This window comes from Rhineura floridana, chromosome 5 (assembly GCF_030035675.1).
Source record: "Rhineura floridana isolate rRhiFlo1 chromosome 5, rRhiFlo1.hap2, whole genome shotgun sequence".
Lineage (NCBI taxonomy): Eukaryota > Metazoa > Chordata > Lepidosauria > Squamata > Rhineuridae > Rhineura > Rhineura floridana.
This window is the reverse complement of record NC_084484.1, coordinates 41,972,381-42,044,469: the sequence shown is the minus strand read 5'-3', so window position 1 is coordinate 42,044,469 and position 72,089 is coordinate 41,972,381. Positions and strand designations below refer to the sequence as shown.

Sequence of the window (72,089 nt, the reverse complement as noted above, 5' to 3'; positions counted from 1 at the left end):
CCCTTAAGCTCAGTTTCTTAGCCACTCCACTGCACCAGATCTCTAGACTTGTGCCTTAAATCTCTAGTTTTATGCTGATTGTTTTTTAGGTAAATGGCTATACTGTTGTGTTTTTTGGTTTGCCTAGCAGCCCTGAACATGGGATAAGGAAGGTAATGCATTTTAAATAAATCAATAGGCGGGGGCGTCTCACATCACACATTACATTGTCCTTACAGTGTTTGTGTATATATGTGTGTACTGGGGGAAAGGGAAAAGGTGTTAGCCGAATGCTCCACTGCACGTACAGGATATCCAGCCTGCGTCTCTGTGAGCTGACTTTCTTGTTTGTTGCTCAGGAAAAGGGGATTTCAACCCCTGCGGTGGTGAGTGCTGCTTCCAAAGCTGCAAACTTTACAAGCAAACCTGCCACTTGTGTGAGAAAGAATCCAAAGGGAGGCAGATTTGGGATGCTCTGTGCTGCAAGTGGAGCCAATCAACTTGGTGAGATGTCGGATCCTTTAGATCACTTTCCTGCATGTGTGCTATAAACTTTAGAGCCGCTCTCTCCTCTAGCCCTAGCTGAAGAGTACCAAGCTCCATTGATGGCAGTCAATGCATCAAGCCCAGACAAAGCAGGATGGCCAAAGAACAACAGGGATGTGAATCTGATGCAATCGTTATTCAAATATCCACACTGGGCCAAACCCACAAAAGCCCATCTGCTCCATTGTTTAAGGGTCCCTGAAAATGATTCACACTGATTTACTCCTAAGGTTTTGGAACTGCCTTTCTGCTTGTATACATAAGGCAATTAGTCTTAAAAAATCAGCTACTAAAAACTGGGAAGTTAAAAAGAGACACCCCAAAACAATTCAAAACAACTCAGACAAACAGCAGCAGAAAAATAAAAACCAAGCTTAAAGATAGAAAATGTTTATAGCTTAGCTAAACAGAAAAGTTTTTCCTTGGCACTTGCAACTGGGCATGGCAGGCTGGGGGGGGGAGAGAAATTGTCAGGAACATAGGAAGCTGCCATCTGCCAAGTCAGACTATTGGTCTATCCAGATCAGTACTGTCTACACTGATTGGCAGCTTCTCCCCAGGATTTCACACAGGAGCCCTTCCCAGCCTTACCTGGATCCTACAAGGCCGATAAAGGTAAAGGTTTCCCCGCACTTATAGTGCGAGTTGTTTCCGACTCTTAGGGTGATGTCTTGCGACGTTTACTAGGCAGACCGTATATATGGGGTGGGATTGCCAGTTCCTTCCCCGGCCTTTCTTTACCCCCCAGCATATGCCGGGTACTCATTTTACTGACCATGGATGGATGGAAGGCTGAGTGGACCTCGACCCCTTTTACCGGAGATTCAACTTCCTCCTTCTGTTGGAATCGAACTCCGGCCGTGAGCAGAGCTTTTGGCTGTGTTACCACCGCTTACCATTCTGCGCCACGGAGGATAGTTCTTCAAAAAACAAGGTTTTCCTCAGCTGATCTTATGGGGGGCCATATGACAGAAGGTGTTCTTATACGTATGCTGGACCCAGGCTGTATAGAACCACAGACTCAGAGGCTGAATGGATCTCTCCAGGCCTCCCTATTTGCCTTCAGGCCACCCTCCAAGCCACACCTCTCTCTGGCCCTGGCCTCCACCTCCTTGAGTTCTTTTGTGTGGCTGGCATGCATCCGTGAACTGTGATGATGCCTTTTGTTTGCTTGTCTTCAGCACTGTTATTCAACCTTGGGTCCCCAGATGTTGGATACAACTCCCGTCATCCTTGGCCATTGGCTAAACTGGCTGGGATTGATGGGAGTTGTACACATTCACACCATACATTTATTCCACTATTATTCCACTTGAAACAGTCATGGCTTCCCCCAAAGAATCCTGGGAAAAGTAGTTTATGAAAGGTGCTGAGAGTTGTTAGGAGGCCTCTATTCACCTCAGAGAGCTACAATTCCTTGAGTGGTTTAACAATCGATCCCTTTTCCCAAGGAATTCTGGGAATTGCAGCTCTGTGAGGTAAACAGGGAGTCTCCTAACAACTCTCAGCCCCCTTTACAAACTACAGTTCCCAGGATTCTTTGGGGAAAGCCGTGACTGTTTAAAGTGGAATAATAGTGGAATAAATGTGCAGTGGGAATGCAGCTGTAGTCTGACAACATCTGGGGAACCAAGGTCAAAGAAGGACTGGAGGATGAAGAGAGATGTGTGGAGTATGTGTGTAGAAATGTCTGACTTTTGTATTGCAGAAATGTAGCCTGCTGTACAAAGGAAAGAATCACATCTGTTGCGCTGCCCACTTTGACCCTGCCCATTTCTCACATATGGCCCCTAGAAGGTTGCTCATGAGGAAATGTGGCCCTTGGGCCAAAAAGGTTCCCCACTGCTGCTGTGTAGGATCAAGAAAGCACAATGACCTTAGCAGCCTGTCAAAGGTGGAGGAGCACAATCAAGGCATATACACATATTTCAAATTGGCAATAGTTCCTGGCACAGGTTGTAATCTTTACAAATTGATCTTGGGACAAATATCTCGGGGATCCCTAGGGAGTATCAGCCATGTCTTGTTACTGTATATCTCAATTTATCCCAAGGTTTACTACAGCCTGTCCTCTAGCATCAACTTTTTTAGTCCTGGAACCTTATGGCAAATAACACGGAGAATGCTTTTGAACACATGCAGAGCCAATCTCAGCAGTGAGTCATCACTAGCAAACCTCTCACGTCTCAGATGTGGAGATAGGGATCTTGGAACAAACAGCAAGACCTTTTTACTGCAGATTGTCCCAGTGTTCATCAGCTTCCACAGGCATTTTGGTCTGGCTTGTGATTTCCAATAAACGATTAGGAAATGTCTTCACTATCTGCTGTGCTTGGGAATGAATGCTGTGGGTTTACATTTGATTTAAATAGATCACATTTCACGGGAACTGTAGTATGCTACTGTAGGAAATGTGAATCCTTAAAAACAGCCTGTGGGCAGCCCCATGTTGAAGCTACTTTTCAGTTGCACTGTATGTGACATATGACATTCTGTATTACTTGATTAAAACTGTGGCTATGACCACAACTTCAAGCCACCATTCCTGGATTAGCGCCACTGTAATCTTGGATGCTTAGGGTAGCCATGTGCCCTACGTCTCCAAGGACTTTTCTCTATCTGAAGGGCTGTCTGATCCAAGTCTGGTTTAAAGATAAAGAACCATAAGAAGGAAAAACAGGCCATAGGCCTTGAAGCTGCACATCAGCAGTCAGCACCATGTGGATAACAGGCAGAGGAGGCACGCAGCTCTCCTGCTCACAGTTTTCCCCATTAAAATATAGCAATCATTTCTAATTTTGCATCTATGCATATGAATTAGCCTATGGATATTTTATACTGTTGGTGCCTTTTTTTTTTTGGTGATGCATGTCTTCTTTTTTGGTAGTGTGTAACCTGCCAGCAAAGTAATGACTGCAAGAGTAAATGGGAGTCATGGTCATTTGGGCTATTTAGCAGAAATGGCCAAAACAAATTGAAACAATACTGTTCTTATACTGAATCCTTCAGTCTGTGTGGGATATAGTCCAACATTGCACACAGGATATAGTGCAAATTGTGGTGGTTGGTGCCCACTGGGACTCGTAGGGCGGAAAGCAAGGAGCCCATCAGGAGGTGGAGCAGAGCCAACTAATTCTAGTTTTGTTCTCATCCTCTTCCTTGCTGAATTCTTCAAGCACAGCACTGAGACTATACAGGATGATGCTGAACCAGAACTATCACTAGAAGCTAAAATGATGACATTGAGGTTATCATACTTTGGACACATAAGGAGAAGACATGATTCACTAGAAAAGCCAACAATGCTGGGGAAAACAGAAAGGAGTAGAAAAAGAGGAAGACCAAAGAAGAGATGGATTGATTCCATAAAAGAAGCTGCAGACCTGAACTTACAAGATCTGAACAGGGTGGTTTACAACACATGCTATTGGAGGTCATTGATTCATAGGGTCACCGTAAGTCATAGTCCCATTTGCCTTAATAGACCAGCGTCCGTTGAGTGCAAATCTATCTGCATTTGTGCCTACAGAGGCCTTTGGATTTGAACTGCTATTTTCTATAAGATAAGCAGAATTTTTTAAAAAGGTTTGTATTTTGCTGTACGATTTGCAGCCTTGCTATTTCATTGTATATGCCAGTGGTTTGCAGTCTTTCCACGTGCAATGAATCTGTTCCATATTAACTTTTCAATTGAGTAACCTTGCACATTGCAGAAGATTCTGGGATATATTCTAGGACACATACTCAGCCCTCATGAGTGCACTGCTGAGCAATCTTGGTAGGTTTCGCCATGGCCCTATGTGAACTGCAAACTGATACAACCTTCCATTGCTGCTATGTGCTGTAAGATAGCGTGGGCACAACCATTTTATGGGGAAAAAATGTCCACCATTATTGTTCAGAAAGTGTTGAATACAGTGTCAGACCATTGGTCCATCCTTGTCTATACCAGGGATGGGGAATCTTTTTCAGCCTGAGAACCATATTGCTTCATGGGCAACCTTCATGCATGCTAGTGGTGGCCAGAAGCAAAAGTGGGTGGATCAGTATCAGGCCTGGCACCAGTGGTAAGCCAGGTTGGGCACTGGCAGAGTTGGGCACTGGGGTCCCTGCAGCTGGGCAGGTGTAGCTCCTGTTTCGCGATCCACACTAGCACTGGGTGGTAGAGCATCCACCTGGTGACCTGATGCAGGCATGGATTGCAAAGCAGGAGCCACCTTACCCAGCAACACCCCTGCCACTGACATGGGCTGGCCACACCACTTCCCACATCGCCATGTCATTGAGTCAGTGCGCTATGCACACATGCTTGTCATCTTGGCCTATTTAAGCACTCGGTGGTGCTGCAGCAGCAGTATCTCTGCATTGCCACCACCTCCCACTGCTGCTGCTTTTGAGAGCCCGCTGCAGTCTAGTGCTGGCCCTGATCAACATACGCGACTCATACTTTGGAAAGCAGGCTATATTCCAGCTGTGCTAAAAACTTTTACACACACACACCCTCTTTGTCCAGGGAACTTGATGAAGACTTGAATGCTGGCACCTTTTTTTTAAGAATAAAATTTAAAATGCAGTAAATTCTAGAAATCTGGCAACCTGTGTTAGCATTAGACAGGGCAGCTGTTCCATTCCTACTAAGGGGGGGAAAGCCATTCCTATTGGTCTTAAGGGGAGGAAAGCATGCTCAGTCTGTTCTACCAGCTGTAGTAGGAGTGCAAATAACCGTGTTTTCCCTGGTAGGATACAGCTGAAATACAAATCAGTGTTTGAGCAGTGTTATGCTTTTGCATACAAGTTAGGGGGAAAAGAAAATAAAGGCACCATTTGCAACAACATAAAAAAGGCCAGCAGAATAGGGGAGAGCAACCAAAAGTTGCTTATCAGCCTACAGGAAATAAAATGGATGAAGGGAGGAAGAGGGAGTGGGTGTGGAGAGGGGAATTATTGACACAGCCACCCAAAAGCATCAGAGCAAAGCATCTGCAAGCACTAGAGACAGGAAGTGAAGACTTTTTTTCTTCCCTTTTAGTATTATCACTGGACTGGGTTCGTGTGGATTTACAGATGGAAAATTGTGTGATAGCTTCTGTTTGCTGGTAATGTCATGTGAACCAAACACACAGTAAGCCATTATGTAGATGAGCCCTTAAGTGCAGAGTATGAAGTATGTATGCCAGCTGTTTTTTTGTGTTTTTTTTTACATTTGCTTTTATATTTTTTCCTTGAAGATCTTTTTCTGCTGTTGGCAAAGAGCAGGGCCCTCTTTGGATGTGAGGGACAGAGAGGGAGTGAGTGGGCTGTCCCAGATGAAAGATGGAGGGTAAACTGTTGCTAAGACCATTCGGTTGTTTTAGCAGGTTGAATGTCCTGTTTTCTTGGCTCAGGCATTTGATTAAATTGGAAATACTAATTGTTGTCCTTGACTGCAATTTAGTTTTCTTTGTTTTATGATAGAACCATGGGAGTTGTTGATCTGTGTATGTTATTTATTGGACTTGTTTTTATGGATGCTGAAATGTATATGTATTGTTATATTCCCACCCCCATATATTTTTACTGTTGGTTTATATCATTATTGCCTACTCTGGGAATGAAATATTCAATGAAAACTGGGTTAAAAATACATCATCATCATCATGGACTATACAGCCCCAAATGTTTTGAGACTAACCCCCCCCCAACCACCTGTATACGCTTTCTTAAATGTGTTCTGTCTAACTGAGGTCACTCCCTCAAATTATGAGCTTTAAAAACTAGATTTTATCCTGCCCCCATTTTATTGGGCTAAAATTTAATGTTGGAGTGAAGGACTCCCACTTTTTAGTAAATATAGCTGCTTCTTAATTATCCCCTTTGTCATCTTTCTCTTGCTTCTAAAAAAAAAAAGCTGCCTGTTCTTTTAATTATGGCCTAAATTAGGACAGGGGTGGAACGCTCTAAATATGTAATGGTTTATTAGGTTAAAATTAGCTTTGTCTGCCTGTGGCTGTTATCCAATTATCAAGATGGTTTGAACAGTAGCTGCTGATTACTTTGCAAGGCAAGGCCAAAAAAAAGAAAGAAAGCCCCCCTGCCCCCCCTGACTTTGTGCTATAAGTACTAATGACTATGAGTAACTTTTCTTGGATGGTGCAGGCTGCCCTAAATAACACAGTGATTTGCTTGAGCAGTATAATGACATTAAGCCTCAAGCACCATGGACATTGCATGGTGAGTGGCTGGCTGTAGGCTCAGTTTGTCTCTGGCCAACAGTTATCTGTAAAATCTGTTCAAATATTTCCCCCCCCCATCATGTTTCCTGATTTTTTTATAGGAAGCTATCAGTATAGCCTAGGAGTTCAGAACCTGTGTCCCTCTGGATATTTTTGGGCCACAACTCCCATCATCCCTGACCATTGTTCATGTTAGCCAAGGGCTGATGGGAGTTGGAGTCCAACAAAAACAAACTTGATCAGACAGAGCAGAAGAGAGAATTAGACCTTCCATTGGGTCTTATGGGTGCATGCTTATTTGGGAGGGAGTCCTTATTTACCTCGGCCAAATATTGGGCTAAATCAGGGATGATTATTGGCATTACATTGATACTTTATTTTATATTGATACTTTAGCTCAGGGATGGGGGATCTGGCACCTTGGCTGTACAGTTTTCAGCAAATGCTAAAGAAGCACCTCTTTACCCTGAATATTTCTGTGACCTCTTTACCCTGATTGTTTCTGTTGATTGTAATTTTTTGAATTGTTTTTAATACTGACGTTTAAACTGCTGTGAACTGTCCTGGGACCTGCTGGTAATGTGTAGGAAAAATACAACAACCACCGCCACCGCCACCACCCACCACCCACCACCCACCACCCACCTCCTCCTCCTCCTCCTCCTCCTAATTGCATAAATGCCTCCTAATTGTGAGCCCTGCTGGTACTGGAAGGTACTGCTTTGCCTAAAGGGGCCCAGCCCTCTCCATTAGTGTCTTCCTATGACAGAACAGTAGCCCTTGCCACAAGAATTGGACATTACATTACAAGTATGTTCCTGTTTTCCTCTGTGAAATGTTTGTTTGTTTATATACTGCCCCATAGCCGAAGCTCTCTGGGTGGTTTACAGCAATTAAAACAATAAAAACAAATATACAAATTTTAAAACACAAAAAACAATTAAAAAAACAATTAAAACAATTAAAACAATTTAAAAACACATGCTAAAATGCCTGGGAGAAGAGGCCATGTCCAGTGTTGGAGGCCATGTCATTGGGTTATGTAGCCCAGTAACATCTATTATGGGTGACCACAGTTCTCAGTAAGGTAATGCTTGGTCTAGTAGCCCTTCAGTGCAGCAGCATCTGCCTTGTGGAACACACTGGCCAATGAAGTTAGACAGGCTCTGACATTGTACACATTTCATCAGATGCTAAAAACTTTAATTTTTTTTACAGACTTTCTCAGAAGAATGAGCTGGCACACAGGCAGTGTCTGATTTATTTTTTGAGAACTATTTTATCTGTTTTTACTTGTTTTATTTTTAGCTGGATTGAACCTCGGACTTTCTGTCTACAAAGCACAGACCATCTTCAACTGTAATAATGTGTGACTTCCGCTAAGAGTCCATCTTTTCTTCCTGCCCCTTTCAGACCAAATTACATTGTCATGATGCTTCTTGAAGAACAGCACCCATAAAATTACAATAGGACCAAAAATTAGACTGGATATGTTGGATCCTTAATATCCAGGAGCACATTAATGTGCCATGCTGTAGTTTATGAGATGTCAATATTCTTTCTCAGGTTTCTGCTCCCAATCAACCATTCTGTTACTAGTCCATATGACAGAGACGTGATAGAGATAGGGGTGTAGGGATGGCATATAGGAAAATGCCTATATAGGAAAAGTCTTCTCTCTTTTCCATTTAGCATGTTCTTTCCAAGAATTCAGGGAACTGGTTTGTTAAGGATGCTGAAAGTTTTTAGGAGATCCCCATTCCCCACACAGAGCTACAACTGCCAGAGTTCCCTGGGAATCTGGATTGACTGTTAAACCACTCTGGGAATTGTAGCTCTGTAAGGGGAATAGGGGTCTCCCAACAACTGTCAGCACTCTTAACAAACTACCATTCCCAAGATTCTTTGGGGGAAGCCATGGCTGTTTAAAGTGGTATGATGATGCTTTATATGTAGTGCAGATGGAGCCAAAGTTTGTTAGGATTGCTACTTGTTTCCTGCTGGGAGCCCTCTGCTTTCAACTGCCATTAGTTAAGGAGGAATTCAAAAGATGCCGCATTTCCCAGTATAAAGTCACAACAATGGGAAAAGCTTTACCTGCAGATATCAGAAGAACTGCACCAAAGTCACCAGAAAATAAATACATGAAAGCCTCTTTCAGCTCTGACTGGAAATGATTTTACAGTTATCCGTCATATGTCCACATGGAAAAAATGGAATGCCTTCAAGTCGATTCCGAATTATGGCGACCCTATGAATAGGGATTTCATGGTAAGCAGTATTCAGAGGGGGTTTACCATTGCCTCCCTCTGAGGCTAGTCCTCCCCAGCTGGCTAGGGCCTGCTCAGCTTGCCACTGCTGCATAGAAGCCAGACCCTTCTATGTCAGCAACTGCCAGCTGGGGGGCAACTGGGCTCCTTGGGACTAGGCAGCTTGCCCAGGGCTGCACAGGTGGCAGGGCACGTAACCCCTGAGCCACTCACTGTGGGGGTGATCTTTAGCTGGCCCTTTACACCCAGGAGACACTAGCGGAGATTTGAATTCACAGCCTCTGGACTCCCAGCCAGGCTCTCCTCCCCACTGTGCTATACATAGGAAACTATTTTAAACATAATCTCTGGGACCATGCCTGTGATTTATTTCACATTTATATAGTTGTCCACACTACTGCTGCTGTTGTGAAATTTTCTGCATCTCCAGGTTGTCATTCAGGATGGGATGTCCCAAAACTATTTCTCCTCATTGCGTACTGGAATTGACACACTTATCTCCACTGTTACTTAATATGGTTTGATTACAGTTCTCAGATGATGACTGATAGCAGGGAAGGAAATTATTTATTAACACAGATAAAAGTCAGAAATGGTGATTTTTAAAAACAGCTTTGCATAGCTCTATGAAATAGGCAAGGGAGCACATTGCTATATACGTCAAGGCAGAGAGCAGCATTTGATTGCTTATACCACATTTTCTTCAATTTGAGTGTGACATAGCTCCTCCTGCTGGTATGGAGCAGGGACTGCAGCCTGGGTGAAATCTTCAGGTTGTCTTGTCTGCAAGCCAAACATTTAAAGGACAGAGCCATGTGAATGCATCTCTCTTTTGTTAAGGTTTTTGCAAATAGCAGCTATTGGTAGGGGCCGATCCAGATCAGGACCATGTTGTGGAGAGAAGGGGTTAACTCTTTCCCCTCAGGAAAGAATTGTCATTTTCTGTTAAAAATTGCTTCAAACACACATCTTTAATGAAATACGCACTTCGGCACTGTGTATGTTTTAGAGGGCATAGTGATTGTTGTGGGAACCAAATGTGCCACATCAATGTTTTCCCATAGGAAACACATGACACATGGGTTGCCATGTGCAAATATAAACAAATTTTTAAACTTCCTTGTACACGCATGTGAGGAACGTGGCCAAACTGGCTACTGGCCACTATGCTGTGCCTCCATGGTTGGAGGCAGCGTGCTTCTGAATACCAGTTGCCGGAAACTGCAGGAGAGGAGAGTGCTCTGTGCTCAGGTCCTGGTTGTGGGTTCCCCACAGGCATGTGGTTGGCCACTGTGTGAACAGGATGCGGGACTAAATGGGCCTGATCCACCAGGCTCTTCTTATGTGAGTGCATTGGTGCCAAAAGATGCATATAACAACCAGTGTTTCAAGGTGCACGTAATACCAGCATTTCCTGCAGCAATCGCAATGTGTGAAGCAGCCCTTGCATCAGCACATTCCCTTCCCAACATTTGTGCTTGCGTCAGCCTTCCCCAGCCGGGTGCCCTCCAGATGTTTTGAACTACAATTCCTATTAGCCCCAGCCAGCACGGCCCCAGTCAGAAGAAGCTCCTCCATTAGGGCAAATGGGGCACTGCCCCACCAACCTCAGCCTGCCTTCAGTGCGCCCCCACCTGCCTGCTTTCGCACAGCCAGTCCAGAGAGTGGCACTCAGTGTTGCCCTTTTGGAACTCAGCAGGGAGGAGGATGGGACCAAAACTAAAACTAGTTGGCTCTGCCTGTCATTGGCTCTGGCTCCACCAACTGTTGGCCTCCCTGCCTTCTGCCCTACCAGTCTCCATGGGCACTAGTCACCACTATGTCTTGTGCATGTAGGTTCCTACCCGTTGCAATGCCTTCTGTTTCCTTCCTCGCTTGTACACCACAGGCGGGTCCTGTTCAGGCCAAACTGGGAGATGCTTTTTTTCTTTTCTTTTCGCGTGGTGTTTCATTTTGAAATACAGTTAAAAATATAAGCAACAAAAAGGAAGAACACACTTAACAATACAATAAAGTCTCTCATTGACGGGAAGGAAACTCACCAGAAGGGTGAGCAGAAAAGATTAGCTGCTCGCATCTAGGCTGCAATTAGAATTGCTGCCCCTTTAGTGCACCAAACCAGTTCCACTCCCAGAAAAAGAAAACATTATGTATGTGTGTCTGTGGCGGGATGGGGGTATGACAAAAATCCTTGATCACTGGGCCATGGGAAATTTCAGCTCAGGCTGCTCGCTTGGATCTTATCAGACTAGGCAGGGAAAGATGCGGGCGAGGGTAACTAACCTATCCTTCTGCAGTCCTTTCTTGTGTAAGGACATCTCTGGGGCAAGAATCACAGGAGTGTGGGATAAATTTTACTGCATTTTAAAGAAAGATGTTTAAATATATTTTAAAAGATGCTTTGTTTTATTATATTTTAAAAGATGTTTTATTTTAATATATTTTAAAATCTGTTTTTAAGATGTTTTACAGTGGTTTTAGTGTTTTGTTTGCCGCCCTGGGCTCCTTCTGGGAGGAAGGGTGGGATATAAATAAATAAATAAAATAAATAAAGAATTTCAGCCCCCCCCCCCGGTTAGCTTGAGGATAAAGAAGGAAATGGCAGAACCATAATTTGCTTTACATGCATGGCTATGCAAAGAGTACAGCAGTACTGTTTAGTACCAAAGTTAATGCAGGACAGCCTTCCCCAACCTGGTGCCCTCCAGATATTTGGGACCACAATTCCCATCAGCCTCAGTCAGCACAGTTGTGCTGGCTGGGGCTGACAATACATGGGAAAGGGCTGTAGTTCAGTGGCAGAGCATCTGCTTTGCATGCAGAAGGTCTCAGGTTCAATCCCTGGCATCTCCAGGTAGGGCTGGGAGATAACCCAGTTTAAAATCCTGGAGAGCTGCTGCCAGTTAGTGTAGACAATACTGAGCTAGATCGGCCAATGATCTGACTCAGTATAAGGCATAGAGTTGCCAGGTTCAGGGCCTGAGACTGATCCTGTATCTTTAGGAGAAGAGAAGGTCAGCCAAGTGCAGGTGTTCTTGCAACACTGTAATGGGAAAAACCACAAGGTGGAATTCTCCCTTCCCCCTGCACAGCTTTTAAAGATAGAGAAGACCTCTTGGTTGCCAGGCCCAGCCTCCAGTTTCCTGTGTTCCTATGTAGAGTCATTATGTAGATGAGGAATGAGCAGAGTTCAGGCTTGTTGTTACAAATACCCCACAATCAGAAATGGGGAACCAGGCTGTGGACTTCCAAGATGTTGCTGGACTACAGCTCCCCATCATCCCTGACTGTTGGCCATTCTGGCTGGGGCTGGTGGGGTTTGGTCCAGCATTGTCTGGAAGGCCACAGATCTCTCTGTCTCTGCCCAAGACCTACCAACCAGAGCCATCTGCAAAAGACATACAGGTATAATGAAAGAACTGGGTGTCTCTGAGATCATTCTAAGCTTAGGGATTTGTTTTCACTACCAGAATTGAGCTCCCACACCTTTCGCAGAGAAGTGTACTCCTGGTTACCCCAATCTTTCTTCATTTCAACAGCCTAATTTAGGTGGGAAAAGTCACTTTACTTTTGCTATTGTAAACAACTGGGAGCCAAAAATATTTTCTGATCTACTGCACATCACCCAGAGATCTGCCAGTAGATCTCAGTCTACCTTCTGCTTACCTGTGATGTGCATAATAAAGCAAGTACTGTTTTCTGGCAAAATGAAGGCCTTCTTGTATCTTCTGGTTGCATCTTCAATTTCTTTCTCTCTTTCTTCATTTAGCACACTTTCCTTATATAAAGGGGTAGATTCCTTCATTGTGCAAATACTGGTTCTGGCCCACATCAGCCCAGCTCCTATTTTTGTATTTTCCTGGTCAGTCTCCTATGGCAGACGCTTTATGTTTATGCATGCAAGTTTATGATAAGATGCTTGTTTAATGTTTCTGTTTTAGATTTAATGTATTTTGTAAGGATAGTTGCCTGGGGAAAACAAGGGATAAGTAAATGCAAGTAGTAGTGGGTGAGTCATTTCTAAGCAGTCTTGATAAATTGTGTCCAGGAAACTACAATATTGGGAGAGAGATAGTTGGGGACAGATAGGCCAGAGGAAAGGAAAGGCTAGTGAGGAGGAAGAAAGATTTATTGCAAATTTGTGAAAGGGGAGACTGTGATCAAGTGCTGGAAGGGATGGGGGGTAGAATGTCTGTAAGGTAGGGATGGGATCTGTTTAAGGTGCCAGTTTGGATTGCATTCTGCTGAACTAGCAGGCACTTACAGTCCGTTTTCATTATTTTTCCATTATCCTTTGCTTTTACCAATGCTGTATGGTTATCATTTCTTCCAATGTTTTCCTTTTAGAAAGGAAAGCAGCTTTCTCTCTGCTCTGTGCCCACCCACCCAATCCCCCCTTTGCCTAGTCTCCCTGCTGCCAAGTCCTATTGGATCCCCCCCCCCACAAGCTGTGGGAGACAGTGAGAGATCGTCTGGTCAGTTACCTTGAAAGAAACAGAGAGACTGTCTGGTCAGTTTCATATTAGTAAGCAAGAGGTATGCTGATCAGTTTAGGGTTAGCAAAGCAAACGCTCATGCTAGTCAGTTTCACCATAGCAAAACACAGACCCATGCTGGTCAGTTTCACCTTGGCACAGCATCACAGTGCAGGGAATACAACAATATTTTTTTAAAAAAATCTAGTGTCCGGAAAAGCTGCAGGAGTTTGCAGCATTCAGGATCAGTCTGCAAAGATAGTGAACATGCAAACTATGGGGAAATCCAGTGCCAGGTTTGATATTGGCAAGATTCCCACCCAACCCTGCTGTAAGGTACAAGGGGATCCAGCAGCTTATAGCACCAAGGAGGAGCATGAGAGTATCACCATGCAAGAACACTTCGGCAACAATGCAGCATCCTATGGGACTCAACTGGGGGAAAAGGACTGCAGTATTGGTTCAGTGTACAAGAAAAGAATATAGCCTTGTAAAGGTATTATATGCTGGAGAAAAGTGATTTCTTTCTTCCCTCATTTATAATAAAAACTGTTTGGCATGTTTGTGTAGACATCAAAACTTCCTTCTGAGAGTGCAAACATGGAGCATCGCCTGTAACCTCTCACACTATGTCTTCACATCAAACCCCAGACACTTCTGTAGGTCAAAATTAAAAAGCGTCTTGTAGCTCCTTAAAGACTTGGGATTTATTATGGTATAAGCTTCTGTACCTTAGGGTCTACTTCATCAAATGCTACCCTTAATCCCAGGTGAGGGTAATGTGAGCTCCTGTAAATCAGTGGTCCATTTGACCAAATCACATGATGCTGTATCTACTGTAAATATAGCTGCAGGTATGTTACATGTGAATGTTGGTTCACACAAATGATAGGCTGCTTCTTATTTTTAACATATATGTATTTGAATAATACTCCCCCATTAAAAAAGGCAGAGAACTTCTCTTTATCTTTTTTTCTCTGAACTCTCAAGAGTGCTTAAGGGCACCCAGAAAGTGAACTTAACAAATATCACTGAAAGCAACGATAAACTAAATGTAAAGATTTGTTAATTTCTTCTTAAGTAGAGCTAGAGATTGTATATGCAACATAAGCAAGGAATACAAAATAATATTGGAGTGCTTAATGTGTCTGCATGAACAACCCTGTTTTCACTAATATACATTCTTCCTTTTAAAAATTTAGAAGATTTACAGGAAAAGGCTGCTGCTGAGTATACATTTTCATTCAAATATCTGATTTTGCATCTTATGACATAGTTATTTTAAAATAGTTGGGATAAATGAATTTATTTTTAAAAGAAAAATAAAAGGCTGCATTTTGGTTGTTATTGATTGAAATAGGTCACATTTGTGGTTTGTACTTTTTCTTGGTAAGTTTTTTTGCTGTGTTGACAGTGTAATCTTATGTATGCTTACTCAGAAGGCAGGGCCCCTCCAGATGTCCTTTTTATTATGTATTCATGATGATTTGTGCTCCTTATGCTATTGGGGCAGTTGTATGCCATCCTACTTTCAATACTGTTTGTGCTTGTGAAAGTTTGAGCTGTAACTTCCTGCTGAAACCCCACAAATTTTTATACCACAAATGTTCTGACTTATTTTTATCCCACTTTTGTTGTGCTATAGCCTCTCAGGAAAGCAATAATGTGGTAGTATTAGGGAAGCATCACACAACAAATTATAACAGACAGAATCCACCACTAATACACTATTATTATGGCAAGAACATGTTTCAAAATACACCTGCAATAAAACACCAGTCTAGTGGGGCCCTGTGTCTTGTGGAATTCAATGGGATTTATTCCCAGGTAAATGGGTTATGACCCTACGTGGCACAGAGTGGTAAGCGGCGGTAACGCAGCCGAAGCTCTGCTCACGGCCCGAGTTCGATTCCAACGAAAGGAGGAAGTCGAATCTCCGGTAAAAGGGGTCGAGGTCCACTCAGCCTTCCATCCATCCGTGGTCGGTAAAATGAGTACCCGGCATATGCTGGGTGGTAAAGAAAGGCCGGGGAAGGAACTGGCAATCCCACCCCATATATACGGTCTGCCTAGTAAACATCACAAGACGTCACCCTAAGAGTCGGAAATGACTCGCACTATAAGTGCGGGGACACCTTTACCTTTTTTTAAGTGGGTTTAAGATTGCAGCCTTGGTTTTACTTTATAAAGCCTATTTTTAGATGTTCAAAGTATGTGAGTTGGGAGCTAAGCTCAGTTATGAAGTGCTGCTTGGCTACTCTGGTTGAGCATTATTGAGGAGATCGTGTTTTGAAAGCCACGATCTCTACCCCATGTTGTGGTTGTGTCAATGCATTCCTTTGATCAGATGCAATCAGGTCCCTGTATTTTGACTTGGATATATAATGCTACAACAGTAGCAACTTCGTTCATGGAGAGAAATACATCATCATACCACTGGATGGCAATGTTTAGGTAGTAATTTTGTTTAAGTAAGTTGCATCTTACAATACAGGAAAACAAAATGCTATGGTTATTGAGAGTATAACCATATTAAGAGTATAACTGTCCATACTTATGTATGTGATTAAATGCAAACTGTGTTAATAAAGGAATCCCGGGTCCCAGGCTATGGTCTGAAGGCACATGAGGCCAGCACCCTGCTGAAGCTAAGCAGGGTCAGGTCTGGACACTGCCTGGATGGGAGACTGCCTGGGAACCATATGTAAGCCGCCTTGGGTTTCTATCACGGAAAGAAAGGCGGGGTATAAATGTAATAAATAAGTAAATAAAGGAATAAAATCATGAACTGAAGAACAGAGAATAAACAGAAATTACCTGATATGTCTCTAGATGAGAAAAATCATGCTGTGTGTGTCATATGCTGTTTGTGCTGTGTGCATGCATGCCACAACTTCCCCAAGCAGCAAAGGAGTTCAAGACCTACTGTTTGGTTATTGGGAATATTGGAGCAGCCCTTCTCAATGTGGCTGTACTCCAGCTCTGGAACTCCTTGCCCAGAGAGCAGAGCATAACCCCCTCTTTATTGGCCTTGCCCTGAATGGTGGATTTCTTGGTGTTCTAGCAAGTTTTTTGGTTGACTACTTCTCTGCTCTTCTACATTGTTTTATTATTGGATGGTTTTCAGTTTTAACTGGCTTTTTGGGGAGACATTTTAGATATGAAATTTTGTTTTTTTTTATTGTTGGCAGCCTTGGGCATTGATTATGGAAAGGCAGGACGAACATTTTTATAATACATAAAGAATGCTCTTAGCTTTACTTTTCAGGATATATAAGAGCATACAAAGAGACCTGGTGGATCAAGCCAAAGGCCCATCTAGTCCAGCATCCTGTGCTGAAAGTTGTTACGAGACCCCTATTTTTCTCACAGAGCTACAATGCCCAGAGTGGTTTATCAATCAATCCCTCATCCCAGGGAACTCTGGGAATTGTAGCTATGTGAGGGGAATAAGAGTCTCCTAACAACTCTCAGGACCCTTCACAATCTACACTTCCTAGGACTCTTTGGGGGAAGCCATGGCTGTTAAAGTGGTGTGATATTGCTTTAAATGCAAGATGGAGATGTGGCTTTCATTTAATCCTCTTTTAAAGCCATCCTATTTGGTGACCATCACTACATCTTGTGGAAGTAAATTTAAGTAAGTTTAAATAGGTGCTGTGTGAAGTACTTCCTTTTATCTGTCTTGAATCTTCCAGCATTCAGGTTCATTGGATTGCCCCAAGTTCTAATATTATGAGAGAGGGAGAAAACATCTCAGAATCCACTTTCTCCACACCATGCATAATTTTATACACCTCAGTCATGTCCTCCCTTCCCCTTCTTTTTTAAACTAAAAAGCTGCAATTGCTGTAACCTTTCATCATAGGGGAGTTGCGACACATGGGAAAATAAAATAGCTCCATCTACTCGACTCTACATTCTTTGGAGAAAGTGTGGGGTGCAAATGGGATAAAAATCACAAGAAAGTCTTCTGTATGAGTCTGTGACACATTTCATGCAATTTAATTTCCCTACCCCAAAACATGGAGCCTGGGATAGCAGAACGATGGGATCCTGTAGGGATATGATGTACACACACAGACACCCTAACAGGTTGTGGTCATTCAGATAGTTAAAAGTCCATTGGAAAATAAATGGACTTCCAAACTATGTGCAAATTATTAGTAGTTCTCAAGGAAGAGTGAAGGAATATCAACGAGTTTCATTAAAGATTCAGAAGAAACAGAAGTCTGAGAGAAAACATAATGGACACATGCAGTACAAAGGCTGCAGGGAATATCTCTAATGGAATGAGAAAACAAAGGAGAGATCTAGGATATGAGGAATAGAAGAGAAGGTGGGTTAAAGGCTATGTCTGTGGTCAAGATTGGAGTTGGGAATTTCTCCGTAAAGTACTAATCATGATTGGGATGATTTTGATATCTATAGATCATTGGCTTAGCTTACAGGAAAAGGAAAGCAAAGAGGGCACCACTATAAAAAGATAAAGGGAACCTTAAAGGTACATTGAGGTTGATTTATTAGCCCATTGTGATGCAGCTGTTTTTCTGGGGCAATTGGTTTAATCCATTAAACCAAAACCATTTTGGAGTAACTCTGAAATAGTCTGAAAGATAGGTTATTCTTAAAATAATTATTCCTTATGAGAGAGCAGATCAAGTTTTTGACTTGCTAACAACTAGATCCAATTCCTCAGGATGCAGAACCTGATCATTTGTGTCACATTCATTTTCTTGTCAGGCAACTGGCAATTGTATTAATCCCAAGTACAAGTAGTGCTGTGACTAATGACGCCATTGGATCAAAGCTGAATAGAAGCCCAGAGGCTGAAGCACACAGATGCGAAAGGAGAGTCCGGAGTTGTATGACGTACACAATAGGAACATGGAATGTGAGAAGCATGAACCAGGGAAAGTTAGAATTGTCAAGCAAGAAATGGAATGCATCAACATTACAATACTTGGCATGAGTGAATTAAAATGGCTGGGAATGGGACATTTTCAATCAGGCAACTACAAAATATTTTGTGCAGGAATTGAGAAATTAAGAAGAAACGCGTTGCTTTAATAGTGAGAAGTGATGTAGCAAAAGCAATTAAGAGCTATAACGCAAGGTCTGAGTGAGTTATGTCAATGAGAATAAACAGGAAACCTGTTTACATAAGCATAATCTAAGTCTACTCTCCAATGGCAAACACAGAAGAAGAGGATTGGAGAGATTTTACGCAGAAATACAGAAAGAAATTGATCACACACCAAAACAAGATGTTCTGATAATCATGGGGGACTGGAACGCAAAAGTAGGGAACAGAGACGAACTAGAAATTGTGGGGAAATGGGGCACAGGAGATAGAAATGAGCAGGAGAAAGACAATGAATTATGTGAAGCCAATAATTGACTGGCCAAGATGTAATAAAAGGAAGATGGAAGCAATACACTGAAGAACTCTGTAAAAGAGATTAAAGGATGACAGATTCATTCACAGAGGAACTGTATTGTGAAGAACCGTTAGAATGTGAAGTGAAAGCTGCTCTTAAAATACTTGGAAGAAACAAATCACCAGGAATAGATGGCATACCAACAGAGTTATTACAAGTTACTGAGACTGAATCTGTTGAAATTTTGACAAAAATTGGTCAAGAAATATAGAAAACTAAACAATGGCCCACAAACTGGAAGCGTTCAATATATACCCCAATTCCAAAGAAAAGGGATCCCAAGGAATGCAGTAATTATCAAACTATTGCCTTAATATCCCAAGCAAGCAAAGTAATGCTCAAGATTCTACAACAAAGGCTCTTACCATATATGGAGCGAGAAATGCCAGATATTCAAGCTGGATTTAGCAACGGAAGAGGTACCAGAGATCATATCGCACACATACTTTGGATAATGGAACAGGCCAAGAAATTTCAGAAGAAAATCACCCTGTGCTTTATAGATTACAGCAAAACCTTTGATTGTGTAGATCATGAAAAACTATGGAATGCTTTAAAAGAAATGGGGGTGCCACAACATCTGCTTGTCCTGATGCGCAACCTATACTCTGGACAAGAGGTTACTGTAAGGACAGAATATAGAAAAAATGATTGGTTCCCAATCAGAAAGGGTATGAAACAAGGGTGTATTTTATCACCAGGGCCAGAGCCAGAGGGAGGCCAGGTCGGGCCCTGACTGAGGGCTCCTGGGTCCCAAGGGCCCCCTGAAGGGTGCCTCCTTTGGGTGGGTGGGTAGAGCTCCCTTCTGCAATCTGCTGCAGTGTTGGCCCCTGACCTTGCCACGGATTGTCAGAGGGAGCTCCCAGACACCCCCCTATGGTCACGTAGGCCCGTAACACCCACCTGCATACCCTACCTACCTGTCCCTTGATGTAAATATTGGTTGCGCTGCAGGTGCAAACCTGCCATAAACCAAGATGGCAGCTGAGGTTTCCCTAAGGAGCTGATTCCCCTTCTGCCATCTTGGTTGATGGCAGGGATGCGCATGTGTAGCATGCATGCACCAATGTGGTGGCGGAGGCATCAGCCCCTTAGGGATGCCTCAGCTGCCATCTTGGTTGATGGCAGGCTTGCGCCTCCAGCGCCTCCAGCATTTACATCAAGGGAGAGGTAGGTAGGATGGGCATTGTGGGCCTGCACAGCAGTAGGGGGTGTCTGGGAGCTCCCTATCCATGAACAAGCAGTGTACAGGATCTGGCCAAGATGGCGGCATAGGCGGATGCTATGCTCAGAGCTCCTTTTAACATTTATTTTTTTAACATCTATTTTCTAATATCTTTGTTGGGGGGTTTTATGTGACTGTGTGAGCGAGTAGAGCTCCCTCCCTCCCTGACTGATGCAGCCTACCTGTGCCTGTGTTTGGGCGTGGCATTGTGGGCGAGAGTGGTGAGAGCGGCGGCGGCGGTCGTTGGGAGAACGCCGTGGAGGCCGAGGACTGCAGTGACGAGGAGGGTTGGGTGAGTGTCGGCTTGGCACCACCTTCCACCTGGGCCTGCCTTCCAGTGGCGTCCTGCAGCAGCATTTCCTTGCTGGCCTCGGGGCGTTTTCTGCCCGAGTGCCTGAGTGTGGGAGCTGGCTGGCTGGGAGCGTGGAACGCCGGGCCTGGGCGCTGCCTACCCGACCTGCCTTATCCCTTTGCGGCTTGTCTGCGGGGAGAGGGAAGGGGAAAGATCATGGTCCCGTCGACACGCCCCTCGCCGGCAGCTCCGGCTGCTCCAGGAGAAGAGAAGGAGCCATTGGACAAGCCGGGAGGACAACGAGGGTCAGAACAGAGTTGCAGTGGAAGACCAGGTGCTGTTTTTGTCGTCGCTGCTGCTGTGCTCCTCGTTGCCGCTGCTGCTGGGCTCCGCTTTCTTCCTTGTTGCAGCTGGGCTGTGTCTGCCGCTTGCTGGGGCTGCGGCTGGTCATTGCCGGGTGGCCTGTCTTCCTCTCTGCCGCCGTTGCCTGCGGTGTTTTTCACCGCACTTTTCCATCGCCGCCATTGCGGCTGTGCCTTTTGCTGCGGCCGCTGTTGCTACGCCTTGCTCTCTGCTGTGGCTTGTGCCCCGTTTGCTGCTGCGGCTTCGCCTTCCACTGCAGCTGGTGCTTTTTTTTTCGTCGCTGTTGTGGCCTATGTTTTTCCATCGTTGCTGCTGCGGTTTACACGTTTCATCGGTGGCCCATGCCTCTTTGTCACCACCATCACCTGGCCTTTCTTAGGGTGGCGTCTTTTGCAGGAAGAAGAGAGATTTTGGAGCCAGCGTTTGCGTGTACAGAGTGCGTGTTGGTCTGAATTTGAATGGATGGTTGTGTATATGAGTGTGTGTTGTGAGTGAGTGTGTATGTTTGTATATATGGTTGTTTGTATATATAATTGTCTGTATATATAAGTTTTATTATGTGCCTCGGAAAGAGGTTTTTCCATCAAGCGGGGGGCCTTGAGGGGCCCCCAATTACCGTAGTGATGAGCAGAGGGAGGTATGGCGTTGTGAGAAGGACGTGCCAGGTAAGGGGAACGCGGCCCAGACATGTAGTGGCTGTGCCTTGTTCCGGTCCTTCTCACACCTGCAGGGTTGTTGGTCGTCCTCTCAGCCAACTCTCAGATCTCCAGTTGTTGTTTTTAAATGCCAGATAGGTACATAATAAAACCTCCCTCGTCCACGATTTGATTGTGGACAAGGCAGCTGATCTGGCATGTATAACCGAGACCTGGGTGGGTGAGCAGGGAGGAGTTAGTCTCTCCCAGCTCTGCCCACCGGGGTACTTGGTTCAGCATCATGGTAGATCTGAGGGTCGGGGAGGTGGGGTTGCTGTGGTCTATAAGAGTTCCATCTCACTCACCAAGCACCATGTCCATACAGTTACCGGTCTGGAGTGTTTGCACCTTGTGTTGGGCCAGAGGGACAGGCTGGGAATCCTTTTGGTGTACCGCCCACCTTGCCGCCCAATGGCTTCCCTAACTGAGCTGACGGAAGTGGTCTTGGAGGTATTGCTGAGATCTCCCAGACTATTAGTACTGGGGGATGTCAACATCCATGCCGAGGCTACTTTGTCAGGGGCAGCTCAGGACTTCATGGTTTCCATGACAACCATGGGGCTGTCTCAATATGTTAGTGGTCCAACACATGTGTCGGGGCATACTCTAGACCTTATTTTTGCTACTAGGCATGGGGATAGTGATCTGGATGTGGGGAGTTTTACATCTCTCCCTTTGTCATGGACAGATCACTGCTTGTTGAAGTTTACACTTTCAGTAGCCTCTTCCCTCTGCAAGGGTGGGGGACCTATTAAATTGGTCTGCCTCCAGAGACTAATGGATCCTGAGGGTTTTCAAAGGGCTCTGGGGGACTTTCTGGCTGATAGGACTGGCGCTCCTGTTGAAGCCCTGGTTGATCTGTGGAATGCGGAGATGACCCGGGCTGTTGACACGATCGCTCCTGCGCGCCCTCTCCTGTGTAGAGCTCATACAGCTCCTTGGTACACTCCAGAGCTGAGAGCGATGAAACAAGATAGAAGGCGGCTTGAGCGGAGATGGAGTCGAACTCCCGACGGATGCAATTATGCACTGGTTAGTGCTTCCACCAAGCTGTATGTAGGAGCGGTGAGGGTGGCGAAAAAACAACATTTTGCTGCCACTATTAAGTCATCTCTTTGCCGCCCAGTGGAGCTTTTAAGAGTTGTCCGAGGGCTACTCCATTCTGGCCTTCAGGACACGGTGGAATCATCGGTGGCCCACTGCAATGAGTTTGCTGATCGCTTCCAGAATAAGATCTCATGCATCTGCCGGGACTTAGACTCCCAATTTATAGCAGTTGATCTGAATGAGGTGTCCGGAGCACAGTCTTGTCATGTTTTACTGGATGAGTTCCAGTTGGTTCAGCTCGAGGATGTGGACAAGGTGCTTGGACAGGTACGTGCAACCACTTCGGTACTGGATCCTTGCCCCTCTTGGCTAATAAAAATCAGCAGGGATGGAACAGTTGGCTGGGCCAAGGAAGTGATAAATGCCTCTTTACGAGAGGAAGTGGTCCCTGGCTGTCTGAAAGAGGCAGTGGTGAGACCACTTCTGAAAAAACCTTCATTGGACCCAGAAAATGTCAACAGCTACAGACCTGTAGCGAATGTTCCATTCCTGGGCAAGATCTTGGAACGAGTGGTTGCTGGCCAGCTCCAGGCGCTATTGGATGAAACCGATTATCTAGATCCATTTCAATCGGGTTTTAGGCCTGGTTTTGGCACTGAGACAGCCTTGGTCGCCCTGTATGATAACCTATCTCGGGAGAGAGACAGAGGGAGTGTAACTCTGTTGATCCTCCTTGATCTGTCAGCGGCTTTTGATACCATCAACCATGGTATCCTTCTGGAGAGGCTCGCGGAGTTGGGAGTTGGAGGTACTGCGTGGCAGTGGTTCCGCTCCTACTTGGCGGGCCATCTCCAGAAGGTAGTGCTTGGGGAACATTGCTCGACACCGTGGGCTCTCCAGTGTGGGGTCCCGCAGGGGTCAGTTTTGTCTCCCATGCTTTTTAATATCTACATGAAGCCGTTGGGTGTGGTCATCAGGAGTTTTGGAGTGCGTTGTCATCAGTATGCTGATGACACGCAGCTCTACTTCTCCTTTTCATCTTCTTCAGGTGAGGCTGTCGATGTGCTGAACCATTGCCTGGCCACGACAATGGACTGGATGAGAGCTAACAAACTGAGGCTCAATCCTGACAAGACTGAGATGCTGTTGGTGCATGGTTTCTCTGATCGGATGGTGGATACATACCCTATCCTGGATGGGGTTACACTCCCCCTAAAGGAGTGGGTTCATAGTCTGGGAGTCTTTTCAGACTCTTCCCTCTCACTTGAGGCTCAAGTAGCCTCGGTGGCACGGAATGCGTTCTACCAACTTCGGTTGGTAGCCCAGCTACGTCCCTATTTGAGCAAGGAGGACCTTACATCAGTCGTACATGCTCTGGTAACCTCGCGTTTGGATTACTGCAATGCGCTCTACGTAGGGCTGCCTTTGAAGACAGTTCGGAAGCTTCAGCTAGTGCAAAATGCGGCGGCCAGATTGTTAACAAGGACCAAGCGGTCCGAGCATATAACACCTGTTCTGGCTCGCTTGCACTGGCTGCCAATATGCTTCCGGGCTAGATTCAAAGTGTTGGTATTACCCTATAAAGCCTTATACGGCGCGGGACCACGATATCTGTTGGAACACCTCTCCCGATACGAACCGGCCCGTACACTACGCTCTACTACGAAGGCCCTCCTCCAGGTTGCGACTCATAGAGAAGCCCGGAGGGTGGTGACAAGATCTAGGGCCTTCTCAGTGGTGGCCCCCGAACTGTGGAACAGTCTCCCCGAGAAGGTGCGCTTGGCGCCGACGTTGCTTTCCTTTAGGCGCCAAGTTAAAACCTTCCTCTTTTCCGAGGCATGTTAATTTAAGTTAACTTAATTTTTAAATGTTGTTGTAATTGATTTCAGATTGTTCTTATTTTTATATGTTTTTGCTGTATTATATTGTGTGATTTTATTGTATCTTGTGTTCACCGCCCAGAGAGCTATAGCTAGTTGGGCGGTATAAAAGTCTAATAAATAATAATAATAATAATAACAATAATAATAATAATCATCTGCAGCAAAGTTGGGAATTGACACTGCCATGGATCACAGGAGGTAAGTAGGTGGGGTGTACATGCAGGTGCCAGGGCCCAGGGTAGGCTGGTGCCCAAGGGCTCTGGCATGGCTGGTGCCGGCCCTGTTTATCACCCTATTTGTTTAATCTATATGAAGAGCATATCATATGGAAACGTCGATTGGACCAAGATAAAGGATGTGTGAAAACTAGATGGAGAAACATCAATAAAGATATGCAGATGATACCATGCTACTAGCAGAAACCAGTAATGATTTGAAATGAATGCTGATGAAAGTTAAAGAGGAAAGCACAAAAGCAGGACTACAGCTGAACATCAAGAAGAATAAAGTAATGACAACAGAAGATTTGTGTAACTTTGAACTCAAGGATTATCAATACCTTGGCACAGTCATTAAACAAAACGGAGACAATAGTTATTAGAAGAAGGCTATGACTAGGAAGGGCAGCTATGAGAGAACTAGAAAAGGTCCTCAAATGCAAATATGTACCACTGAACACTAAAGTCAGGATCATTCAGACCTTGGTATTCCCGATCTCTATGTATAGATGTGATAGTTGGACAGTGAAAAAAGCAGTTAAGAGAAAAATCAACTCATTTGAAATGTGGTGTTGGAGGACAGCTTTGCTGATACCATGGACTGCGAAAAAGACAAATAATTGGATGTTAGAACAAATTACACCAGAACTATCATTAGAAGCTAAAATGATGAAACTGAGGTTATCATACTATGGACACATAATGAGAAGATATGATTCACTAGAAAAGACAATAATGCTGGGGAAAACAGAAGGGAGTAGAAGCAGAGGAAGATCAAAGAAGAGATGGATTGATTCCATAAAGGAAGCCACAGACCTGAACTTACAAGATCTGAAGAGGTGGTTTATAACAGATGCTATTGGAAGTCGCTGATTCATAGGGTCACCATAAGTCGTAATTGACTTGAAGGCACGTAACAACAACAACAACATGTATTTCATGATGAGTAGCATATGTGCTGTCAAAGCAAGTGGGATGAGTATACATTAACTACATTGGCTTCTCCAGTGGCTTGTCTTGGACATCTTACAGACTTTTTGTTACCTCATCACTGTGAGAAATATAATTTTTTAAAAATTGTATACACTAATCCATTTGTAGATTTTCTCAATCCAGAATTGTTCATGCTCATTCTCAACATCCTGCTTTCAATCTAGATTGATTCTAGATCCTCCATCCACAACAGTGGATGTGGTTACTTGAATTCCTTGATTAGGTTATCCATGCCTTTTCCTTCCTGCGCATGCCCTAGGTGATTGAAGAAGGCAGTGGTGATTACAGTCTTGTATATGCCCACCCAACAATGTTGTTGGACAGGTGCTGATACCTCTCCCATTGCTGGGACTGCCTGCATCTGATTTGATCTGTTTTCAAATGGGCATGCTGTGGGGTAAAGCAGAATCAATCTGCAACAAGCTTTTATTGCTGGAATGAAACGAGTTTCTCAAGAATTGCTTTTCAGGGCAAAAATGTGCAATAGATCTAGATTGTGTGTGGGCTGTGTAGAAAAAGCAGATACCCAGTCTCTGTTGATTCTAGAATAAAATGTTGTGTATGCAGCCTACGGCAATTATGCATATGTGGGTCACGGTTTCTGTGTGTGTGTTTGTGCACCTTTGTCCAAAAGCAAACACTTTTAATTTTATGCCTCTGAAAAGTATCTCAATGTTTCCTGCCCACGCTAGTAGGAAGTGCTTAATACACTGGCTGGAAGTCCAGAGTCTGTGAGTTCAAATCCCTGCTCGTGTCTCCTGGGTGTCAAGGGCCAGCTAAAGATCACCCCGACAGCGAATGGCTCAGTGGTTAGGTGCCCTGCCACCTGTGCAGCCGTGGGCAAGCTGTATACTCCCAAGGAGCCCAGTTGCCCCCCACCTGGCAGTTGCGGACAAGAAAGGGGCTGGCTTGTGCAGCTGTGGCAAGCTGAGCAGGCCCTGGCCAGCTGGGGAGGACTAGCCTCAGAGGGAGGCAACGGTAAACCCCCTCTGAATACTGCTCACCATGAAAACCCTATTCATAGGGCAGCCATAAGTCGGGATCGACTTGAAGGCAGTCCATTTCCATTTTCATTGTTGTCTCCTCCCCTTAGGGTAGAAATGCTCACTGTTCTGCCTGTTCCAGTGCATTTCTACCTCTCTGTTCTGAAAATGGGGGACACAATGCTAGGAATGGCAGAGGATATTTACTATATCGGATTTATGATGGATTTTGACATAATGGGCTCCTGCTGGGAGGAAGGACGGGATAGAAATCAAATAATTAATAAATAATCCAACACTCTGCATTGTTTTGAGACTGGCATTGATTTCTTGTGGTGGGTCGCTGCTGTCACTGGCATTTTTAAAAAAGAAAGCTCCAAAATTTACGTTATTGTCTTCGTAATCAGCTTTCCTCAGTGTGTCCACAGCTGGGTAACATGTGTTTCTATGTTTGATTTTCTCCTCTTATCGGGTTTTCCACATATTGGGAAAATCCAAATTTAGTGGTGAGAAACTGCAGGCTGCCACTTGGATGAGGAGAATGTTGTGTAGACATCATAAGCAGCTTCAAATCCACACTCCAATGTGGATGAACCCTTGGATAAGCACCTTTAGTTACTGAGAAAATTGCTGGTGGTGAAGGAAGTGATTGGAAATGTTTAAGATTTCATACAATAGAATTTTGGGTAATTAGCAAGAAAAACATGCACATATAAACTATAAAATATCAACTGTTTTACTCTCTTTTACTGAGTTTAATCAACCAAGTGGGGTAGTGGTTAGAGTGTTAAACCAGAACTGGGTGACCCAGGTTCATATCTCCACTCAGCCAAAACATTGACTAGACAACGATGGGTCTGTTGCCCCCCCCTCTCTCTCTCAGCCTAACCTGCCTTACAGGGTTGCTGTGAAGTTAAAAGGCGGGAGGACCATTTGCTGCCTTGAGTTCCTTGGAGGAAAGTTAGGATCTAAATTAATAAAAATTATTTTATTTGTATATATTTTTTCAGAAACAAATCTATTGAAATAGTAAATGAAGCTGTATTGAAAAAAACTATGGCCCCTCACAAGTTACATAATTTCATATGCCTACAAGCATATACAAAGCAATCTTCTGTATTCATACAGAATCATCTACTGGATCATCTTGTCAATGTTTTCTTACATGTGGAAGCAAGATTGTGCAATGTTTGGTAGGTCAGCTATCCTTCTCGCTATATAATTGCTTGCTACTCATTAACCCGAGCACACTCAGGCAGTTAAAAACATGCATTTTGATGGGAAACAAATACAAATCCATAATGGAAAGAATTGGATTTGTGCCTTGTCTGATTTCTGTGAGTGCAAATAATTTCCTTTTTTATATTTAATCAGCTTCAGGCACAGTAGGGGAGAAGAAAGGGGGGGGTATCTCAGCTTCTCTGCTGAAGGGAGGGGGCAACCCTAACAAGGGTCTGACTTCAAAAGATTTTTCAGTCTAGAGGGATTCTCTTCCTGGCAAGGTTGCACTGGAGGGCCTTTTGAAGATTTTTGGATTTTGACTTAACAGGTGGTCTTAATTCTTACTAGTTTCTCCACTGAGCTGCAGCAATACAACTCTCCGGGAAGCCTGCGTGCTTCGATTCCTGAAGGGGACAAGACTGCAGGGAATTCTTACTTCTTTTTTTATCGAGGTTTTGCAGGTGATTGGAGCAGCCACAGTCCACCACCATGCCTCCCCCCCCCCAGCAAACTCATGGAGGACAAATATATTGCATCTCTTTGTCAATGAGTTACAGCTGTGGGCATTTTCACATCTGCTCTAGTGTAGTGGCTCAAATGAGGAGTTGTGAGCCAGGAAGTCTGTAGTTTACATCTTGCCTGTGCTCCAAAAACCTACATAGATGAACTTAGGTACATCAGTATTATCTAATGGTGTGCTGAAACTTTTGATGGGTTTATTGGTGGGAGGGCACTTGGTGAGGGGTGGAGAAACAAAGTGATCTGCAAAGCGGGGGGGGAGAGGAAGTGATAAATGGAACATTCTGAGGGGAAGGTGCCCATTTATTATGTTAAATGTATAGGAGATGGCTGAATGGTCTTCTTCTACACCGTAAATAAATACATATTAAACTGAATTAAAAATTACCAAAAATTTCCAGCACTCACACATTATTGCATGGGGCTCTTCATCCAAATGCTTAAAAGTCAGGAGTATTTCCTACATTAATCAGGTGGCCACACAACATCAGATGGTCACCTGATCTGTGTAGGAAATGCTTGTGACTTTCAAGCTTTGGAAGAAGAGCCCCATGTTGTAAAATCTTTAAACGTCATCATATTATTGGCTTGCCACCAGGAATAATCACTCATAGTGTTTGCTTCTATGCCTGCATGACTATTAATTACCATAGCCAAATGGGATAGGTGATAATATTTATTTGTGTTTATCTCAGATTTTAAGAATTGTATTTTGGATCTCATTGTTTTGAGTTTTCTCTCTTTCTTGTTTGCTTAACCACATCCAGTTGTAACCCATAGCCAAGTCCTTGCTGCTTACATATCCATGGAGGTATATCCTTATATGTCTGGTCACTGTGTTAAAGTATTTAGCATTGGTGTCTGATAATGAAATATGTTTGATACACAAAAGTCCTCATTTTGAATTAGGAATCTACATTATTTGAGATGTGACAGATCTCTCTGAGCAAGGCATTCCACAGAGTGGGTACCATAGCACACAAAGATATGCCATGTGCATTTTTGGAAGACTATTCTGAGTTCCTTGTTCTTGTAAATAACACTTTGGGACTATCTCCCAGGGCTGTTCCAGTGCATTTCTGTGGATGCTACCCGCATCCCCATCTGTTTTATCCTAATCCTGTAACCTTAGGCATGACAGCAAAGAGCATATATCATACTTTTGCATTTAATTTTCTACAACTTTAAATTTCTTGGAATATGACAAAAGTAACTGATGCCTCTATAAAACAGGACATCAATCAGTTTCTCCATGTATTTTGAATTACAATAATAAAGGGAACATTTTGAATCCAAATAGAGAGCTGTCTATTTTATTTAAGGATTTTTCAGCAGGAAATGAGATGGTAGTAAAATCCTCCCTTCTATATCTTTTTTCACTGTATGAAAACAGGGTTACAGATCAATTGATTTACCATCACAATCGATTAGGTGACGTTCTTACTATCTCTCTTGTGGCAATAGACAGGCGCTCTTATAGATCTTTCATTAGAGAAGTCATTGAAAAGCTAAGGTTCATTGGAAGCCTAAATGGCTTGTAGCTGACTCATTAGGCCATTAACCAACCATTAATATTGTTTAGCCCTCAAAGCATTGCAGATAAAAATAAATTTTCATGTTATCGGATCCAACTTTTTTTAAAAAAAAAAAATAATAAAACCCTTTAAAGGGCATGTATACTTATGAACTCTTATTAACATTGATTTCAGCAAATGTGACTTCATATGTGAATGTATGGGGAGACCTGGGCTCAATTCTTTACTTGGAACTGAAGTTCACTTGGATCAGTCACTCAGCCTAATGTAGTTTAACAGGGCTATTGTGACAATAACCTGTGTCTCTTACCTATCACACCATTTTTATTCCTGTTTGTGGTAGTGACCAATGTGATGTTTTTGATAATGTCACAGTACTTTGTCCAACATGTTGATGTCATGGGCATTCATAGACAAAATCACATTGAGTTATTGGAGCTGCTTAGATGAGATGTAAGCATGGGAAAATGAAGCTGAGAACGGTGGTTGGAAACAGAGAAAACTAGTGCTGAGAATGGGGTGGGGAGAGGGAGAGAAATTTGATTCAGTTCATGTTTAAAGGCAAATCTTTGTAATTTGCATTTTCCAAAACAATATGTGAACTGAAGCACAGTCATCCTTCAAAATTTGCACTTCTTTGAATTTTGCAATGCAGTTCTCTTTCCAAGTAATGTGTGCAAGAATGTATATGTTAGAGTGTGTATAAAAATGTATATATTTATGAAAGTAACATAAAAATGCATTATATTAGGAAAAACTGATTTGCACATATCTATATACTAGGGGCTGTGCCCCGTTCACTCTCCTCACCAACCCCTGCCACTCCTGCCGTGGTAACTCCCTAGAACTTCCCCTTCCCAACCCATGCAACTACTAAGCTCTCTTTTCTCTTCCCAACCTCATTTCTGAAGCCACTTTTCTCTTCTGGTCTGCAGCCCCACTTTTCACCCATTTTCACCTTCACTCCATGTCCATGCCTCCTTTTCTGCAACCCACCCTTGCACACAGACCACCCACTTGGTAACCTCCTGCATCTTCTCCCACACATTGCAACTACTAAGCATCCTTTTTACCTTCTGCCAAATTATTAAGCCACCATTATTCTTTAGCCCCTTTTGTACTCCTGTTTTCATCTTTACCCCATTCCCATGCCTCCTCCTCCCTTTTTTGTAACCCCCTTTGTCCTCCTTTTCACCTTTACCCCTTTTCTTCTGTTCCCTCTTTTCTTAATTCCCTCTTGTACACAGACCACCCCCATTTCCATGACTCCTCCTTCTCCTATTCTTCAGCCCCCTCTGTGCACATGCACACACACACATTTGAGGAGTTTGAGTTAAGCAGGGATACAGAAATAGTGAGGAGAAAAATGTTGGTTTTAAACAATGGGAGAGGTTTGAGTAAACTAGGGTTGGAGGAACACTGAGGAAAAAAGTGTTGGTTTTAAACAATGGCAGAGGTTTGAGCACAGCAAGAAGGATTTGGAAAAAGCTCTATTGTACCCGCATTAGCTATTAGGTGTTATCTTCTGTGTTGTATTCATCTCTAGTACTACTTCTTGTTACAACTTTAAAAAACCCTGTGTTCCTTCCTTCCCAATATATTCAGAAATCTCCTGTTGTTTCAATCAGCCACTTTTCCCCTCTCATTGTCCCTCTCTGTTTTTACTGCTTTGCCATGTTTCCATGGAGATGAGGCCTGCTCCTCCAGCGCAATGTCATTCTTAGGTAAATATGATATAGGAGATTAGGCAAATGTGCACACAAAAGTGTGAATATGAAGAGAAATGTACACTCAAATGAATTTTTATGAAGATTTTTTAAAAATGAAATTTGCAAAGTGATGTGGAAATGTGAAGAACTCAAGTTAAGCTTGGAAAAATGAGAAAATGAGAGAAACGGAACCAATTGCATAGGGAGGTGGTGGGCTGTCCAACACTGGAGGTTTTCAAGAGGCAGCTGGACAGCCACTGTTGGGTATGCTTTAACTTGGATTCCTGCATTGAGCAAGGGGTTGGACTTGATGGCCTTCTAGGACCCTTTCAACTCTACTATTCTATGATTCTATGAAATTGACAGATTCACCCATCTTAGCTGAAAAGTAGCAGCAGCAGTTAGCAGAACAAAAGGGTGCTAAATAGCACTGAATATTTGGTGATTTGAGAACTCATCTGCACTATACAGTTAAATCAGTATCATACCACTTTAAACAGTTACAGTTTCCCCCCAAGTATCTTGGGGACTGTAATTTGTTAAAAGTGCTGAGAGTTGTTTGGAGACTCCATTTCCGTCAGAGAGCTACAGTTCCCAGAGTGGTTTAACAACCAGTCCCTCTTCCCATAGAAGTCTGGGAATTGTAGCTCTCTGTGGAAAATTGGGGTCTCTTAACAACTCTCAGCACCCTTAACAAACTACAGTGCAGATGAGGCCTAAATGTTCCTTTTAAGAATCTGGCTGTGCCAAATATTGTCTGTGACTAGCAGCTAGTGTGGGAGATGGAGCTGAGCCAGGGAGCTCTAAAGGTTGGGCTGGCTAAGTGACACTAAGTCACTCGATAAGGAGCTGTTAACCCAGCAAGGCTTTGCATGCTGTTGCCATCAGATGTCCAGTTGGCTAGGATGTGGAAGGGGACCTTTTCAGTTGTGGTACCCAAGTCAAGGAACTCTCTACTCTGGGCAACCTGATTAGCCTTCCCTCTATCAATGTTTTGGTCTGTTGCCAAATCCTTTTTGTTCCCTGGCTCTTTGGTTTGGCTCAGTCCCACCTCTCTTCCAGTTGTGGTTTGAATACATGGCTTCTGGTTTTTAGCTCAGTTATTGTTTCTCTTGTTTCTTTGTGTTTATTATTTCAATTTCTAGTCAACCCTTTATGCCCTTACAATATAAAATCTAAACCATAAAAAAAATCAACAACTCAGCTCACATTTAAAATTAAAAATCAACTAAAAATTCAGAAGAATCTTAATGACAATGCAGGAGGACAATCCACTAATCAGAAGCTGGCCTCAGTTTTCATCATCCCAGTGTAAAGGCTGGGTTTTAATTATGTGTCTGAAGTTCTGTATAAGGAAACTAGATGTTTTCTCCCGCTTCAGAACAAAGGTGAGTAACCTGTGGCGTTCCAGGTATTGTTGAACTAGGATTTTCATCATCTTTAACTATTCACCATGCTGGCTGGCCTTGATGGGAACTAGAAGTTCAGTTGCACTTCAGTGTTGGATTACAGCTTCCACCATCTCTGACCATTGACCATCCTGGCTTGGGCTGATTCGAGTTGGGGTCCAACAACATCTGAAGGGTCACAGGTTGTCAACCCTTGTTTTAGAGTGACCAAGTGACAGAAGCCAGGATGGTGTTATGCAGATGAAAAAGCGGCGTAAGGTAAACAGGAAAAAGTCTTGATTTTCAATAGCTGGGGTCGTCACAAGCAAAGCTCCCAGCCCAGGAACATTCAGAAGGCAAACAGTGCAATCACCTTTCTGAAGCTAAGCAGATCTAGGTCTGGTCAGTGCATGGATCGAAAGGCTGCCTGAAAAATCCTATGGGTGCTGCATTGAACCCCAGGGTGGGAAGGCAGGGTATAAGCATAATAAATACATAAATATAAGTGAATAGCTGCCATGCATTCCTAAAAGTAAAAAGTAAAACAGTGGGCTGAAAGGGAACAGTAGTATGTTATGGGCAAATCCAGTGCTCCTGCTGGTACATTTGTACCACACTAAGCTCCCCATTGCCTCACCCCTCCTCCTCTCCCTTCCAACAAGCAGGAGTGACTTAGCTGTCAGGAGGCCACGTGAGCGCCACCATCTATGGCTAGCTGAGAATTTCAATTCAGTTTGTATTTAAAGCGGAATCTATCAGATTTGCACTTTCTGAAACCATATGAAGAATGGCTGAAACACAGCCATCCTTCAAATTTTGCACTTATTTGAATTTTGCAATGCAGTTCACCAACCAAACAATATTTACAAGAAAGCATATGTTAGGGGAAAGTGTGCATAAAAATGGAATTGCAGGAGTGAAAATACCATGCAAAAATGCATTCTATGACAAGAAATGGCTTGCAGAAATGTGTACATTAATCAAAACTGCCTACAAAAAAGTGTGTATTAAGAAAAAAGTGTGTATTAAGAAAAAAGTGCCCTAGAATGCTAGAGAATTTTCATGAGGATTTTTTTTAAAAAATTGCAAATTGCTGCAGAAATGTGGAGAACTGAATTTAAGATTGGAAAAATGAGAAATGGAGAGAACTGAAAATGGCAGAACTTTCCATCCCTTTCTATCCTTTGCTGCTGGCTGGCACTAGCTGGTCCAGGTCTCGCTGTCAGGGTTCCTGCAAAAGAGGAGGGTATGCAAATTAAACATTGCATTCCCAGAGGCCCTTGAAACATACAAGCTTTCCCTTTCACATCCTGCCCTTATCATAATGATGAGCATTTTACAAGTAAATGGCAATGAACTGGGAAGGTGTTTTGCAAACTTTGTGTGCGAAAAAAGAAAAACAAGCATATGTTCTGAGAAATAAAATACACTTATGTTAGTGTATTGGCATGACGCCACTGAAATCCTGGTTACTATCAATAATATAAAGAAAAACATGTTTCATGGCTTATATGGTGCATAAGATAATATAAGCAGCAAACTTGCATTGCTTACTGCATTCCTAATCTCCCAGCAGGTCAGCTATAATGAATGCACCAGTTCTCACACATAATTTTTAATAAGATAACTTGCTTTAAAGTGAGGCAGTCAATAGGGCTGTTTGCCGGCAGATTGCTCCACAGGAAAAACAGCCATAACACATATAAACTGTTTCCCTCTCATTGTATAAAAATAAAGCATAGATGGTGTGTGTGTGTGTGTGTGTGGCTATGGTGCAAACAATAAATTTAGTAGCAGATGTGTGCATAGGCATCTCATAGGAATGAGAGCAGACAGGGTGTACAATTAGGAAAACAATATAGAAATATTTTGAACCCTATTCAAAATGTTCATATAGTCACAAATTTGCCATATTCTTGTAAAAGAGAGAAAATGTAAAATATGTTTATCAGAGTAATGTGTCATTTTTTAAAAGGTACTAGATTTGTAGCTACTGAATAAAAGCAATGGGTGTAAAATGATGCATTAATCAAGTCAGGTTTGGCCATGTATTCTTGCAATTCATGGTTTAGTCACAGCAATATGGAGGCAGGCCTGGTGTCAGCATGTGGCATCCCCAGCCAGCTGCCAGGCTTCCAACAGGTCCCACCACTGATGCCTGCTTTGAGCCTCCCATTTAAACAAAACTGGTGATGGCTGGTGTTCTGTCCAGTACTGGGAGTTGGGTGTTGGCATTTTAATTTCCAACAAAATCCTCTAATCTCTCTGAGGCATTGTAGGAAATGAATGTGGTGCCTCCCAGCCCACCCAGCGCTGATGCAAAGCACTGCTGCTGCCGCCACCACAACCACCAGGGCCCACTGACATGGGAAAGGGCCTAGCAGAGGACACTTTGCTGAGGGCCTCGTCAAACCTGGAGCCAGCTTCGTGCAGGAGAATGAGGTGGTAGAATATTGAGATGGTAGAGTGAATGGTACCTCTTCAGATTATAGGCAGCAGCTCCCAACTTAAAACATTCCATACTTATCGCATGTTAAGGGAAAAGATTCGAGCTCAGACTTCCACTATATGGAAGTCTTTTTTTTTTACATAGGAAATACTATAATATGTGATTCTGTAACAGAATTCTAAAGTGGTACAGTCCATCCTACTACCTCAACATTTTGCTACATCATTCTCTTCCAGATGTAGCAGCTGGAGCTATTGTCATGTGGTTTGAGTGGATGTAGCATGATTTTCCCCAAAAAACTCTAAGTGTGATTGCCTTAGAACTCAGATCCCACTTTTTGAGGGCCAGCTCCAAACTCCTGTGGGTTCTTGGGCAAGAGGCCATCAGTGGCATCTCCTTAAGAGGCCATTACCTCCCCCCCATCTCCTAATAAGCTGCAGTGACATGGGTTGTCAGGTGAATGCCGCTGCCCTGCCCTGCCAACTGCTACCACCCTTGAGTGAACAATGTCCATTAGTGTCTGTTTAAGATTGAATAAACATGATGGGATGCTGATCATCTTCACACTCTGCTTGTGAACTTCCCAGAGGTATCTGGCTGGCTACTGTTGGAGATGGACCTCAGTCTGATTCAGCTGGATGAGGTGGACTTCAGTGTGATCCAGCATGACCAAATCTCATATTACATGTTTTAAATGGAGATGATCCTCTCCGATAATTGATTTTCTTGTTCTGTTTGAAAGAGAAAGGTCTGCAAGAATAGGAACTCGAGGCATAGTAATGAGATTGGTGCAGAAGGGGAAGGATGTGTGAGAGGAAGAATCTTATTGAGATCCCAATGATGTATGTACCAATCTGTAGTTTTCCGTAATGTGTGCCTCACTCCGCAGGCGATGTCCCAGCAAGAGAAAAACTGCCTTCAGTTTCTCCATCAAGGGCAGCACACTTGGAAACCCAACAAAAGCAACACAGGGAGCCTGGCCTCATGCAAGCATCAATAACGGTTGCCATGCAACCTATTGTGACTATTTTATCAGCAACAGATGGACTTTTTAATACCTTCCTAATCCATATTTTAAATACTGCCTCCATGCTTTGCCTGATAAATATGATTAAATAAAACCACTCTTCTAAAACAAATAGAGTAACAGAGTTGGTGAAAATCTACAGTTAAGATATTGTGCACAAAGAAAGAGATGGGAATCTGCTAAAAGCATTTGAAAATTCTGCCTACCTTGATGATGAATCATTTCCCAAAGAAAGAACCATCCATCCTCACCATTCTTTTACTGCTTTACTTATTTTGGATGACATGGTGGAATTTATTGTTCATTTTCATAGGTTCAGACCTTAAAGTGTATGACTTTGAATTTCTTACATGGATCATGTTAATGAATGTTTTTAAAACAACAACATAAAAATTACCTTTCTGGATCACAGCAAGGTTCATGTAGGCCAGTGCTGTCACCAACAGTAGCCAGACAGATGGATGCTCACAAGCAGCACATCAAACGATTGCCATCTGCAGCACCCTTTCTACAGAAGCACACTGTAAATCAAAGATAGGAAAGCTGTGGCCCTCCAGTTGTTGGATTACAACTCCCATAGTCCCTGACTATTGGCCATGCTGACTGGAGCTGATGGAGTCTAACAACATCTGGAGGGCCACAGGTTCATTATCCCTGTTGTAAAAACTGCTTTTTTTGCCACCTGAAAAATGGTGTATAAATGCCTGAAATACACAAATAATTAAGAAATAAAGATTTTCATTTGTTATCATGGATAATAACATTGACAGAACTTTCCTCCATGAATTTGTGGAATTGGTGGTACAGTTAGGTAATTTAGTCTGTCAAATTATGGGTTTATGGGAACCCCCTTGTTTAGATGTGTATTACTTAACTTACTTCAAGATGTGGTAAGCCTGACCTGCCGCATTTGGAAGCTCTTCCTGCTCATTTTGTTGAGTGGGACCCCAGATTTCTGCCCCCAAGTCTTACCTGAGTCAATACTGCTGTCTTACTGCTTGTTAAATCCATCCAAGCTAGTCACCATGAAGCTTTCTTTCACCTGTCCTGATTCTGCTGAAAACCAACATTTAGCAAGTCCTAGGTATACCCTTGCGAGAGCAACAATTTCTATCTGCTCTCGAAACATGAAAACCATTGTGGTTGCAATTTTTTGAATACTTTAAAAATTCCCAGTAACCCTCCCCTTTTAAAAGACAGATTACATCTACAATTGATTCCTTCTGATGATGATGGTGAACCAATAAGCTCCCCTAGAATGATTATGTAACATTATGGCTATTAATATTGATAGTAAATTACAGATTGTGGGAAAGTTTGAAGGCCAGTGTCCTGGTCCCAATTTATTGCATGCATTGACTGGAATAATAATCTATTTTCAGATAAAACTCTACATTCTTTTTGTATATCAATACAGTGAAATTAATATGTCAATATGATAGCTCATAAGGAAACTTGTCTACAGAAGTATCTCTAGAACAGGATGCTGCAGAGCATATAAATAGGTAGGAGTGACGAACATCATAAAATGTACAGGGCAAGAAGTGTTGATCTTGGTGAATATCCATTTATTTTTCTCATGAGAAAAGCTCATTTCTTCCCCTTAGAGAGTTAAACTTCAACACCTGATTAAAAATATAACATTGTGGGTGGAAACCAACAGGTGCCCAAGTGCTTGCAGAAGGGCTTTAGATCTGGTAGGTGCCTCTGTTAATGGATGAGGAGGGGAAGATTTTTGCCAGTTCCCTTCTCACTGCCTCTCCTGTTGCTTTCTCAAAATCAGCTCCAGATAGTTGGGGGACCCTCCAGAACAGCATAGAAGATGGGACGGGGAGCTGCAGGGGGTAACAGAGAATTGGCAAAAATCCTAAGAGTCATAAGCAGCATCTGTGCTTTGGATCTCCCTGCCACTCGACATTAGGCAGGCACCCTCACTATAGGGTTTTAGACACCTGCTAAAAACTTTTACATTTCAGCAAGCCTCTCCAGACACATTTTTTGATTATATATGCTTGTTTTTTAATATCTGCTGATTTTATCTGTGTATGGGAGGGTTTTTTTTAAAAAAAAAATTAAGCAGTTTATAAATTTATATGGGGTGGGGGACTCTTTGTATTTTATAGTGCTAGACGAAGATCTTTTTGTTTCCCCAGAGTTTTCAGTTTAAAAAACATTCCAGGGCTTTCAGACCATGTCAGTAGCAGGTTGCCTGGTGGAGCGGAGTGGCAATGGTTAGCTTCCCAGCAAGTGGATCACAGGTGTGTTGCTGCTATTTACTTGGAGGGAGAGGGGAGAGGGCAGGTGGTGGGGAGGTTGGCATGGTGGGCTCCCCCAGCACAGCTGCACCACACTGACCTCCTTGCCTGGCCCCTCCCCTCCCAGTAAGGGGCACCTAGAAACTAGCTTTGTGGCTCCACCCCAGCAGGTGAGCTGCTTCTACATTGAACACATTGCTAGTACTGTCCTGAAAAATCACATTCTCTGTCCCCTAATGGGAAATTTCACCTGTCTCCATCCTGATCTTTGGGGGCAATAATATAAAGCCCTGTACGAGTCAGGACCTCAATATCTTTTGGAGCACTTCTTTCAGTATGAATCTACTTGGGCCCTTTTGTATTCATCTGAGGCTCTCTTCCAGGTACCCCCTCTGAGGGAAGTTTGGAGGTGCGACAAGGGACAGGGCCTTTCAAGTTGTGACTCCATGCTTGTGGAATACTCTTCCCAGTGAGGTCTGCCTGATGCCATCCTTAACATCCTTTCGGTCCCAGGTAAAAAGCTGTCTCTTCTCCCAGGCATTTGATGGATTTTGACAAAAATTCTGCTGTATATTTTTTAACTATCTCCTAACTATTTTCTGTACCTGGTATTTTTCTGTTTTGCTGGGCATATTTGTGGGTCACTGATATAATGGTTTTATGTATTCTTTTTTGTTTTTGCACTGGGCCTTTGGCTTAATTTTTGTAAATTGCTTAGAGACTTTATTAGTGAACAAGGTCAAATTAATTATAATAATTAATAATAACAACATAATTTAGAGCAATCCTAACCAGGTGTACTACTTCTCAGTTCTGTTGAAGTACTTCTACGTTGTACTGAATTCAGTGGTGCTTACTCCCAGGTAAGTGGGTTAGGACTACAATTTATTTATTTATTTGAGACTCCTTATAAAATAAATTCTCTAGGTGTCAAGCAAATAAAAGAGAAAAACACAACAATACAATCATACTAAAATAAAACCACAATAAATTTAATTTAATAAATTTAAGAGACGACCAGCCTAAAAACCCAAACAGGAAATAATTTCTGTCTCTAATAGAAAATTCAGGTGTTGAGTGCTGATGGCTATCTATTTATATTTTGTATTTATTTCTGTTGCATTTTGGAGCTTTCTATAAAACAAGCCACCTTGGGGGAGCTTTGCTCAGAAAGGCAGCCTATAAAATATTTTAAATAAAATATCCCAAATGAGCACGAAGAAACAAGGAGGACGGATCAGCATGCCTGGCTGAAACTCAAGTATTGCAGAAATATATATATATATTTAAAATGGGCAATTCCCCACTCCAAATAGCCTAATGAGGATGCCCAGGAGCCATGGAACGCTATCTGTCTGTTGGGGGAGCGAACAGGAAAACAAGGGCAGAAGAAATGGAATGGTGTATCTTGGGGGAGAGCATGTCTGGCTGTCTGGAACACTGACCAGGACCACTCCACACTGCAACTTTTTGTTGCAGATTCCACTTGTTCTTTTCTGTGGCTCACATCATAAACAAGCAGACCTTCAGGATTTTGACTAGTATATATACCACAGCATTCTCATATCAGTTTTTTAAAAAAAATACTAAGCATTACTATGCACAGACATGGTACATTGTGTCAAAGATGCACTGATTAACTCCGTATTATGCAATGGCACTATGGATTTGAAGAAAACTCCCCCAGAAGACTTGGCAAGATGTATTGTGCCAAATAAAAGGCTCGATATTGTGGCTTGACAGACTACATCATTACAGCTGCAAAGGATGGATCATGTCAGTGTGGGGAGTATAAAGCCATTAGTACTAAGATTCTTGACATCATCCAGCTTGATAGTTTTATATTCGTATTGAAATGACACATTTTATATTATGTTATGAGACCTATGTATTAGAAGCTTAGATCTCTCTCTCTTTAAACAATTTATTCCACTGAGAACTGAACTTGGGAAAAGTGAGATATTGAACACCCCTTGAGTTGGCTTTTGAATGCTTCTTAGTAGCAGACAGCTGGGGTGCGGAGGTATATACAAGAGTGAGAGCAAGAAAGACAGCATCCACATCTTTGTGTTATGTGTAAGGCATAGAAATGCAGCAGTCAAGCTTCTTATACGTATCTGTATGTGTATGAAAGAACATCAGCGTGTTTCTGCATAACTAGAGGGGCACCATAGACAACAGGTTTAAAGGCATTGCAAGCTTCTGGGGACAGAGACGTTTCATTGGCTCATATACACTGGAAAAGTCTTATAATCACTGCTTGGAGGGGGGAGACATAGTAGGTCAGCATATCAACTTAGAAACTGATTCAAAATTAGAAACAACACCTGAAACTGATTCAAAATGGTTCCTGTTCATTAAGGGGTATATCTCAGTTTGTTTGACTTTTTGAAGGCAGGAAAGGCACAAGAAACATTGATTATACGTGTTTTAAATGTATGGTGTGGATGTGATCTAAGGACCCATCCATATGACGTATAATCTGTAGCATTGCTTTGTGTCCTCATTAATTCACTGTCGTCCATATGATGTTGCAAGCTGGTACTGATTTTCGTGTTCTCAAATCTGCATTAGAAATACCACCGAAAAACCGATATGTTTTCCTGTATCAATAATCAATCGCATTAACGTCCGTGTGCTTGGACACAATGCAGCGGACTTTCTTGCAACAGGTGGTCCATGGGCATATATATGGACCAATCACTGAGAAGGGGTGGACTTAGGGGAGTGGCCAATGCTAAAGCAATTTAGCAAAAAAAAAAAAAAAGCCCACACATATGGATACTTGATAATCGGGTTTTCACAATAATCCGACCACCAACAGGACATGTATGGATCTCTAGGCCACCAACCGAATATGAAAAACATGGATTTTGCCGCTAGGTATGGATGGGCCTGAAGATACAAGTATTGGTTAAAAGACACATTTTACATGAACAGAAGGACAACTTTAAACCTGACATATCTACCTAGATTGTAGATACAATGATGGAGAACTAAATGCTCAGCAGCAAACACAGATTTTTGTCACCCTGAGTTGCTGCTGCCATGCCAAGTGGTCGGCGGAAAGGTGTATCTCCCTCTGCTCACCATTGTCTTTTGCACCTTCTCTTACAGCTGCTCTGCTTCTCCACAACTGATATCCCTAGATGTGATGCTCTATCAAGGGAAAGCAACGAGGCAGAAAGATTGTAGTGGAAACACAGTACCACATCTTCCACCCATTACTTCACCATTTGAAATGACCCATTAGCCATGTTGCACATCAGCAGCAAATGTAGGGTTGGGAATTTGTGAGCATGTATTTGCACCCTGGAGTGAGATGCAAAGGCAGAGGTAGCATGCAAGAACTTTGAAGGAGTGGCAGAAAAATCGCAGGTGTACGCATTATAAGTAGAAGATGGCAAGATCAAGATCAACCATCCTTTGGCGGGCGGGGTGGTGGTGGTATCTGTTTTTAAGCTTCCACAAGGGTGTGCACAGTGGTAGCTGCTGCCCATTGTGACTGTCAGGGAGCCCCAACAACAGGCAGAATTAGAGCCAGTGACAGGCAGAGCCTATAACAGGGGACACTAACTCATTCTAGTTTTGTCCCCATCCTCTTCCTTACTGAGACTAAGGAGCAGGAAGCTGCCAGGCAGTGACACCCCCGGATCTGACTGTTTAGTAGGAAGGCAGGCAGGAGGGAGTTGGCTGAGGGCATAGTGAGGCTGGTGGGGCAGTGCCCCATTTGGCCAAATGGCCAAAAGTGCCCACGAATGGTAGCTATAATCCAGTCCAGTATTCCAGAATAGAACACTCTCTTAACTAATGCATTTGGAATGTATGAACATATATGAAGAAATAACTGAAAGATACTTTGGGCAGTATTCAGCTAAATAATTGTGAGTGGAAGGATGACCACTAATGCAACAGGACTTTCCCCCACCCTCCCTGATTGCGCACCCAATGCTGTTCCCAAATCTGCTCTTGAGAGTTGGGGAAAACTCTGGAACAGATTTGGGGGCACACAAGAGGAGGAGACAGGGAGAACATTCGGTTGCACAAGGAGACATCCATAGTGTTTGCCTTAGCACTATGTTGAATACAACTCTTGTATTACTTTGTTTATTGTGATGACGTGTACACACACTGAACTCGGTTGATATTTTAAAAATTCATAATAATGACAACCGTTAATACATATGCATCTGGTCTTGTGGTGTTGCTCCCTATTTAGTCAGGACTCTATGAGAACTAGAGGCAATCAAATAAATAGACATTTCTCTTTTCACAGGAGAATGATTCACAGGGATACCTACACTACTGTAATCCCATTGACTTCTGTTGGGCTACACACCCATCAAAGGAGCTCATGAATGACCCATGAAATAACGCACAACAACACTGACATATGCTTTGTTTCCCAAATATACATACATGGGGGGAGAGAGAAAAGCTGCACAGATGGTACATTTATATCCAAGGAATGAAGAATCCCTAACTTCAGAAAACTGCTATCTGAACCAAAGTGACTTGACAGCTTTTATCTCAATTCTTTGACTGCTGCTTAAGAGGATTAGTGACACCGGGTAGCTTCATGAGAGTAGCTAACAGTAAAAGGATCAATTGCAACTCATAGCTAAAAATCAATGAAATGTGCCTCACTAAATCAGACTTATCCTCAGGTCACCATAGAGAATGCATTACCATGCCCTTATTTAGTTACACGATTAGACCTCAGAAATGATCATAAATGAGACTCCTTCAATTCCTTTGAAATAGATAGTCTTCAAATTTTTGTTGCAATTAGAGGTTAAAGAAGCTTCAGAGAGCGAGCCAGTGAGATGCCTTCTTGCCAAAACGGACCCTGCTGCTTTAGTGATTATTTCAAGTTCTCTGCTGAGGCGGATGAAGGATCACACATATTTATCTCTGTGTGTGGGGGGGGGAGGGGTGGAGAGGGGGAGAGGGGGAATCTCCACAAACTAAAGCATGGCATGTTCTTACCAACAAATATATTACCAAAAGGAAAGTTCTGTCACAGCACGGGTCCCCCCATGCGCTATCGAGAATGTGTCCATGCGCTATGTGCCACTGTACAAACAGTAATGAGGCAAGATGTGAAGGGGTGGCAGAGGGAGTCCCACTGGGCCGCACTGTTGAAAGAAAGAAAGGAAGGAAAGGGATTAGTAGAACCCATGACCTTTCCAGAAAATAAAGCACTTGAAGACAGAGCATAATTTGGATGGCTATAAGTCAGTATTTTATCACATATTTCACCAAGCACCCACACCTTGTTTAAAGTAAAACATTTTTAGGAAGATGCTTGGGCTGCTGGAGTGAGAATAGCCTTTGTGTATATCTATATCTAGAGAGAGAGAGAGAGAACAGATGTGGGATATACCTTTACTAAATCAATCAGATTTTTTTCATGCAAACGTTCTTATATTGCTATTTCATGGGCATTTTGTAAAGGCAAAGGACCACATAGCCAATCTGTTTCCCATGGGGTTATTTCAGGAAATATACATGTTCCACAATTCCCTTCTCTCTGTCACTGATGGTGTTTCACTACCTGAACATATTTATGAAATCTGTATTATTGGGCAATGCAAACTTTATTATAAATCATCATCATCTATGAGGAAGTTTTATTGTTCTGGCCTCTGGATTCTGCTTGGAGAACAGAGTACCTCTTGACAACACAGAAGTTGCTCAGAAGTTGGTTTAGGGTGGGATGCTCCATGCATGTCATAGCTAACTGCTGGATGCATTTGAGATGGCCTCAAAGAACAAAAAGTTATGGGCAGCTTTGGGTGAATTACTCTTGATCTGCAATAGGGTGCCCTTTCTCTCTCTCTCTCTCTCTCTCTCTTTAAAAATATAAATAGCTCATTATGATATTTCATTTTCTAGAACAATAGGAAAGAAGAAAGGCATTATAAATAACAGAACAAAACACTTGGAGGCTTCTAAGAATTAAATTTACATTATTATGCTATAGCCTTGGGCTTCTGCAGTTATTGAAAATCTACCTTTCTTTTTCATCCAGGGAGGTATGAGGGCAGAAAACAAGACAGAAGAAGATAAAAGGGACACAAGAAGTCAGAAGGCGGAGTTAGTACATTTGTGTCTGTAGAAGGTTGTGTAGCAATTAGACAAGATGTCAGATAAGCAAGAAATCAAGGTACAGCATTGAGAGCTGAGTATATATTTAAGAGACAGCTTGGTGTGAATGACTCTTGATTTGCAACAGTTTACCTTTTCATAATCAAAGTGCTGTTAAGAATATGAACTGTAGTAATTATTGTCCAAGTATTTATTAAATGTACTTAAAATATTCCTGGGATTGCTTAACAAATCCATTTTTAATGCATATAAATGACTTAAGGGAGCACCACAATCTTCACTTAAAAACAAAAAAGGAGAAAAATCTATAAGGTATTGTTATCTAATATACCGTGATCCATAAAATAAAGCTATTAGCCCTGGACTTAAAGAAGATGGTGTTTATTTAATACAACAATATTACTTTAAGTGTCATGTATTCATTTTCAGCATTAAGGATTGCAATGTGGAATGTAATAAAGAGTCTCTAAATAAGGAATAAGGGAGAGCCAGCATGGGTGCAATAAACTTTTCACAATGGGTTCATAAGATTATACTAATTAAAGATAATCTCGTTTGAACTGTTTTTACATTCTGGAAAAAATAATAATTTGATGTCATTCTATTGGAAGAATCATTGGTACAAAGGCTCTGGGGTAATGCCCACCCTCCCCACATTATGTGTAATATTAAAAATTAGAGCTGATCTATGAGATGGTCTTAGATCTAGTCATCTCCTCTCCAAAGATCCACCACATATTCTGTTAAGCCTCCATAATTACCTTCCCTTATCTGTGACAAGCACAGGCTAATCAGTCTCTTAGGGAGTTTCCTGCAGATCATTGAGAAATGCATGTATGCTTCACATTTCTTATCAAGCTATTTTGTACTTGGTGTCACATAGGAACTGACAAAAGTTCATTATCATCATAGTCTAGATGGGAATTACTCCAAATTAAGAAAAAGGGGGGGGAGTGCTCACTTTTGAAGGGGGAGAAAAGGATATTGACAATCTTTAAATGTAGCTAAGAAGGTCTTAGTTAAGAATAAAAGCAATCTATGGTCTTAGCTCACTTTAATCCCATATTAAAAGATTAGAAAAAACATCTGAAGAAATCATAGATAATCTAATTGAGGGTCTCGCCTTTAATCCTGCTAGTATACTCCCTCTTGGATACTGAGATCTGTCAGAGCAGAATCTTGGGTATCCTCCAAGGAAAAGAAACCAGAAGAAATGGGCATACAGCATATTCTCTTATATTTGGGGGGAAAGGAGGAGAGAGACAAAATTGATGACATCAAAACACTATAAAATTAAAAGAAAAGAGATAGGCCTATGCACTCCAGTTAGGGATGGGAGACAAATGTGATTCAGTTCACATTTAAAGGCAAGCCTACCTAATGTGCACTTTACAAAACAAGGTGTGAACCAAAATACCGCCACCCTTCAAAATTTGCACTTCTCTGAATTTTGCAATGTAGTTCTCCAGCCAAGCAATATGTATAAAAATGCATATATTAAGGGGGGAATTAAAATATTGGGGAAAGTGCTTTGCAAAAATGTGTATATTAGGAGAAATTCATACTGATGGATTTTCATGAGGAATTAAAAAAATCTGAAACAAATGTAGAAATGTAGAGGACTGAATTTAAGATTGAAAAAATGAGAAAGTGATAGAAACCAAAATCAACATATTTACCCATCCTTAACCCCAGGAACATTTGTGTGCCTAGAGTAGCTTACCCGCCACTGAAAAGAAAAAACCACTATTTTGGACTGTAAGCCCAACCTTTCCCTTCTCCAACATTCTCATAACAATAAAAAAGGAATTCACTTTCTGGTTTTTTACTCATACTGGCAATCCTTCATATGAATTCATTTTTTCTGTATTAACATTTCCATTTGTATAATCAGTGTTTTGAGGAAGAAAAAAGCTGCCATTACTCCCATGTCATAACGCTGGTACTTTGAGAGTATACATGTTGCAAAGCAAAGATATCAGGTGAAAAAGAAAAAAACAGAAATGTGTGTCTAGTATTGCTGTGTGTCGGAAACTGAAATGAGAAATAGTAAATAAATGTAATATATTCTATTAGGTCTTATCAACTGTTTCAGATGTAATGATGTTGCAGGGTGATCAGATCAGAACACAAGAAGAACCTGCTGGATCCGGCCAGTGGCCCATCTAGTCCATCATCCTGTTCTCAAAGTGGCCAACCAGATGCCTGGGGGAAGCACATAAGCATATTTTAAGGATATTTTAGCATTGTGATCTCATTCCTTTCACCATGTTGTCCAAGACTGGGATCACCATATACAGTAACTAATCTAAGAAGCATTGCCCTCACTCTCATCAGTTTTAGTGACGTGTTTACACAGCCACATCTGATTGACTATGTCGTGTCATCAAGTTATCACATTCACTGTGTTATCCCTCCCTGGCTGGCAGCCACCGCCAGAGGAAATAATGATGGCAGACTGGATTAGAAATAACCTAAATATTCATGCTATCAAAAGCTTTGATATAACAAACCATGAATGCTTTTCTACCTCCCCCTTCCTGCTTCAGCCCCCTGTGTCCGCAAATGCTGCTCGTGAGTGTCTGAGAAACCTCTAGAATGATGTGGAATGTGACATATGGCTACACTATACATTGGAGACCTCAGTGTGTAAGCATAAATCAGCAAAAATCGGGACCTCTTCTGAGTGAGTGGAAGTACCTTCCACTCAACCCTGTCGCTTTTTTGGATCCAAGCCACCGTGTTTTTCAAAACATCACTATTTTTGAGCTGAAAACAAACTGGAAAATATTCATTGGAGCCATATTTGTGATCAGTGACGAAACTGAAACAGATGGATTCAGATATCGATCACTATTCTGAAGTGATAAAATATTGTCATAGTATAGTGGCACTCTTTATATCCATATTTGTATTTTTAAAACAGCAGAAGGAAAGTCGCAAGGAAAAACTAAAATATGTTAAAACGAGGATTCCTTTTAACTGAACAGGATAAATATAAAAGAAAGTGGAAACTGTTGCCCTGAATGATGAGAAAATTACTGAGATTCATGTTTCTAAATTACAGAATGATGTATAGATAATAAAATGTCAGCTATACAAGCCTAAGTGTTTGTTCCTCATTGGCTATTTTACATACAAATATAGGGGAGTATTAAATTACAACAGATTTTGAGAGTTTTCTTTTATTTCTGCCATAAATAATCTCAGATATGAAGAAGTCATTTTGACATTTTTAATAGGCAATTTCATATTTTATTGAGTGCATTACATGTTTATCTCAACTGGGTTGTGACTGAGCTGCTGCAGAATATGAATCAAATCCTTCTGTAACTTAAGGGCTGCTTCACACATGTGCAACCAAAACATTGTTTTGTTTTGGGTGCATGTAAAAAAATTACCTGAACCCAGCTAGGGGCTTGTGGGTGGGTGCACAAACAGGTACTGCCAGTATCTGGAGCTATGTGTGTGTGCATAGCCTTGGTCAGATGAAAGGATCCGTCTGGGAAGGGGAGAGAAGGGGCTAGGTTCATTACTTCATCATTCTCCCTGACCAGATGATTGGGACTATCACAGATTATCTTACTGGGGTTACATACATACTAGTGCAGCTGATGCTGGATGGGGGCCATTGGCTCCAATCCAGAGAAAGTGAGCTACATTTCAGTCCCACTGAAACCAGTGGGATAAGTGAGTCACAACTAATTTAAGCCCCTATTAATCACCATGGGACTACACATGGGTACACATTGAACCCTGTGAGCGATGCTGTCGGGAGTCATGTACTCCCAGCAGGGTCACCCATGGCGGTAAGGTCAAGGGAGAGGAACCAGACAAAGAATGACCCAAGAAAGTCCTCAACAGCAGAACAGGGGGAGGACAGCAATGTGTACGTTACAACGGCTGTGAAGGCGGATGAAAGCTGCAGCAGATAAAAGACTTCCAATTGTTGTGGTATCCATGCCATTGGATCAAAGCCTTTTTCTGTCAAGATTGTGTGTTGATCGTCGTGTGCCAATCTCCCCACATAAAACAAATTCACGCACAGGCATCTTCCAAGCAAAGACCTTATCTTGGAAGACAATCTTACTCGGCCGCGAGTGATCACCAATGACATATGGGTAGCTTTCTGTGGATGAGCATGAATACATAACCACAACTTATGAGCTGTGTCCAACTAACACATCCCATCAGTGCAAGGATTTCCACTTGCACAACCAGACTTCCCCCCTGTGCATGCCCTACACCTTCCTGAAATCTGCTCTGGAGGGTTGGGGGAACCTCAAGAACAGACTTAGAGAAGGCGTAACAGGAGGGGGAAAATCCCATTGCGCAAGTAGAAATCCTTGCAGTGGTGGAACCCTGACTTAGCATTACTTTGGATACAACCCCATGTGTCATGCATGCAAATGTGTCTGCAAGCTGGTTATGGTTCTCTGCTACCTTTACATGTAATGCTAAACTTGTAATGCCTAAAGCAGCTCTTAGCAGTACATGCAATTCTCATGGCTGAGATATTGGGAATATGAAATATTTTGGATGACACCCTTGAACCAAGACAAGAAACTTGAATCCTCTTCCCTGCCAGCACATCAGTTCCTCACATCTCCATAATCTTGTGCCAGCTCCCACCTAAGATGGCTGAAGGTGCACCTAGGCCTCAAAGTACAAAGATCTAAACAAGGGGTTTGCTCTTTAAGAGGGTCACATGTTTTTAGCTGAAATGAGGAAGTTCCATAGGCTTCTGGTTTGCCCTGGTGCTCAAGGTCACATTTGAGCCCTAACTAATGAAATAATGAAATAATATTTTTACGATTTTATTTGTTTATTTATTAAATTTATATCCCGCCCTTCCTCCCAATATGTGATGTTTGGGAGCCAGGGCTGGCACTAGACATGCTGGGACCCTTGGGCTCCAGCCTGCCCTGGGCCCTGGCACCTGCAAGCATGCACTCCCCACTTACCTTCCTACCTACTTACCAAGTGGGTAGGGGGGTAGGATGGCGAGTGAGCAGGCCAGGGGGCGGGACGGCAGGCACGCGGGCGGGCGAGTGAGAGAGCAGGTGAGTGAGTGGGCAGGGTGGAGGGTGGGCTAGCAGGCAGGTGGGGGGAGGGTGAGTGAGCCAGCCGGCAGGCAGCTTCCTCCCCTTTAGGGACCCCTGTGGGCCACAGGGCCCTCAGCCAGGGACCCACCTGGCCGTCCTTTGGCGCCAGCCCTGCTGAGAGCTGTCCCACATCCTGGTTCTCTTACTCTTCTGCTTGCTACTATGAATAGTGTCTATTCTGCTTCTGGTCCATTATCCTAGGGCATTTCCAAACACTGTCATTCCCCAGATTCTGCATACCACTAAAATCTGTTCCAGAGGGTCTCTCAACCCTGTGGAGCATATTTGGGGAAATATAGGAGGCTGCATGGGAGAAGAGAGGAAGGACAACTCTTGTTGTGCAAGCAGATGTCTGCTCAGGGATCTCACCTAAAATCAGACTAGACATTGGACTTCAGTTACATCGGACACATAACACAAATACCACCCACAGAATAGATACATTTCATGTATTAAATATCACATACATGCATATACCTGCTAATAGGTACAATGTAAAGTTTAAATTTAAACAGTATTAGACCTGGAATTATTTGTCTATAGCTACGAACACACTAGTCACCAGAGCAAAGTGTTTCCATTAGCCACACCTGGAGGGGGAATGGGTTGATCTGCTGAACAGTTGCAAATCCCTTTGAAGCTGAATTAAAATATATTGCACTCAAGCTGATCCCACCAGGTTTTACAGTAAAAAGGGGCAGCATTTCACTAATGCTGTGCACCCCCGTTTTCAGAAGAGAGAGGTAGAGACGCACTGGAACTGACAGAACAGTGAGTTTGTTTCTACCCTATGTGTTAAGTATTTTAAACCTTACTGTAATTGATTGTCTTTAATCTCCTACTGGTATTTGCTGAAACTCAATAGCTAGCTCAAAATCTGTATTTCTTCGAGCAAATCTGACAGGTTATTAAAACTGCTACCTTTAATATGGAATGCTAGCTACAATAACCCCCTGTATGATGTTTTGATCAATAGGATTATGTGTGCATATAGGGTACAATTGTTTTATGTCTACTCTAAGTCTAATAAACAACAAAATAATTATTTGGCATGTGAATCAGAATGTGTGCATTAGGTTTTTTCGGTTTTTTCATCAGACTACCGATGATATTAAATGTAGCATTGACACTGGTATATCTGTACTAAAATGTACAACAGCTGCATAGTTGATGTGGTCTCAGGATGGAGGTAATAAAAGTGGTTAGTGGGAGAGGAACTGTGCATAGTTTGTAGTGTGGTATTATCAGCATGCCACAACAGTACTCGCCCGCTTTCCAGTAGTGACTAGGAACCTCTTCCTATTTTCTACATTTGTGGTTAAACAATATGCGAAACTTCTCCCCAACTTCTCTGTGGAAGAACCCATGTTTAACATGCTTCTGAGTGTTTCTTCTAACCTGGTGCAAAGTAAGAGCTTGACTTCTGCCTTCTTCTGAATCCTCTGGAGGACTCGCAGGAGATGTGACTACAAATAGCGATCAGCTACAGTGGGGAAGAGAGCCTGGCTGGGAGTCCAGAGTCTGTGAGTTCAAATCCCCGCTCGTGTCTCCTGGGTGTAAAGGGCCAGCTAAAGATCACCCCACAGTGAGTGGCTCAGGGGTTATGTGCCCTGCCACCTGTGCAGCCGTGGGCAAGCTGCATAGTCCCAAGGAGCCCAGTTGCTCCCCAGCTGGCAGTTGCGGCAGAGGCTGGCTTGTGCAGCTGTGGCAAGCTGAGCAGGCCCTAGCCAGCTGGGAAGGACTAGCCTCAGAGGGAGGCAATGGTAAACTCCCTCTGAATATTGCTTACCATGAAAACCATATTCGTAGGGTAGCCATAAGTCGGGATCGAGTTGAAGGCAGTCCATTTCCATTTCACCAAAGCCAGCCAAAAATTGTGGATCCCTAGGTAGCATATATTAGAAAGGAAAAAATATGATTGGGCTTGTTTACTTGCACATGTATGTAAATAGTTTGATTTCTTTACATTTAATTACTCTACATTTGATGGGTCACTGCAGCATGTGCGAGATGATTCAATGAAAAAGCATAATATCTGACCAATTTCCGAAGTGTAGCCAAAAGCTATGCTAGCCTGTTACAGCAAACACAAATGTGTCTTGTGACACCTTCAAGACAAACAGATGTATTGTGGGTGAGGAGGGGCAGCAATATTCTCATCCCACAGACTTGGAACTCAATAAGTGTATGTTCTTCAATAATACGCTTTCCAATGATTTTTGATTCGGATTCTCATTTCAGTAAATGGGACCTTTAGATGGTATACAAAGCAAAGCAAAAGCCCAACCCTTGACACTCAGACACCTTTGTTAAATATTTTATAAAGGTGTCAACGTTACATGTATGGTTTGTTTTCTTTCCTCAGCAAATTAATAACATTAAATGCACTTGCCTTCTAGGGGAACAAGTTAAGAATGGAAGGATCTCTGTTTTTCCTGTGGTTAGCAGTTTTCAAGTCCTGTTCTGTTTCACTTCTGTAATGCAGATTGTTATAAACTCTCCATGTATAGATTTGTTAAATTATGTATAGTAATACATAGTTATACAGATGGTACTCATATGAATCTTATAATATAATTAATACATTATTTTTGTACATATTTTCATATTTATTTATCATCTTAGCTTCTTCCCTCATCTAAGTTTGGCTTCCCCTTTGCCTATCTAGATTACTTTCCTCTCTCTCTCTCTCTCTCTCTCTCTCTCTCTCTTGGCATTAGCTTTCATTCCCTTGAATAATTCTTTGCATCTCCCACTAGCTCTTATTTTCTTCCAGGCTACCCAGAGCACTTAGTTTCTCTATGGTTTTAACAATTTTAGCATAAGTGCTATAAATATATTTTCTTTACATATCTCTGAACACATACGTACAGACAAATAATTATATTATTTGTTGTTACGCTGTTCTGTGCATATACAGGTTGACCATGGACATTGGGAAATATGCAGTTTTGAATGTAAAGTTGAATGGCCCACAAATCTGTGGGGAAAACAGTCTGATCCATGGATTAATAAAGCTGGAAAAGAATTTTGTGCTGTCTGAACTCCTCAAGTATCTCTTCTTCAAATATAAGTTTAAATAGATTAAGAATTGTTCACACATCTTTAGTTTTGCCTACATCATAATCTAGATAACTTGCCTGAGCAGGACGTGCCTATAAAAAAATGTATGTATACTCATCTAAACTGTGTTACACATACACCACACACTTAAAGCATATGACTTCTCCAAAGAATCCTGGGGACCGTAGTTTATTAAGGGTGCTGGGAATTGTCGCTCTGTGAGGGGTAAACTCCAGTACCCAGGATTCTAAGGAGGGGGGCAGCCATGTACTTTATATGTGCTTTAAATATATGGTGTGTATGCAACCCTACTCCCTCCCTGTCGAGTTTACACAATGCTTTTGATATCAACATGCATCCTTATCCACAGCTTCTTGTCTCATGAGAACAATGTACAGTAAGAGTAAGATTATTTTGATGCATGTGCATGACCTGCTGAAGCAATGGATATTTGAAATCAAGTGGAAGTTTTAACATGATTTCATCCTATCATTTGTATACTTTACAGCTTAGATGACTAATTTTGTGTGTTGGGGAGTGTGGAGGGTAAGCATTATCTTTGGTAAATCTTAAATCTTAATAAAGATCAATGAAACATGTATCATGTTGTAGAATTGTTTTTATTGTCATTTTTCACCATGCCACAATATGTTCCTATTAATATTGTCACTGTTAAGTTGCTCAGAAACTGTTTTCATTGGATCTTTTCATCTTTTTATTTCAACAGTTTAATTTTAACTGATTTTATCTCTGTTGAATATTTTCTAAATTTATTGTACGCTGCTTAGAAACTATGCCATGAAGTGGCATATAAACTGTTGAAATAAATAATAATAACATCTAATAATGATGACTATTCTTTGTCTAACACAAAGATGTGTCACTTGCAGTCCAGGCCATGGAATTAAATGTGTAAGCTTGGGGGATGGACTGTGGGAAGGGACAAACTATTTATATGAATTATTGTTAGAAGATGTAATGCATTTTAAAGGGTTCAGTTTTAAGGCAGATGTCAACACTTACATTGCCCATGAATTATTTATACAACCTGTAAAAATATTTATAGTGCAATCCTATGTTTGTTTACTCAGAAGCAAGTCCCAATGTATTCAATGAGTTCCAGATTACCCCTTGCAATGAACATGCCACCTCTTGTTTTAATGCTGGAGCTAGATGTTAGGAGATACACACGGCTACCATTATCCCCCCTTCTGCAAAGTCTCATGCAAGGGCCAATTTTATATATCACAGAATCAAGGGATAAAGCTTTTCCTAGATTGTACCACTTCAGGTGCAGCAGGTTGCAGATTTAAACATCTCCCCATGATAACCACTTTGGTGCACATATAAAACTAGCCAACTTGGTGACTAGAACCTGGGAGGCCTGGGTTCAGATCCCAACTAAGCCATGAAGCTGACTGGGTAACCTCAGGCAAGTCACTGTCTCTCAGCCTAACCTACCTCACAGGGTTGTTGTAGGACAAAATGAGGAAAGAGGGAGAACCCTGAATGCCACCTTGAGCTCCTTACAGGAAAAGTAAGATATAAATATATTTATATCCCATATCCTGAAATCATCACATTGTGCAGAGAGTGGAGGAAAACATAATGGCTTAGATCCTATATATAGACAATATTTACATGAACCTTATGATGTGTTTAATACATCTGCCCGGATCCACACCATCCATGCATCCAAGGCACATTTAAAAGCCCATGGCTTTCATCAAAGAATTCTGGGAACTGTGGTTTTCCCTTCACAGAGCTACAACTTCCCAGGATCCTTAACAAACTGAAAGTTCCTATGATTCTTTGGGGGTTGTCACATGCCTTAAATGTGTGGTGTGGAGCTGCCCCTTTCCCTTATCTGTCATGTCTTTTAGAGTGTAAGCTATTGATATTTGTAAGCTGCCATGGTAGCCTGAAGAGCAGGGGGGAAATGCTTTAAATAAATTAAAATTAAATACATTTTCTACAGGGCAGAAAATTGATTGGTTCATATTACATGGTTAAATCTGGGTTTTACCACCTGGGGGAACATTTTTACTCAGGAAAGAATTATAGGGACTTGTAACTGTTGTGGTGTAATTCCATTACAAAAATTGCTTGTATATAAACTCACTCTTAATGTCCTCTAACTATGTATAGATCAGGCTGTCTAACATTTAGATGAAACTGCTGCGTGAAGTCGCCTGGAGATTTGGGCTGAAGTGCCATCAGTTGCTCTCATTTTCATCTGCTTCCTAAGAGGCAGAGGAGGTTCTGAATTGGTGTCTGGGAGGGGTGGTGAATTGGATGTGGGTGAACAAGCTGACACTTAACCCAGACAAGATAAAGGTACCGTTGGCTGTGGGTTTCTGATGATCTAGAGGTAGATGCTTTGAATAGAGTTGCACTCTCCCTGAAGGACCAGGAATGCAGCTTGGGAGTGCTCCTGAATCTGGTTCTACTCCAAGGTGTTTAAGTGGGGAAAAAAATCAAATCAAATTTTATTACAGTCAACAGACCACTGAATCATCAGATAAAGTCCGATAGTATTATTACAACCTCATTTTTTAAAAAATATATAAATAGAATATATATAAATAAGTGAAATAATACTGAAATCACATACAGGTGTTTTGGAAACTCTCAAGCAATCATTAATGGTCTAATAAGAATGGTTTAATATGAATAGCCAAGTTCAAGAATTTGGCCACTTGCTCCATAATTGACTTGTTAGTGCCTTGAAGTAATATAATCATTCACTAATAGGCAAAAAAACATTGCGGTTTAAGAATGTACCTATAGCCCACAGATCTTTCTATCAAACTTTAAAAAGCAGGGAAATTGGGCAGCTATATAGTGAATGCACCAGGGGAGCAGGAGACCTGACCTCCTCTCTGAGATATTGTACTGCCCTACAAATTGGTCAAAATGCAAACACAATTATTTCTGTGCAATCATGTTTGAAAATGGAAATGGACTGCCTTCAAGTCGATCCCGACTTATGGCAACCCTATGAATAGGGTTTTCATGGTAAACGGTATTTAGAGGTGGTTTTATCATTGCCTTCCTCTAAGGCTGAGAGGCAGTGACTGGCCCAAGGTCACCCAGTGAGCTTCATGGCTGTGTGGGGATTCAAATCCTGGTCTACCAGGTCATAGTCCAACACTGACCTGGGGGAGGGGCAGAGAGGGAAGGAGGAGGGGAGGAGAGGAGATTGGGTGGGTGGGCATTGGAGAGAGGGGAAGCCCCTTACGTTTCTAAAAGGAAAACATTGTGAACAGTATCATTACTTTTCAGGGTTTCTCCCACCTTTTTATTCTACAGCAGGCACGTGTAGCCTCCCACCCAAATTTAAACCAAAGCTGTCCCTGGTCATATCCACACCAGGCCTTTGTTTCACTTTGGACAGTCATGGCTTCTCTCAACGAATCCTGGGAAATGTAGTTAGTGAAGTGTTCTGAGAGTTGCTAGGAGACACCCTGTTCCCCTCACAGACCTTCAATCAGAGTGGCTGATTGTTAAACCACTCTGGCCATTGGAGCTCTGTCAGTGGAATAGGAGTCTCCTCTCAGGACCCTGCACAAACTACACTTCCCAGGGTTCTGTGGGGGAAGCCATGACTGTCTCAAGTGAAATCAAAGTCTGGTGTGGGTGTGGCCCCGATTTGCCCAGCCAAGCAGCTGTGAGTCTGGCTTTTAGAACACTGACAGTTGGTACTTTCTGAGCATGCCTGACACTATCATTGGGCTCAAGCCAAAATATCTTAAATTAATTAAAATCAGCCAGGCATTTTTTTAAACTTTGAAACTGGAGAGGATGAAGGTCAGAGTATGGGGCAAGGTCAGTAACAGGATGACAGGTACTTTGTATATATGACTGATTTTTAATGAATTTCAACAGGTTATGAGAACTCTGACAGAAAAAAGTCCAAAAGGGCTCTCAGGTTTTTTTCTCTCTTTTTACACTTTGAACTGTTTATTCTCTCTGACTGTTTTGTGTATCACCATGAAAATTTACAGGGTTGTTAAGCAAGAGTTTCTGAGTTCAAGACTATAAGTTTTGTAAGGTTTTGTTTTGAAATGAGCTTATGGGAAGCATCAGAATGGCATGGGGGATATTTTCAATTTAATATTGCAAAATGTGAAAAAAATCCACGTTGCTGGCTATAGTATACAGCCACTCTTGTGGCTGTATAATAAGAGATTCGCTAGAACTGCAAGGGAAAGACTGGATAATAGGGCAGACTTAAAGTGGGCTGCTCTGTGTTAGATGTTTTAAGTAGTGGTGGCCAGGAGCTCTGTTCAGCAGTTTTGGCAAGTGTGCCAGTGGTATTCCTACCTAGAGAAATTGGACCAGGCTTGTGATAATTCATACCCATATTATATCTATGTTGGATTACATAGGGCTCTACATTTCAAAAGCATTCGGAACTTTCAGTTAGTTCATAACGTGGAAGATGGGCTGTTGTGTGATGTGAGGTACTCTGATCACATCATTTCACCAGTGTGTGCGCTAACTACCAGTTTGCGTTTGGTCTCAATTCAAAGTGCTGGTCTTAATTTTTAACACCCCAAATAATCTGGGCCTAGGACATTGTAAGGTCTATTCCCTTCTATATGAGTTTTCACAGGTGCTCTGTTCACATACTGACCTTGTTGTGCAGTAGGCAGATGCAAATCAGAGCCTTTTAGATTTTGGTGTCTATCCTGTGATTAAGGTGTTGGATTACGACCTGGGAGACCAGGGTTCAAATCCCTACACAGCCATGAAGCTCACTGGGTGACCTTGGGCCAGTCACTGCCTCTCAGCCTCAGAGGAAGGCAATGGTAAACCACCTCTGAATACCGCTTACCATGAAAACCCTATTCATAGGGTCTCCATAAGTCGGGATCGACTTGAAGGCAGTCCATTTTCATCCTGTGGAATGCCCTCTTAAGAGCCTGGGGTACCTGTAGGATGATCTTGCCACTCACGTTTTGTCAAGCAGCTACAATCTGGTATTTTCAGAAAGTTTTGGCTGGAATTAATTTTATTTGCTGTACCTGAAATTTTATTTTGCCTGCATTAGCATTTCCTCATGGCTGTTTTTATGTTGTTCATTTTAAAATATATATATATTTTTTAGATTTTGTGTTATAAATTGCCTTGAGGCTTTTTGAAAGAGATGGAGGATATATATGTTTCAAATGTCAACCAGACAACCAAATAAATGATAAGTTATTAATTTTTATGCACGGCAAAAAAAACTTTCAGTGACTTGGATCCATACATATGTATGTGCGTTAGATATATGCCCCACCTGTAATTTAGTGATACTCTCTATATAAAATTCTTATAATAGCTGTTATATTAAATAAAAACATTTAGCATACCCATGCCTTTAAACTGAAGTCATAACTGAATGATATACTTGAATTAAAACGTTTAGTTAAACAGCCCATACTGTCTAAGCCTCAAGGATCCCCGGATTCTCTGGGACTAAATAAACTGATCTTGGAAACTTATTGGTGTTTCCAAAATCTAATATCTTCCAGCCTCAGGGAGTTCCAGTCTCAGGACTCATGGTATCCAACTAAGTACACTACACCAAAGGACAAGTTAGATAGATTTGAGTTATATCTGATATGCTGATTCCTTTCCTAGACTGTAAACACACTAGTCACCAGATTGAAGTGTTTCCATTAGCCACACCGGGAGGGGAGAGCGGGTTGATCTGCCAATCAGTTGTGAAATCTCTTTGAAGCTGAATGTTTTGCTTTTTAAAACAACAACAACAAGCTGCTCCCACCAGGTTTTATAGCAAAAAGGGGAGGGATTTGACAAGCATCGCATGCCCCCATTTTCAGAAGAAGGAGGTGGAGACGCACAGGAACTGGCAGAACAGTGAGCGTGTTTCTACTCTGACCTTCCCAACATTCAAGATTTGGGAGGAAAAGTTTCCTAGTTCACGTTTCCTAGGCTTTCCGTCTAATGGCGACCCTCTGGGTCTTGCACTAGAGCTATTGCAGTGATCCAGTGGCTGAGGAAATGCTTAGCTGAAGTGGGCCTTGACAAGGAGCTTAATGAGGATGAGGAAAGTTGCTCAACAGACCACAGTACATGAGAACACATAGCATCAACAGAGCACATTTTAAATTAGCAAAGCATTTCATACACATTACCTCAGTTTATATTTATAAATATAGATTGGTTATAGACTGCCCTTCAGTGTCCTCATTTTCGGGGTGGCCTACAAAATGAACAAACAAATGACAGTACATAATGTTAAAAACTCACAAAATATTTAAAACAAGTTAAAACACGTAAATCATTTTATACCCATATTACAGATAGGGGGATGGGATTGGAGGCTAAGAGATGTGAAATATACTTACGTATTGACATTGCTAAGGTGAATTTGAACCAGAAACATGGTCTAGAACTCACAATCTCAGGCTGCTGTCCAAACCTCCTTTATGCTAGCCTGAGGGGATGAAGGTTGGATTAGGGGGAGTTGTCCCTCTGCCCAGCCGCGTGGGACTCTGCCCATGGAGTGACATCAGCATTACTCCACCAGGACAGAACTCCCTGCCAAATTTGTGAAAAGCTGTGCTGCTGGTGGGATCCCTGCCAGAGGCAAGGAGGGACTGAGCCAGTGTGGGATCTGCTGGAGCCGGAGCCAGCATCACTGCTGTCATGTGATGTCTCCGTGCTGGCACATGTATTTACCTGCCCCCACCCTGGCTGGTGTGAGTTGCCAAGTTGCAGATGCTGTGGTAGCCCCACTGTCTCCTGCTGGGGTCTGGGTTGCAGCCTTAGGTTTTATGTTGTACCAGATGACAATTTTGGTCCGTAGTTTTAAAGTCACTCATCCAACATCAGCCTGGTGATTGTCACAAAGATCTTCAAGCCCCCCACCCCCCAAAGATGAAGAATGAAAGTCAAATTTAATTTTAGGGAAAAGGTCTGTTCCATCAACTACAGGTCATGAATTAATTGCAATGGAGCAGATGTAATAAAAGCACACACACACACACATACACACAGTAAGCACGTTTACTATATGTAATAATAATAATAAATTTATTGCATTTATGAGTTACTTTTTTCATGAGAAGTGACCCAAAGCAACGTACAAAATGATACAAACATCATGAACATGTTCATGATCATCACCATATATTTAAACACTGTGTTGTTGCATTTTTTTATTGAATACAGCAAATATGGAATTCATCACTAGTATTTTAAAAATTTTCGGGAAGTATCTAACACAGTTCTCCTTTTCACTAAAAAATAGGGGAAGGCCATTTGAGTTGCCTCCCCCCCTCCAGATAATTGATCGTCAGTGTGTGTGAAACTCATCTGTGTATTCTGTTGAAGATCTTTGGATATCGACTTTTGTACTCTTCTAGGAATCTGAGAAAAGCACAATCCTCAGGGAAAGGCCAGACTGACAAGTTGGGAAGGTGCGCATCTATAATTATGTCAAAGTTTAAGGCTTCTTCCAAGGTCGTGAACATGCTATGATTTCCACATCTCAAGCCTCCACACAGTTCCAAAAGAATACACACCTTTTGTTTTATTTATCAAGCTTTTTATGTGTATTCAATATCTGCAAATCTTTACCATCATTATGTCTCTATTACTGGCTTCTAATTTTCCTACTTATTGTTTCCCCCCATAAAATAAGCCTCCCATAAAAAGGCCTCATCTCAAACCATATGCATGGTTTTCTAAAGTTACGCGGTTTTTGTTTTATTCATTGGGACTTAGAGGTAATGGACACATTTAGCATAAAGGAGAAACTGAACACACAAATCTTTATAAAGGCTCAGAGAAAGAAAAGAGAAGATAACTATGTACTGGGATCTCTGCAGGAGTTGAAATTGACCAGTCTCAGTGCAAAAGCTTGGAGAAATCCTCTGCCAGTTTCAACAGCAGCAAGTCCCTAGGAAGTAGGGTATGCTTAATACGTGCATGTGTACATCACTTGACTTCTCTGCACTTGATTACTGGCAGCCGAATGTATGAACTGACTGCATTGGAATGCATTGTGGCTAATGGGATGTGAGATTACATGAAAGCAATATGCCAGGGGTGAGGAACCTCAGGTCTGGGGGCTTAATGTGGTCTTCTAGCCCTCTCTACATTACCCTTGGGACTTTCCCCAGGCCATACCTCCTCTCTCCAGGCCTTACTGGCCCTGCTCTCCAACTTCCTCAAGGGCTTTTGCCTGGCTGAAATGTGTCCTTGAACTGTAATAATGCCTCTTGCTTGCCTGGTTGGAGAGATGGAGGTGAGGGGTAGAAACCTCTGAGCTCTTGCGTGGTAGGAATGTAGCCTACCATACTAGGCACATCCATTGCTCCGCCTGCTTTTTCTTCTGACCCTGCTCACCCCTGGAATGCAGCCCCCAGAAGGTTGTCAATGAAGGAATGCAGCCCCTGGGCTGTAAAGTTGCCTTGAGACTCGTTTATATGAGCAAACTCAACACCTGGATAAGGGTCACAACATATAGTGGATATAGGCAGAGCTTGGAAAAGTTACTTTTTTGAACTACAACTCCCATCAGCCCCAGCCAACATGGCCACTGGATTGGGCTGATGGGAGCTGTAGTTCAAAAAAGTAACTTTTCCAAGCTCTGGATATAGGGAGAAGTAAGTTGTGTCCCTTGCCATCAGCAACATTACAGGCACTAGCCAATAAGTGCCGATAACAATTGTGAAACCAATCTGCATTGGTATGAATGGGAGGGCAAGGGTATTGGATGAACACATCTTCCCCAAAACAAAACAAAAAATGTCAGTTTGAGTGGTGGGAAAATATGGTATTGTTTTGCCACTCCGTGAATTAGTTACAAAAGATGGCTTGAAAAGGAGCTGATGGAGAAAATGTATAGTATAGATGGTATGTTGTTGCCGTTATATATTCCAACTATCAAAGAACTTCATTGGCAGCAAATCTTGATTTCCATTGAAAGTACACTCAAAAGGGAGCTGTAATGAGTTCTGGTCCCTTATTGAGTATACCTGAATAGTGTATTGTTAACTCACATTAACTGCATTCAAACATTGCTTTTTTTATCTTACACATAAATATCTTAGGGACACATAAATGGTGAAATATGAAGTGGTCCTTAATTTGAGAAGAAGTGGCCATCATTGAACTTTATTCAATAATGTTACAAATGTTCCAAAAGCAGATATTGCCATGTCTTGCCTAGGTAGGGATGATAAGTTGTGAATAAGACTGTTGTTGCAAATGTTGTTCTGTCACATGCTCCCCTAACCCTGCCCCCTCAAATGTATACAATTAATTATTAATTAAGCTATTTGGATTGTGTGCAGAAAAATCTTTTACTGGGCAATTAATACATTTGGTATGAGCAGACAAATTACAACACTGAAGGATATTAATCTGAGGCAAGAATTTAGAAATGCTTTTGCCTGGATTTTAAAAAAAATCAAGACACTAAGTTATTTACAGGCTTTAAAAACGATTATTTCCATGGTCTTCAACACTGATTAGGATACAAATAATGGAACAGTAAAGGGAAAGTACATCAAAGCACATCTAGTCCAACCCCTGACTGATGCAGAAAATCTATTAGTACTGCATTCCTGAGAGGTGGGCTATCCAGCCTGTGCTTGAAATCCTCTAACAAAGTCACAGGATGAACAAATGCAGCCGTGTGTAGGGGATCCTCAAGCAATGAAAACAGACTGTATTTGAAGTTGCATCACCTGTGAATGTGAGGGCATTGTGCATGAGTGGGATACAAATGTAACAAATAAATACATAACATAGTGTAAGAACTGTTGTGTGAGATTATCTCACGGGGCATCTCTTTTGGCATTGTTTTTCCAAAAGGAACCAACCACATTATTCTTGAGGCTCATGAGCAGGACTTGAAATTGATAGCTACCCCTAGTTGTCCCCCACCCCAGCCCCATTGGTTGGTAGAGAGAGGCATCCTGCCTCTGAATCTGGAGTTTTGTTATTGTGACTAATAGCTGTTGAGCTGATTCCCCGTGAATTTGTCTAATACATTTTTAACGCCATTTAAGTCATTGGAACGTCTTGTGTAAATTGTCATAAGTTAATTATGTGTTTGTAAAATACTTCCTTTTGTTTGCCCTGAAGCTCCAGCTAGACAACATCACTGGATGACTCCAAGTTCCAGTATTATGAGAGGAAAGGAGGAAAAAGTCCTTCCATGCCTTTTATAATTTTATAAACCTCCATCTTCTCTTCCCTTAATCAATTTTTTTTCTTTTATTCTAAAAAGCCTTCTAAGTCCTGTTTCTTATATGGAGGAAGCTGAAAGCCTTTGCTTAGTTTAGTTGCTGTATACTGTACTTTCCTCCTTCCCCAGTGATATCCTTTTTTACATCTCACACTGTGCAAAATCTTCAACAACTGAATGAATACAGGAACCAGGAGTCTGAACTGTGACTTATGACATCTCCAGTTCAAGGCAGTGTACACACCCATTTGTAGCTCAAAAATGTAGCTTTTCTCAGTTGGAATCATTCATGCTTGTCCTCAGCATGCTGCTTTCAATCTAGATTGATTCTAGATGCTGCTGTCCAGTGTGTTTGAAAACCTTCCCGTTGCGATCTTGGTATACATCCACCCACAGTGTCATTGAGCAGGTGTGGATACACTGCCTTTTGCTGGGACCACCTACATTTGTATTCAAATGGACACGCTGTGGAGTAATGCAGAATCAAACTGCAATTAGCTTTTATTTTAGGAACGAAACCAGTTTGTAAAGACACTTTTCAGGGGCAAAAAATATGCAATAAGTCTAGATTGTGTGTGGACTAGGTAGAAAAAACAATAACTTAGTCTCCATTGATTATAGAATAAAAAATTTGTATGCAGCCCAAATCTCACCTAGATGGCCTTAGGCAAGATATTGTCTCCCAGTCTTTGCTCCTCCCACTTGCCTTATGGGGTAGTAATTGAGGCCTTCCTTACAGGAGGTTTACAATGATTGCTGATGATTTTGCAGATAATTTCTTTGCAGATTTGGCCTAGCACCTTGTTTTGCATTTTATGGTCTAGGAGAATACATAATGAATATTCTAATTCATTAGCAGCATGTTGCAGCCACCAGAGTTTTTGCAGAGTTGAAAGTACAGTGTTGTAGTAAAAGTACAGAGCAGAGAAGCTAGATATTAGCCAGAAAAATCAAAGCTAAACTGGGCTTCTGGAAAAACCATACCTATTTCCATGGCAGCTTTGGTTTTAAAATGGAAATTATGATACACCCAAGTCATACACCCTGTCATCTCAAAGCAAAGAGTTTCTGGCCTTCCTTAGAGTCAGTCTGTTCTTCCCCATCCAACTCACACCCCCAGTTTACAGTTGTTCTAGTAATTTTCTGTGGTATTGCCAATGAGTAAAGTGTCCTTTTGAACAATTAGCCTATCTGTTAAAAAGGGGGTGGTACACTGAAGGAGAGGCTGTGTGTACAGGTGAGGACTAAGCAGAAAACGTTGTAGCAATTTGCTGAACATGGAGGCTTATTGAGGATGCGGTCCTGAATAATACACGCCAGCTTTGCTCTTCCTTCCTTTAGTCTGTGCAGAACAGGAGTTATGAATCATTCATGGTCTCCCAGCTGAGAAGGGCTTCAAAGGGGATGATTCTGATTGGGCGTCCTGTGTGAATTGCCAGGCTGCAGAATCCCCTATACTGCTAGCACTGGAGGGTTGAGGAAGCACTTTCATCTGGGCCTCCAAAGTGTTTAGGGTCACAGTTCACCAGGAGATAACGATGCAGATGTACATTCAGAATTAGCTGCCGAGATACCTGTGTAGTGCGGTGTGCAAAAAGTGAGCCAGTTAGATCCCTAGTGGCTGCTGTGAATCAATTACTGTATTCTGAATACAAGGTTGGCTGCAGGGGATAAACAGATGTCAGAGAATTTTTCCCTAATAAGACCCCAGTAATAGAAGAGCCCTGTCAGCTTCGTTTTGCATTAAAAAAAAAATAAATAAAACTAATTTCCAATTTACATGACCAGTTTTTATTAGGCCTCTGAACAAAGCTCTTTTATAAAAATCACAATGCATAATAATAATACCAGTACTAATAATACCTCTATATATGCTAAAAGTGTAATGCTAAAATGCCTTTATTTGGTTTTTAAAACAAACTCATTTTCAGTTGTGTACAAGAGGTTGGAGATCCTTCCCATAAAATGTTGCAATGGCAAAGTTTCAAAAACAGTTCAATTGTTTTTTTATAACACACACAAAAAGAATTTTAACCCTGTAATTTTTACTTTTAGACGCTTTTAGCCTGTAGCACAAAATGTGTCTGCAACACTAAGCCAATCATTTCATTGAGGCTTGCACTGGTAAATGAGTTTGTGGCTTCAGCCCACTTACCTGCAAGCATGTCCCATTGAACTCACTAGAACTTCTGTCCAAGCAAGCATGTATACATGATTGCACTGTGAGGCATAATCATTTGTCTTTCAGAACTGGATCAGACAAGTTAACAGCCTTTATGCAAGCACCTCGGAAGCTTGCAGAACTGCTGTCAAGCTTGTGGTCAGAATTCTATGTCCGCTAGGGATGGAAGGACCTGTCAGTTTCAGTTTTCTCAGTTACTTATTTTTCCAGTCTTAAATTCAGTTCTCATTTTTGCAGCAAACTGAGATTTTTTTTTAAAAAAAACCCTATGAAAATTCATTAGCATTTTAGTGTGAATTTCTCCTAATAAACAGTGTTGTATGCAGCTTTGACAAATGTACACATTTTTACAAGCAATTTCCCCTAATATAACACATTTTCTATGTTATTTTCACTAATATGTTCATTTTTATTCACACTGTCCCCTAATATATACATTCTTGTAGACATTGTTTTGTGGGAGAAGTGCATCACAGAATTTGGAAAAGTCCTAATTCCAAAGGATGGTTGTGTTTCAGTTTGCATATTGTTTCGTAAAGTGTGGTTTCGGTAGATTGCTCTTTAAATGCAAGCTGAATCAAATTCCTCCCCATTCTTAGTGTCCAACGCCAAATTCCTGAGTGTTCTTCATAGATTTGTGGCATACCCGCAACCCTGATTGGGCACTCTCCCTTCTACTGACACTCTTAGATATATCGCAGGAAGGGAGCTCCAAACTGCTGTTGTAGGCATAGCTGGCAAAAAAGTAAATCTCATTGTTTTCAGATGGGCTTATTTCTGATGCTTAGGAGCAGGCTATAAGATATCCTTCATTCAGCCCCTCAAAATCAGGAGCCTCAAAATTAGGACTGGCATATGTAACTTTTCAACCCCATGCAGTGCTGTGACTTAAGAAGTGGAACCTGCTGACCTGAACTAATGGAGACCAGTGTGGTGTAGTCACTGGACTAGGAGGACTAGGAAAGCTTCAAAATATCACTCAGCTATGAAGTGCATTGTATGGCCGTGGGCTAGTTACTCTCTTTCAGCTGTACCTGCTCATAGAGTTGCTAGGATAAAAATGGCGGGAGGAAAAGAATCATGTATGCCATCTTGAGTGGAACGTCAAAATAGAAAGGTAATAAATAAATTAGGTGTGGGTAACCTGTGGTCCTCCACATATTGTTTGGACTTCAGCCAGCATGGTCAATGGTCAGAGATTGTAGGAGTTGTAGTTCAACGACATCTGGAGGGCCACAGATTCCCCATCCCTTAATTAACTAATAAACTAAGATGCACATGTGGACACACCTTTGTACACGTACCTGGAGGTAGGGACAAAATGAATGTAGGCACCCAAATCTAACAAGGTATGGGCCAGTTTACCTAGTTATATTCAACTTACTTCACCATCATATGATATATATGTGAATGGGCCTGCATAAATTAATCTGCATATACAAAGTATAAACCAGCCTGTAAGAAAGGGTCAGCAGTATTGTTTCCACATTTCAGATGGGAACTGAGGTTCTGAGACCAACAGTTTGCTTAAGCGTTGTTCATGGCTGTGGTATGATTTGAACACAGAATTTCCAGGCTCTTGGTTCACACTCTTAGCCACTGTATCCCAGTAACGCTTGAATCAGAGACTGATGTAAAAAATAACAGGTAATAGTATATTGATACAGTGATGGCTGGTGCTCATGGATGCTGGTAGAGCAGGCTAGGAGACAAACAACAGGTGGACTGCCAGACCCAACTAATTCTAGTTTTGTCTCCATCCTCTTTCCTGCCGAGTTCTGCAAGGGCAATACAGAGACTAAGGGGGAGGAAGCTGGCAGGCAATGCCACCGGTTGTGAGTAAGAAGACAGGCAGGTGGGAGCTGGCTAAGGACAAACTGAACTTGGTGGGGCAGAGCCCTATTCACCCTAATGGAGCAGCCTCCACTGTATGGATAATTGGTAAAATGTAGACAGCTGGATATATATGTGGATGGCATGAGGGCAGATGTACAAATATAAATCAAACTATGTCCACTTTCACTAAGGGATTTAGAACATGGAAGCAATTGTGCCATGCCAATTCATATCAAGTCAGCAACTGACTCTGCTTCTATGAAGGAAAGGCTTAATGGAAATTTGGAAATTTTAGCACAATCAAGATGTCTCACGTTCATTTTTAGTGTTTTAATGCATGCCAGTGGGAGTAAAGTATGTTAGCTTAATTATCAAGAACAGCCCGAAGGACACATTCATATTAATTTTAAACAGGATAAAATAAAAATAAATATAGACAGGATGTGGAAACCAGTTAAAAATCTCTCTCTTGGGTGACTTTGGAGTGGAATAAATATAACAAAAATGCATATTTTATTTATATCATTTGCATTTATTTATTGTTTCTAAAAATATGATCTACAGTACACTTGTCTAAGGCATGATACTTCTCTGTTACATTGAACCCAATAGAACTTACTTCCAAGTAAACAAAACATGGGTAGTAATCCTAAAAGTATGGGCCAAGAAGTAAGACCCACTGAACCAAGTGAGATTTACTTAAGAGTGAATTCTTTTTAGGATTTGGAAGCGTGACTTTCATTGAGTTTTCATGACTTTCATTAGTGCTATACATATATAGGATATGGCCTGAAGGCACATGAAGCCACCACCTTGCTGAAGCTAAGTAGGTCTGGGTCTGATCAGTGCCTGGATGGGAGACTGCCTGGGAACCTCATGTATGCTGCCTTGGGTTCTATGATGAAAGAAAGGCAGGGTGTAAATGTAATAAATAAATAATATAAGGCATGCTGTCTTCATCAATACAAAAGTATTCATATGAAACCTGTTTGTATACATTTGAAGAATATGAACCTTTTTGTGTGGAATTTAATACAGTAAGCCAAGCTGTGAATTCAATATGTACATTTGAGGAAGGGCCCCCTCCAGGCTGGTGTTTTACTGCATATGTATTCTGCAATGTGTTCTTAACACAACAATAGTGCATTAGTGGTGGATTTATTCTGCTTTTGATTGTTCTGTGATGCTTCCCCAATGCTACCAGATTATTGCTGTCCAAGAGGTTTTAGCGCAAACAAAACCAGGACAAAAATAAACCAGAACATTTGTAGTATAAAAAGTGACAGGATTACAGCAGAATATGGGATATGCACTGCATGGAAGTTAAGCAGTGTGACCACCCCAAACACTTTGCAGACGTAAGCAGGATTGAAATGAGATTGCTTGTTGTTTCAAGGTTGTTCTATAGCCCCGTACAGAATCAAAGAGGCTCTGCTTCATAAACAAACTTTAAACTTTAATTAAATACAATTTTACAGAGCTCTCTCAATCTGTGACCTCTCTCTCCTCAGGCCAGAATCAGTGAGCCTTGCTTTTCACTACTTCCTGGTTCCTCCCAGGAAGCATAACCCATTCAGGTGTATCTAGGAGTTCTTTCATATTTTATTCATACATATTTCATATTGTATTCATATATCATATATTCTTTTAAAACATAAGGAATAGAACTGAACTGAACATTGCACATAGTCTTTAACCAACTTGCCCACTTCGAGTGTGTGTGTGTTCAGTTATGCCATCCTCCAGCTGCCATCCTTTCGTCTACTTAAGGTGTGTCACAGATGCTATCTCATCTCCTGCCTTCATCTCCCCTTGACTCCTCTCTGGTGTGTCTCTTCCATGGGCAGCAAATGCCATAGATTCCATGTTTGTCTGCCCAGGCTGGGCACTCTGCTGGTTGCATGCTTGTCCTTTATTTAAGTTCATAACATCACCTGATGCCTCTCAGTTGTTTTCCTTAGATATCTTCTGTTAGGTCTCAGTACTTGTCAACTGTCCATCCGTATGATTGTGGATAATCTTGCTGTATTATTGTTGCTTTGGCCAGACTCTGTCCTGTTTTGTTAGTATTGGGCCCTCACTGTGTCCCCTGCCTCTAGGTGAGGAAGATCTCTAGCTGATTGGTTGTAATACAGGACCTGTCTCTGTTGCCGCTGTCTCCTCAATTCATCAAGGGATAACTCTGTGAACCCTGGCTCCACTTGTTGGTAAAAGTGTCTTGTTTCTTCAACTCAATTAATCTTTGTGCTGGACTTGGGTTTAGGCCTTGAGATGGAGTGTTCCGATGATCTAGTAGTGCTAAATATGGGTTTCTCCCCACTGTGTTTTTTCAAAAGTTTCTTGGCTGTTTTCACTGCTGATTCTACTTTATCATTACTTTGAGGATATCCCAGTGATGAAGTTATGTGATCAAAATCCTAGTCCTTGCTGAATTTGCAGAATTCCCCTGCAACAAACTGGGGCCCATTGTCTGAGCACACAGTGTCTGGTATCCCACAATGCACAAAGTGTACATTTATCTTGCACATAACTGTTTTAGCAAGATATCTGCTAAATAGTCTATCTCCCCCAAATTTAAGAAATAATCTACAATTATCATATATTTCTTGTCTAAACAAATGCACATCTAGTTTTGCCAAAGGCCTCTCTGGAATGTTGTGCTGTAACAGTGTTTCTTTCGATTGGCAATCTTCCCAGGATCTCCAGACTTCACATTTCCCCATGAAAGTTTTCAGTTGCTGATTCATTCCTGACTTGTATACTGTTCCCCTGGCCCATTGTAGACATCCTTCAGTTCCCAGATGTGATGTGTGCACTGATTTCTGTCTGAAGAGTGTGATGGGCCAGCCCAGATATTTGCTTGAAATATGCATAAAATGTGCTGAAATAATTTACAATTGCTTATGTTTGCTTATAATGGCTTAATTTATAGCTTAGTACTGCATAAGTGGCATTGAAGAAAAATATTCTCTTTTGGAAAATGGGCTTCACCATTCCTTCTGAACAAAGTAATGTTTTGCATGAGAATATTGACGTACAGTATAAGATAAGATGTCTAGACAGCCAATGTGTTCTTATGAATGTCACCTTTCTGGCTGTTTAAGAGGAAGTTCCTTATACGGTAAAGTTAAGCCAGCTAGTTGTTCACTGGTCATACTTGCCGTCTCTAGAAAAAGGCATAGAGAGGCAGCTAGTGCTGCTTCAGGCAGGCAGCATAACTGATAAAGTCATGGGAATAAGCCTTCTCTTTGATAAGAAAGTGTATGAAAGGCCAGGTTTTATAGCACTCATTACCCCTCAGCTCTGGGGGGGGGGGGTCAAAGAAAGCAGGAGAAACATCCATCTATTCTATCCATGACATCTGACGGGTGATGTATTATGACAAGTATTTCCATGTACTTTGTAAGTTTGGTCTGTAATATGACCAAGAGTTTAATTCAGTCCTTCATCTATTGTAACTTGTTTTAATTAAGACGCGCCTTCAAAATCTTATATGTTGATGTTAAATGGATATCCATCAACTTCTTTCATGCTGATAGGTATTTCTCTTTTTCTGTTTCTGCAATGATGGCTAAGACCACCTAGAATGCATTTTATTAGTTGTAATGTGCAAGATATGAATAAATAGCACATATTATAAAGACTGTTCTGATGTCTGAAGTCTGACTCCCAAATAGAAAATTTTTGGTACCTCCCTAACTCAAGAAAGCTTGAGTGGGACCTCCTCTATTCTCCACCTGCACTGGACAACTGCTGTTGATAACCTGTGAGCTTAGGAGAACTAGTGTACGACATACAAGGACTCTATGTAGATATGGAGGAAGGGAGAAAGCAAGAACCCTTGACCCTGTGCATTCACTGGCAAGGGGGCAGCCTTGCCAGTATCAAGAACTTCTGGTATAACTGCTCTTTCTCCATGAAAGATGATGCCATTCTGTAAGCTCAGCTCATCTTGTTTCTGGAAAAATGGTGCTACCAAAAAAGAAAAGAAAAAAAGAAAGAAAAATGGTGTTACCTCTTGTGGTACCTGGTCAATTGTTTTTGGCCAACACTGCAGTATCATGAGTTTTAGTCTCTGGAGCATGTAGTCTTCCACTGTTTATCACTGAATCTATCTCAGTCTTTCCTCAGGTATGGGTAAGTATTGTACCCTATTGATGGTTTCTACTTCAGAGGTGTGTCTGGCTCAGGGTATCTGCTAGCACTAGGTCTCTGCCAGGGCAGTTATTGATATGTATATCATACTTCTGAAGATGCATTATCATCATATGCTGCAGATGCTTTGGTGCACCAAGTAAAGGTTTTTTCTATATATTTACCAGAAACTTGTGATCAGTCTGGTCATCTACTTTGCACCCATAGGTGTACTGGTGAAATGTCTCCATTACAAAACATATTGCAAGTAGCTGTTTTTCAATTTGAGCATAGCCCTTTTTGGTTTCTGATAAGGCTATGTTTGCAAATGCAGCAGGCTGCCCTCCTTGCACCATGGAAGTCCCTAGACCTGTTTCCGATGCATCACACTGAAGCATTAGTGGCTCTTCTGGGCTGTAAAACTTCAAGATGAGGGTTGTTGCAATAATCTCCTTTACCGTTTGGAAAATTTCTTCATGCTGCTCTGTCCATTCCCACAGTGTCTCTTGATGCGTTAACTGCCCCAGGATCTCACAGTTCGCTGAGAGGTATTTACAGAACTTAGATAACTATTATTATTATTATTAATGATATTTATTAGTCGCTTTTTTCCAAAATGGAACTCAAAGTGGCTTAGAAAAAAAAGAAATTGTGCTCAAAGTAGCATACAAGAGCAAATAACAATTACAAAAACAATTTCAAAATAAAATACAACAG

The 72,089-nt window shown here is 42.0% G+C and overlaps 1 long non-coding RNA gene across 1 annotated transcript; it reads left to right on the top strand.

The window, feature by feature from the left end:
* The first annotated feature begins 27,903 nt into the window (after positions 1–27,903).
* On the top strand, positions 27,904–45,049 carry LOC133385804 (uncharacterized). Its single transcript, XR_009762967.1, has 3 exons — positions 27,904–27,959; positions 39,109–39,238; positions 44,760–45,049. It is a non-coding gene; the product is annotated as an uncharacterized LOC133385804 (long non-coding RNA).
* The last annotated feature ends 27,040 nt before the right edge of the window (positions 45,050–72,089 follow it).